Source organism: Dermacentor andersoni, chromosome 7, assembly GCF_023375885.2.
Source record: "Dermacentor andersoni chromosome 7, qqDerAnde1_hic_scaffold, whole genome shotgun sequence".
In the NCBI taxonomy this organism is placed as follows: domain Eukaryota; kingdom Metazoa; phylum Arthropoda; class Arachnida; order Ixodida; family Ixodidae; genus Dermacentor; species Dermacentor andersoni.
The window spans coordinates 24,585,175-24,657,263 of NC_092820.1; the positions used below are offsets into that span (position 1 = coordinate 24,585,175).

The following is a 72,089-nucleotide window of genomic DNA, read 5'->3' on the forward strand; positions in this document are numbered from 1 at the left end:
ACATATATAACAAACTTTAAGTACACTAGGAAGGCCAGGAAAGGAAGTTTCAAGTACTCGAAACGTTCAGTTTTTCAGCCCGTCAAGAAGTGGTCCTGTCTCTAGGGCTGGTGGGGCGAGTCTGCCCGTCCCGCGTTTTTCAAACCGCGGTTTCCATCGCAGCTGCCGTCCCCCAGGCACGGGAAACGTCACTCGACGCCTCGAAGTGTCGTCACTGGCTCACTGCCAGGAACCGAACGGAGGGAGCGGGCCCTTTCTCTCACCCACAGCTCGGAGTCCGCAGGGGGTCAGGGAAAGAGAAAGCAATAAAAACAAGGAAGGCTCCCTTCCCTCTTCAAAGGAAAGTCCGGCCGTGCGCTCGCTATGCGCACAGAACAGTTACGATTGTGCTACCTGAACAGACAATATTTAAAATTCTGGTTCAGGTACAATAATGCCATATATAATGACACCACACACGTAGTTGTAGGATTCCTGCTACAATTGCTCCAATCTGCTATATTCCGTGAAAGCTGCTCGAGGATGAGCCGCGCCGCGCTATCTCTGAGGCCACGGCAAAGAGGACTTCTGGTCAGGGCCAGGTGGCGGTCACTACCACCTCATGCGAAAAGAGGAACGTGTTCGTTGGAAAGGAAAATTTGATGGAACAGGGAGATACGAGAAGCGATCTCCGGAGATACGAGAAGCGATCTCCGAAAGACAAAAAACATCCCGAGAGCACAGGCAGGCAAAGAAGGCGCCGTTGTCGCAGGATGAAGTGTGCAGTAAATGGCAAATATACCGGGAGAAAAAGCCTTTGGTTCAAATACTGGTGCAAGCAGAGATGAAAGGTGAAAGTGAACGCTCGTTCTCACAAATACGTGAGAAAAAGAAGGCCGCACCTAGAATATTTTGAAACCACATAAAATTTTTAGGCAGGAAGTCAACAACAATACAACAACATATCCTAGACGAAGATGGAAATAAACTGGAAGGGGAAGCGGCGACAACTTACATCCGAAAAATAACAGCCTAATCTTTGCAAGGCAATCACGAGGTTGTACTTGATGAAAAAAAGAGCATGAAAGAGACCCAAGTGGAAAAGGAGCTGGTGCTGACAAATTTCAACTGGGGGAAAGCCGAAGAGAAAATTCCAAAGCACACAGCCACAGGGCTAGACGAGGTTCCCATTAGGCTGATTAATGAACTAGGACCAAGAAGCAAGACAGCTCTGGTGAAAGCAGTGGAAAAATCTTGAAAATATAGAATAACACACAGTTGACGATAAAGTAGCATGCCTTTATATTATAAAGTTAACGTGGAGAAAGAATTCACTAGTATAGACCGTTGACCATTACATTGGTAATATGCAGGTCAGCAATGCAGGCAGTTAAATAAAAGCATTAAGCATGGCAGAGAATAATGGCATTTTGGGAGAAGTTCATAATGGCTTCAGAATAGGTAGGCGTTTGGATAACTTATTTGTCATTAATCAGTGTATTGAAATATCAAGTGTACAAAGCAGACCGTTAGATTTGGCCTTTTTAGACATTACAGGAACCTATGACAACGTAGACCGCAACATTTTGTAGGATATTCTGGAAGCTGGAGGCTTAGGCGACATATTGTCTACAGCTTTTGAGAGAGCTACACTGTAAAACATTTCCGTAATTTTACGGTCAAACCTGCCGTAAAAATTACGTAGACCATTCAGTTTCATGAAAAACGGCGGAATTCTACGTAAAAAAACGGACGTGAGCTCTGTTTTTGAAATACGGAGAACCATCCGTAATTTCATGTGGAGGCCAACTGAGCATGTTAAGAGCGAAAAATCAACACGCAACGAATATAAAGAAGAGACACGGCCCACGTTTACCAGCAGTTACATAATATCACCATAGGTAACGCTGCTTGAACATTATTCATAGGCGAATCGTAAGTACGCACACACAAACGGGAGAGGTTTCAATGGTGGCGCTGCTTACCACCCTTCATCGCTTCTACACGACGGGTTGCATTTCTCCGCCTCAACAGTACAGAGTGGACAGCGGCTGGAAATAGCGGTGTGCGGTGGTGGTAGTATACCTGTTGCATTTGGGATTTCACTGAGAGAATAAGAAGGAATCGTCGATGGACTGCTACGCAAGTAAGTGATTTAAGTGTACTTTATTCGTTGTTAGTGCACGTCGCGCGTGCGAAATGCACCGTGATGGCCGGTGACGGGCTCAACTGTGTTGTGTGGGCATGCCCTGCCAATGCCCTGTAACGACATTCCCGCTTGGCCATGAGGATTGATAAAGCCGCGGCATTGCGAGTCTGTGATAAATGGTGTAGCGTTTGTTGTGCTGATTTCATATAGAGTACATTGAGACGCGTAGGCAACATCAGCGACGATGTCGTCTGTAGCAGTTCGTCATCGGCTGTATGTGGCAGCTGGTTTACTGACGTTGGCATTCCAGTTTGCACTGTGTTGTGCTGTGTTATTGGGATTCCAAAATAGTTACTGTTACTGTTCCCCTTAGCAATCTCTCACGGCGCGGTGTAACACTATGTTAGCCGTATTCGGCGACGTACGCATTGCATCACAGCGAAATTCTATTTTTCCGTAAGCTTAGGACGCAGTGTGCTTGGCGTGCATAATCGCTGTGTTCATATCCGTAATTGAAAGACTGCTTCTGGAATTGAAAGTCTGCTTGTGTATGAAGACCTCATAGAGCATGTTGCATGCGATGCCCCTACATCACAATGAATTGACGGTGTAGCGTGCTTGCTGCCGTAACCTCGTGCGATGTGCAGTGTTAGGTAACACTGGTGTAACACGGTGCCTTGGAACACTTTGGGATCGAGCCCGAGCAATCGTGCGCGATCGCACTTGAAGTGTCCGCGTGATACCCATTAATACCCGTGTCACACGGGCGTTTGGAAGGCCTTCCAACCGATAGTCAGTTGACTCGAAGGTCAAGTTCGAGCTGCTACACGGGCGGTTTCGAAGGCCACCGAGTCAATAGTCTATCGAGTCAACGGAGCACCCTGTAACTCTATCGAAATCTCGATGGCCTTTGAGCAACGGAAGCGGAAACAGCGCGAACATGCCCTCTCGTTCACAGTGTGCTCGTACTCACGGTTAGAAAGAACAAATCAAACCAAATGCTCTAAAAATACTATATATGATTGTCATTCATTATTCAATAAAGTGTTTTTGCCACTTGACATGTGCGAACACACACCAAAACGGCAGCCGCATCGAGCGGCGCAAACGTTGCCGCAGTTTCGCTACTCAACAACTTAAAAACTTAACATATATGTATGGCAATGTATAAACAAACATAAAAGAAATTATAGTATATTTAAATGGTTTCAATCTTGTTTACCTTTTCGTGACATGCAAACGAAAATAAAGATCCACAGCGCCACACAATTTTGCGAGAAACGCCTGGACCACTCAACGGCCTTTCAAAAGTGCCGTGTAGCAGCGCGACAACTCCTTTGAGTTGATAGAGTTGTGGCGTTTCAAAGTAACGACGCTGTACTTATCTCTTCCTTTTCTCCTTTAAAACCACTCACACACACACACACACACACAAAGGCCGTTGACTGGAAGGCCTTCCAAATGTGCCCGTGTGACACAGCTATAAGGGTCGCTGGAGAAGAAATTGATTATTTTGCTAGCTGGTAATCGGCATCAGATGTTTCGTGAATTTTTGCTTTTGTTTTGCTTTTACTTCAGACAGCTACCAGGCTGACTATCAACGTTCTGACGCAATACGTCAGCATTTAACGTAATCTGGGAGTGGATTGCCACGTAAATTTTGCCCAACTGCGGCCGTAATTGTAAAGCAAGTGCATGTGATGAGTAATTTTTAACGTAACTTTGACACAGAATAGCGGTGCCCAAAAGTGTGTAATGGACATCCAAAGTTACAAATGTTCCAAGCTGGTATAAAAAAATCAATATATGTGTCAACACTGATGTTAAAATCTGGTTCTAATGCTGACTGTCTCTAGTTGCGTAGACTAATTTTCAGCATATAGGCATCAATACAATAATTATTCTAAAATACATGTTGTGAGTTACGTAGAGCAAAATGTCTGCTGTTTTGCCGAAAAGAAGGTGCTTCATGAAGTCTTTTTTTCAATGAGTGGGACGATACAATTGAAGACACCAAACGATACCACAGCAATCGGTAATTCGGTGACAAGCTTATGTGCAAGAGTAATTGTAGAGGATAATGTTTTTGTTTTATTGTGGGCGACCATTCTGAAAATACCTGATATTAGTATTTCAATTGCAGCTATTGCACCAGTGAAGGATGTCTGCGTGCCGGTTTGTGCTCAGTTTCTCAGCCAGCGTGCCTGAGAAAGTGTGCCACAGCAGTCTGTCTAGTGGTGCTCTTTGCTCTGGTAAGCTGTGCCATTCTATTGTATATCTGTCTTGCATATGCAGTCTTAATAGACAGTGACTGCAAATGTTGGTGGAATGACGAGGCCTATGCAAGTAGAGTAATTTTTGCAGATGCATTCAAAGGATAATTGATTATTTCTTTTCCTGTGGCAACAAATTGGTTCAGTATGAGCACGTCGACTTGAAAGGGATATTGTTTCATACCTGACTTGGTTGCACATATGAGTGGTGTTTAAAAAACACTTATAGTGCCAGAGTTCAAGATATGAGGCAACAGATAAAACACGCACCAATAAAATAACTGTTTGTCTACTGTTGGCTTAATGAGTATGCAACAACACTGCACACTGGTCGTTAGCACTGTCATACATGGGCTCCATGGTAACTAAGATTAGCCACGAATAAGCTCACTGTGAGCTAGTGTTGAGCTAACTATAACAAATGAATATGCGATGTAGTTAAGTGCAACATTGGAAGGCAACGTAACAATGTAAAATTATAGCCTGAGCTCGCAGCTGCGTTGCGTGGTCAGGCGACCAAAAGATACGAATATTTAAAAGGGAACGAACAGTGCTACTGCCAGTATGAAGTGACAGCGTTGTACACAGCAACATATTCCCTTTGTCCTGTGTGTAGCCCTGTTCGGTTCCCTTCTAAACATACACCAAGCAGCCCAACTCAGAACACTCTGGCAGGTTGATCTGAATACTTCAATTTGCCAAGCAGGTTAAGTGATGACACGCTAGCATAGTGGGAGCTATTCTGAAAGTTATGTCTGCTATGAAAATGTGTCATGAAGATACTTCACTGCTAAAACTTTGGTGTACAACTCCACAAAGCAGCATCAATAGCTATGTTGCTCCCCCATGTTGTGTCAAGGGTCTGTGCATGTTTTGTAAGATAATCCTTGAGTCGTCGGCCGGTTTGTCCTACATAATTGCGGCTGCAGGACAGTGGGATATTGTAAACAGCGCCAGCCGTAGTACCTATGAACTCCAGCACATACTTTTTGATGTAAACTTCACGTGTTTCCCTGGTCCGGTTAACATTTTGTACGCGCTCAGATTGCTTGGCGCTGAAAATAAAAAGGTAGTTTTAACTCTCCGAACAATTTTCTTGAATTGACGGTTGCCTTTGTGTACAGATTGCATAGCAGTCGTAGGCCTTGGCTTCCTCGATGTTGTCTGACCTGAGACGTCAGCTACTTTCAACTCCATTAAATTCTTCTTGGCAATGCATGCTAAAAGGCAGTGCGAACGCACTGTTAAAAGCAAACATTGTACTTGGTTATGGAAGCTCCCCTCCACGTCGGGGTGGTACCAAGTGTTAAATGTGCTCTCCGGTGTTCCTGTAGCAACAACATGCTTCAGTGTGCAGGTGCACCAGTAGAAAAGGTAAAAACACCTTTGAGTGCAGGGAATATCTCCAGCTCGATGCTCACCACAGAAAATCTTCAGGCCCAGATAGTGGAGCTTGCCTTTCAGTAGTAGCTTTGCTTACTTGAACATGCATGACACTTTGTAGGAGACACTAAATAGTTGCTCAACCACATTAATTGCGACTTTTCACTGCCGAGAACACTGTCAGTTAGTCGTAAAACACTAGCTGCTGTAAGAACCAGCGTAGTGAAGGTATTCTGCTTCATTGGAAACTTTCTACCCTATATGACGTGAAGTAAGGCTACTAAATGGGTTGAGCGATTTGTTTTCTCTCTTCTCTACAGTGCTAGATGAGCTCATGGAAGGGGGAAAACTACATTTCAATAGATGAAGTGCCAACAGAGACAGCACAATCAGAAAGAACAGACAGGACAAGGTGCTACTTGCAACTGTTTATTGAGGTCAAAAGCACTGAATATATAGCCACGGGGAGAGGGGGAAGAAAAAAAAAGAAGCACTGATTATGTGAATGCGCATGTGCAAAAATATGGAAGATGTATATGAAGGGAATCGTAAGATTAACCAAAATCTAAAACTTATCTAAAAACATGCGTTCATTTCTGTAAATAGTCGGAGACGGGGTGTCGACACAGGCGTCCCCTCTTTTCTTAGTCTGGTTGGCCTTCAAAAGTTCACGTGCCGCAGTGTCTTTGCTTTTAAACATGATTGTTGTATCAGGAAGCCTTGCTTCACGTACTTGCTTATTCTCATTCTCACATGCCTTGCAATGAAGCAGCAACTTTGAGCCATAACCATTTTTGAGTGAAAGCTTGTGCTCCTGCAGGCGTTCATTAATACATCGGCCAGTTTGTCCGGTTTACTCCTTCCCACACTTCAGCGGTATGCAATATACGACCCCTTCTCCCTACTTCACAAAAGGGTTTGTGTGTTTACTAGAACACTTTACTTTCTTAGTCATCATATCCAATCAGACGGCACAAAGTAGCAAGTTTTTGGGGCTCGGAAGAAACCACAGGAATTTTGTATTTCACGATGACATGTTTAAAATTATGCGCTGCTTTGTGAGAATACGGTATCACCACTGGTTTAGCTTTCTTTTCCAATGTTTGACCTTCTTCACTGCTTCAGTTTTCTTCTTTTTGCACCTTTTTCAACAACGCCTCCGAAACTTTGCTCAAAACCAAACAAGGAAAGCCAGCTTTCTTCAACTTCAAAATCTGTTCGTCAAAGGTTTTGTGTGCCTTATGACAGCACAATTCTTTAAGGGTAAATTCAAGGCACACAGTGGCAATCGCACGTTTAACAGTCTTAGAGTGCATAGATTTATACTGCAACAATTAATTGCAGGGTCGGTATACCGACCTCGTGCCCGCAAGGAATGTCTGCCTTATCCAGTGGCGATACCGTATTCTCACGAAGTGGCGCGTAATCTTAAGCACGTCGCCGCAAAATATAATATTCCTGTGGTTTTTGCTGCGCCCCGAAAGCTTGCTACTTTGTGCCGCCTGATTGGATCTCATGACTCTAAAAGTAGAGTGTTCTATTAAACATACAAATCCTTTTGTGAAGTGTGAAGAAGCGGTCGTATACCGCTGAAGTGTGGGAAAGAGTATATCGGACAAACTGGCCGATGTATTAGTGAACACCTGTGGGAGCACAAGCTTTAGCTGAAAAATAGTTATGGCTCTAACTTGCCACTTTATTGCAAGGCCTGCAGGAATGAGAATAAGCAAGTGTGTGAAGCAAGGCTTCATGATACAAAGATCGTGCTTAAAAGCAAATACACTGTGACACGTGAACTGCTGGAGGCTAACCAGATTAAGAATAGAGGGGATGCCTGTGTCTGAATATTTACACAAATGAATGCATGTTTTTAGATAAGTTTTAGATTTTGGCTAATCTTATGATTCCCTTCATCTTCTGTGTTCTCGCGCGTGCGCCTTCACACAAGCAATGCTTCTGTTTTTTTTCTTCCCCTTCTCCCCATGGCTATATATTCAGCTGCTTTTGACCTCAATAAACAGTTGCAAGTAGCGCCTTATCCTGTCTTTGTTCTTTCTTACTGTGTTGTCTCTGTTGGCGCTTCATCTTCTGAAAGCTCTGCACCAAGTAGCCCCACAATGTGTTCTACTGGAAAACTACCACTAGACAGTGATCTTCCATTTCTTGACCTCATTGTTTTCTTTGGTGAGTGTCATGTGCACTGCATCTATGCCCCGTCTTTTGAGGAGGGAATTCTGCCTTTCCCATCAGCGCACTGTTCGGCCGTGAAGCTCTGTCACAGAAGCACGAAATAGCATCCTCAACAAGTCGAGGAGAACTTCTGTACCCAGGTCTAACATTGGCCTACAGTGGTGTGACCACTGTTAGATGACATTCAGAAGGTCAGCCATAGTCCCAAAAAGACTGTTGGGAGAGCTAGAACATTTATTTGTCACGTCAAGCAATCTGGGCTCAAAAAGGTGAATCAGACCAGGCCTTGACGCGAAGTGTAGCAAGAGGCACACGCAGCAGTTCAACTGTGTGGTTGTTTACAACATCCCGCTGTCCTGCAGCTGCAACTAGGCAGGACAAATAGGCCTAATATTTATTTATTTGTGTGTGTGTGTGTGTGTGTGTGTGTGTGTGTGTGTGTGTGTGTGTGTGTGTGTGTGTGTGTGTGTGTGTGTGTGTGTGTGTGTGTGTGTGTGTGTGTGTGTGTGTGTGTGTGTGTGTGTGTGTGTGTGTGTGTGTGTGTGTGTGTGTGTGTGTGTGTGTGTGTGTGTGTGTGTGTGTGTGTGTGTGTGTGTGTGTGTGTGTGTGTGTGTGTGTGTGTGTGTGTGTGTGTGTGTGTGTGTGTGTGTGTGTGTGTGTGTGTGTGTGTGTGTGTGTGTGTGTGTGTGTGTGTGTGTGTGTGTGTGTGTGTGTGTGTGTGTGTGTGTGTGTGTGTGTGTGTGTGTGTGTGTGTGTGTGTGTGTGTGTGTGTGTGTGTGTGTGTGTGTGTGTGTGTGTGCAATTAACCAAAAGTCTTAGCCTGCGCTCGTGTTGTTTGGCTTTCTCGCGTCTTTTCGTGTTGTCCCCAAGTAATCAGTCGGTGTCACATTCTTATAGAATTTGCAGTTATGAGATTCATGCTTTCGAACATGATCAGGAGCTACCAAATGGATGACATAATCCGTCTACATGTGTTGGTGTAGATAAATGTGTCTGTGTAGTAGGCGTAGGGCATCATATACGCTTGTTTAGCACTTATGCACTTTTGTTTCCAGAGCTTGTGACAGTGATTCAAACTATGTCTGTGAAAACAGTGCTGCACATTGCCAGGAAATGTTACAACACATGTAGGTGAAGCTCGGTGTTGTGAGAGGTTATAGAAACTTGCTTTCAACTTGCTTTCTGCAAGTTTCTAGAGCATTTTTTAAAGATGCTTCTTTAACTCCCGCGTGCATCGTGTTCATGACTCGCTATGAAACTGTCAACAAGTATGTCCTTTATGCCATCCGTTTCTAAAGATTACATGAATATAATTAACCCTTTGAGGGTTGATCTTTTTCGCCATATTCGACCGCCCAGGGTCGATTTCTTTTATTGCAGATTCCAATTCTTAGGGACTTATTTAGAAAAGAATTTACCGTAATTTTTCTAGGGTGTCCGTAAAGCGAGAAAAAAAATTATTTTGCGTTGGTGTATATGTACTCTTTATTCATGAATAACAATAATAAAAAAGGAAATAAACCTATAAGAGTAAAAAATTTGATACATTGTTATAGTTCAAGGCTTTGAAAATGTGCACACGAGAATACTTTGCAAGACTCAAATGTTCCTGCTCTTACACTAATATGTACTATTATGAGCAATATGAAAGGGAACACAGGAACGCGTAGGAAACACCCTCATACCCAGCTATATGGGTGATACGCAGCGGCCACCGTCGGAAACAAAGTGGAAGGGGGACGCTGTTCTAACAACTGTTCGCACTCCCGCCAGGCGTCTGCAAAGTGCGCAATTTCGCATCGCCAGCAGACAGTGATAACACTGTTCGATATTGCATCACTGGTAACCTTTTGCGTCGAAGCGTTTCAAAAGATACCACTGTTCCGGACTTCGATATTGATTTATGGCAATTCTTCTAAACCGGGAAAAAATGGTCTTTAAGGGTGAGTTCAAAATAAGTTTATTGGCGCTTGCCGAATATTAAAAAGATATTGAAGCAAATGAAATAAGGCAATAGCGTTATCGAAACTTATCCTCGTCCTTTGTTTTGCTTGTTGGTGGCCTAATAACGCGTCATGCCACCGTCGACTTGAACGACGGCCTCCATTCTTTGAGGCAAAGACGCGTAGAGAGCCTCGATGAATGCGGTATCACGCTGAAGGCGCGCTTCCACTCATGTTCTATTGCTTCCCATAGTTGGTCGGAGTTCGCCAATTCTAGTCAGCTCTTCGAAAGGTCACTTTCATACGGCCCCAAACGTGCTCTGTAATGTTCATGTCGGCACCCTTCGCGCACCACTGAAAAAGTTGCATTACCCCTCGCTCTTCCAAAAGGCGTGCCACGTCTTTCGATGTGTGAACATTAGACAAGTCCTGCTGGAAAAAATAACACCCATCCGGGTGCGGCCCGTTCAACACATAGGGGATCATCTGGTGCTTGAGCAGAGTGCAATACGCAGCACTGGTGAACCTCCCATCAATTCTCACCAGTGGGCCTAGGCCTGCGTGGGAAATCGCCCCCAGACGTTCACAGACACGCGTCCACTGGCGGCCACCTCCTGGATATTCTGCGGACTAATGGCGCGTTCACACTGAGGCATTCGGCGTCTGGAGCGGCGCCCAATTCGGCGGAACCCAGTTCGGCGGCGGCGAGATCCTCCGGAACAGCCCCTTCCGCGCCGATCGCTCCCGGACCGATTTTTGCGGCAGCTGCCGCCGCATTGCCTCGCCGCGAACCAATCGGAGCGCGTCTCAGCAATTCGAAAGATGGCGGCCAAGCCCAACGCTCTCGTCATATCGCAGTCTTCGAACGCGTCGCGACATAGGAAATGCTCATCGAATTGGAGCGTAACCGCCCCGTCCTTTTCGACAAGTACCACGCGAAGCACAAGGTATAAGCGACCTGGCAAGGTGGCGTGACCAAGCTACGCGCGCCCTTGCAAAGCAGGACGAACCCAGCAACGCCGGTGGCGTCGTCTCTTCGGCGAATGCTACTGCGCGTCACGCATCGCCAGCAAGGTGCTCGCCAACAGGCCTAGCAGTACTGCCTCTTCTTGCTCAGGGTTCATCTTTGCTTTTTCAAGCAATGGTGGAGACGCGCAAAATTAACACACGAACTCGACGCGAACGGAGACAACTGCGTAATTTCGAGCTGCGCGAACATCCGGGATATACCGCGCTTGGTTGGAGGTTAGCACTTGCACTTTATGGGGCAGATGGCGTTGTATCTCGTTCCGGCGGCGCGGTGCGCAAGCAATGTGAACGACGCGATTTTCGGCGGCAGAGGAAATCCATTCTCTGTAGACGCCGGATTCCTCAGTGTGAACGGGCCATTAAGCGTGTGTTTGCGGTCCACCACACTCTCTTTCGTTGGTCCCAGCGGCTCGACAACGTGGACTCATCAGAGAAAACTACATACTTCTACCCACTCTCGCTCCAGCTGCGGTGTTCAGTAGCGAACCTCAGGCGAGCCGCTTTCTTGGCTGCGGTGAGCAGAGGTTTCTGTGCGACGATGCGACTTCGCAGCCCTGCTTCTCTAAGCGTTCGTCGAACCGTGCTGTCGCTCAAGTTGTTCAAGCCAAGAGCACCTCGAACGTCCTTTGCACTTTGAAATGGTTTGTCGCTGACGGCAGCCACGATGCAAAGGTCTTGGTCGTTCGTTGTTGATCGAGGTCGTGTGCGGTGCGGCGCATCGTTTATGCGTCCTTCGTCTCGCTAAGCCTGGATAATCCGGTTGACCGCTTTCAATGGGCGGCTTGTCACGAGAGCAATATTGCACTGCGTATAACCTCTTTTAGACACTTCTATTATATCTTCCCGCTCTTTAAGAGGCACTCGAGGCATCTTGACGCTACAGATTCAGAGTTGACTGCTCTGCGTGGGCCGCTGCAGTGTGCGACGTGAATTTTTCTGAACGAACTTCGTGCAACAAAGTCGCACGAGAGACAGTTTGTCAATGTTCTTTTTTTATTTTTCTTTATTCTATTCCTCTGTCGTCATTGGTTCGAGCGTCGCCGCTGTTCGAAGTGCCACTGACAACCGAGCGCGTCGATTCAAATAAAGAATCGGTTTGAAATACAGGGCAAACTTTTTCACAGAGTACTATCAACCGGTTGCACGAAGAAAAAAAGAGAATGAAAGAAAAGAAAGTGAATCAGTGTAAGTCACTGGCGACGATCACCGTCTTATCGGCTGTCGGACGATCCATGACGTAAGCTGCTCCTTTGTAGAAATGCCAGCGTGGTGGGAGTGCCAACAGTTAGTGGAAGAGCGCTCTCCTTTCCCCCTTCGTTTTTCAAAGCGCCATCCGCGTATCCCTCCGAGTCTGTTTCAAGGCTGTTTGCCACGCGTTCCTGTGTTCCCTTTCATATTGCTTATGATAGTACATCCATAGCGTAATCGAACTGTGTACGTGCATGCACTCAAAGAAAACTGTGCGGTTGTGTGCCCACCAAAAAAGCAAAACGTGTGACAAACTTCCTCTAATCTTCATCTTATCGCCAACCAGATGCAATTAGCTTTCGCGAGTCTCAAAAAAAAAAAGGAGCAACAGAAGCGCATGCACGGCAGCATCCTCCCTATGCGCACCCCTGCGAGCACTAAATGAGCGAGAAACAAGCAGTAGCCTTTTGAGCGATTAGTAACGAGATAGCCATCAGTTGTGCAAGCGCAAGAAGCCGAAACCGTCCGCGAAAACAAAACCCAAACCGCCACCCGCCCGCACGCATGCCAATGCGCAAGCGGTAGTACATACACGCGCAGGAGCAAACTAGCGCTAAAACAAACCATGCAACGAAAACTGAGAGAGCGAGGCGTGCAAAAGAAATTCCCTGTATTTCCACATAGCGGCAGCACATGACAGAAAAGAAAAGGTTAGGAAATTGTCGCGCTTTTTAAACCTACAGACAGCGCCGTAAATATACGGCAACGACCATTTTTGTACTTCGCGGTGCGGTATATTTACGTCATTGACCTTCGAAGGGTTAAGGAGTCATGGTCCTTGAAATAATTTCCCGTAACAACATTGCAAAATACCACCTGAGGGTCTCGCATGTCATACATCTGCTGTTTTGCACATCATAATTTAATAAAACAGCATTTAGTAGCTGCACAGCACAGGCCCCATTTTGTTTTATCACACTTCTTTGTCTTTTCTCCCCCTGCCCCAGGTCTTATTTCAACAACTGCTATCTGCAAGCCGTCATAAAATTGCTTCAACATTGTTGACAGATTCCAATATCTTTTTCGAACCATTCTCTCATGTGATCTAAAGAAAATTAACTTCATTAGCCTGACATGAAGATGAATTCGAAATAATTTATTTATTGTACTTGCTTGGTAGCACTGAACTGTTTCTTTAATCAATATAATACTTACAATTCACCTTTGTATTGCTGGGTACCGGTAGAGATATGGTTAGTTATTCACCAGAAAGGATCCCGAATTTTCCACCTTCTTAGTGTAGGTTAGACACTCACTTGTTGCACTTCACAAAGAGCAACTTGTGGTTGCTAGGAAATAAAGGTTTACTGAGAATTTTCATGCATCCAATTTGATTCTGTGTACTAGCATGTTTGTATTAGCATGTATTTTATAGAGTTGAGACTCCATAAAAGTACATTCTGTCATTCAATGTCTGTGACATGGTTAAGCAGATTGACCGTATCTAATTAGAACTTCCTCTGTTCTGGGGCACTTGTCTGCAACTTAAGCTTGTGTGGTTTGGTGCTGTCAGTGTAAGCCTAATGTCGTTTTTTGTTCTCCCAGGAAGGACGCAAGCATTGCTGAGGAGCCATTTGACCTGCCGCCACACTAATATTGTATTTGGTAAGGTCTATTACAGATCTTATTTCGTGTAGTATGTGCTATAATTGTGTACAATGTGTTCAAAACTTCAGTAAGTGGGCTGTTCGACAACAGGTGTTTACAAATTATTAATTATAAAAGATGTTCAAGGTCATTAGTGATACAATTGCTGCTCACTGCTGAATTTTTTTCCAAATTAAATTATGAGCCATCCAGCAAGTGCGGCTCTCCTGGCTACTTATACAAACTTTCAAATACGGTTAATTTTTTATCACAAGTGTACAGCAGTCGGGGACAACTGTTCACAGCGACAATTTCATAATATTTACTTACATGCAAAAGTGAGTCAAAGGTCAGGTGTACTTATGAAGTTTTATGAAACAAGTTGATCATCATATTGCTTACTTCGTTAAAAATTTGTCGCGGAATTGTCACTTCTATGAACAGATCAACAAATGTCGAACGATGGTCGTCTCTATAGCCAATGTTTGGGGAAGAGGCTTGTCTTCAGAGCAAGCCTTGTCTTCAGAGTTGTCTGAAGGCTTGTCTTCAGGCTTGTCTTCAGAGTTTTGGCAGCAGTGCGTGTGGGTTCTACAACACTCACCAGACATTTTTCTGTACAGGTGCACTCTTGCTCGGCACGATCCATCGGCTTTTGCGTGGATGAAACTGCGCAAGGAAGGCAGTTACCTGACGAGGACAGGCGCCGTTTTCGTCGGCTATCTCTGCACTGCCATCCCCCAGGATCAGCTAGTGTACGTCGACGTCCCCGCGCCTGCGCTGTGACCCACCAAGCTACTGGACGCTGCCTATATATACTGACTGCCCTTTGTATTTCCTCCAGTTTGGCAGCAGTGCGTGTGGGTTCTACAACACTCACCAGACATTTTTCTGTACAGGCAGTTACCTGACGAGGACAGGCGCCGTTTTCGTCGGCTATCTCTGCACTGCCATCCCCCAGGATCAGCTAGTGTACGTCGACGTCCCCGCGCCTGCGCTGTGACCCACCAAGCTACTGGACGCTGCCTATATATACTGACTGCCCTTTGTATTTCCTCCAGTTTGGCAGCAGTGCGTGTGGGTTCTACAACACTCACCAGACATTTTTCTGTACAGGCAGTTACCTGACGAGGACAGGCGCCGTTTTCGTCGGCTATCTCTGCACTGCCATCCCCCAGGATCAGCTAGTGTACGTCGACGTCCCCGCGCCTGCGCTGTGACCCACCAAGCTACTGGACGCTGCCTATATATACTGACTGCCCTGTGTATTTCCTCCAGTTTGGCAGCAGTGCGTGTGGGTTCTACAACACTCACCAGACATTTTTCTGTACAGGCAGTTACCTGACGAGGACAGGCGCCGTTTTCGTCGGCTATCTCTGCACTGCCATCCCCCAGGATCAGCTAGTGTACGTCGACGTCCCCGCGCCTGCGCTGTGACCCACCAAGCTACTGGACGCTGCCTATATATACTGACTGCCCTGTGTATTTCCTCCAGTTTGGCAGCAGTGCGTGTGGGTTCTACAACACTCACCAGACATTTTTCTGTACAGGCAGTTACCTGACGAGGACAGGCGCCGTTTTCGTCGGCTATCTCTGCACTGCCATCCCCCAGGATCAGCTAGTGTACGTCGACGTCCCCGCGCCTGCGCTGTGACCCACCAAGCTACTGGACGCTGCCTATATATACTGACTGCCCTTTGTATTTCCTCCAGTTTGGCAGCAGTGCGTGTGGGTTCTACAACACTCACCAGACATTTTTCTGTACAGGCAGTTACCTGACGAGGACAGGCGCCGTTTTCGTCGGCTATCTCTGCACTGCCATCCCCCAGGATCAGCTAGTGTACGTCGACGTCCCCGCGCCTGCGCTGTGACCCACCAAGCTACTGGACGCTGCCTATATATACTGACTGCCCTGTGTATTTCCTCCAGTTTGGCAGCAGTGCGTGTGGGTTCTACAACACTCACCAGACATTTTTCTGTACAGGTAAGATCGTATTACCTTTTCAAGTCCTGCCATTGTTGCTGCATGCTCTGCTGCCAAGCAGGAGTAACATTGTTTCCCTTGAATATTTTGTCATGGCAAGCGGGAGGGATCTGGGTAAAGCATTCGAGGATTTCAAACGTGAAATCCGTGCTGAACTTCGCTCCTTCAAACAAAGTGTGGAACATTGCAGTGAAAGCTGTGACAGTGTCAATGCGCTCACCTTGGAAATGAAGACTTTACGTGAAGAACTTGTCGCAATGCGAAACAGCAACGAAAGACTCGCTGCTGAAAATAAACAACTACAGACGAAAATTGAAGAATTGGAGCAATACTCACGGGCGAACAACCTTGAAATTAAAGTTGTGCCTGATGAGGGAGAGCCTTTTGACACTGTCCAAAAGATTTGTGTAGCCGTGGGTGAGCCATTGGCACGTGATGAGGTTGACATTTGCTACAGAGTTGGAACAAATAAGACTGGCGTAAAGAACATTGTGGTACGTTTTGTGCGGCGGGACAAGCGAAATGCTGTGCTGGCCAAGGCGAAGAGGGCACGCCTGTCTACGACAGTACTTGGCTTTAGGACAACTGGCCCTATATATGTCAACGAGCACCTAACAAGGCAGGGCAAGCAGTTACTGGGAGCCGCAAATGCAAAAAAACAAGAAGTAGGATGGAAATTCGTTTGGACGCATGGCGGAAAAATCTTCGCAAGGAAATCAGAATCATCAGACATATTAAAGATTGCCTGCCGAGAAGATCTGGATAAAATGCAACGTTAAGGTTGCCGTTGATATGACATTTCTTTTTTTGGGTATAACCTAACAGTCATGGCTGCCATGGCAGAATGTCGATACTATGACATTGAAAACTTCAACACTGACGTGTCGTCTACTTACTTCAGTGCATTCCATTTAAACGCTCGTAGCATTAAAAATAAAATGAACAGCTTACGCATGTTTTTCGATAGCCTATCGATAAAATTTGATGCCATATTGTTCACAGAATCCTGGCTTTCTGCAAACGATAACCCACCAAATATACCAGGATATAATTATCACGGAATCACGCGGTCCACTAACCGTGGAGGAGGTATATCTCTGTACATCAAAAATTGTATTGCTTGTGATGTTGATGAACTAACTTGTATTACAGCCAATGTAGAGTGTCTAGTAGTAAGACTTACGAATGTTGTTATTGCAGCAATTTATAGGCCACCATTAGGACTTAAGTCCGAATTCTTTGAGTTCATGGAAACTTTGCTGCCTAGTCCACACTCAATGCGCACATCCTTTTTAGTAATGGGTGATGTGAGCATCAATATGCTCAGTGGTGACGCATCCAGTGAACATTTTCAAAACATCCTTCGTACTTTTGCCTGCGCAAATCTGATTACGTTACCTACGCGTATTACTGGAACTAGCGCCACACTTCTTGATATCAGTATCGCCAGCCTTCCTTGCGACCTGCACTTAACAGTTGTTTTTTCCCTTGATATCAGTGATCATCTCCCGATTTTCACGTTTATACCAGTAGCTCCCAAAAAGCACAAGAATAACAACCCAAGTTATCGCGACATTAACTCCGTTTCGCTCAACAATTTTTATTCTGATACTGAAATGATAGTATGGGACAATGTTTACGCCGAAAGTGATCCCAATCAGGCCTACCGTATCTTTCTCAAGAAAATCATAGCCTGCTATGAAAAACATTTCCCTTTGATACATAACACAAAACGAAGCAAAATAGTACGCAAGGCTTGGATTACAAACAGCTTGCATAAAAGAATAAAAGCCAAAAACAAGATGTACCATAGATTCGTTCAATCACGTGATGCTGCCTTGCTCGCAGAATTCAAATCATATCGTAATAAATTAGACGCTGATTTAAAAAAGGCTAAGATCTCCTTCTATCAGTCCATGTTTGCTAAAATATACAACAGTCTAAGAAAATTATGGCAGGAAATCCATAATTTGTCTAATAACTCTAAGGTTCAGTGCTCAATTAATATTGCAGCTTTTGCTCAAGGCAAGACGGATGAAGGCGCCCTAACAGAAATGAACGAATTTTTTTCCAACGTTGGCGACTACGTGTCTCCGAATAGCCATAGTGATTGTACTAAAACGCCACAGTTTGCACGTACAATACTGGCTAATTCAATTATTCTTTCACCGGTTACTACACAAGAAGTCACAAATTTCATTTCCAGAATTAAAAACAACGTTGCCGCCGGGTTGGATGGCCTGAGTGCTGTCCCTATTAAGCATGTGGCGTCTGTTATAGCCTTACCACTGACATTCATAATTAATCAAATGTTAGAGACTGGTATATTTCCCTCTGACCTTAAACTGGCACGTATAACCCCTGTTCACAAAGGTGGAGCCGTCAGTGATATAGCAAACTACCGACCAACATCTGTTCTGCCCATCTTGTCCAAAGTTTTTGAGAATGTCATTCATACACGGCTCGAAAACTTTCTCACTAAATACCGCGTTGTGAATGATTCACAATACGGCTTCCAGAAAGGGAAATCTACCGAAATGGCGCTATTACTAATCAAGAATGAAATTCTTAGCAACATAGAAAACAGACTTTTTACTGTGGGATTGTTCATGGATTTAAAAAAAGCATTTGATTGTGTAAATCATAATATTCTGCTGTCAAAACTGCATGACTACGGCATACGTGGCGTCGCCCATGATCTCGTACAGAACTATCTTCACAATAGAAAGCAGTGTGTGAAAGTCGATGGCTTGTCATCTCCGACTACTGTGGTAAAACATGGAGTGCCTCAGGGGTCGATTCTAGGGCCCTTATTGTTTATACTTTATATCAATGACTTATGTGATGTGCCTCATTCTCCCAAACTGGTAATGTATGCTGATGATACTAATATTTTCTTTTCCGCATCAACTTTAGCCCACCTAAACACAACAATAAACAATTACCTAATTAACCTTGAACAGTGGTTGAACTCTAACAGATTAACCTTAAATATTAAAAAAACTAAATATATTATTTTTAAACCTCTCAACAAACAAAGCGATTTCGAACTCACCCTAAACTTTCAAGGAATGGCTCTACAACGCGTTGCATCAGAAAAGTTTTTGGGGTTTGGTTCGAAGAAACAATGTCTTGGAACATGCACGTTACTAAGCTCACGATTGAATTAGGCAAAGCAGTTGGTTGCCTCTACAGACTGAGGGAACTACTTCCAATCAGACTAAAGAATGCAATATATTATGCTAATTTTTACTCACGTCTTTCATATTGCACTTTAGTTTGGGGCACTACAACAACCACCAACTATAACAAACTGGAGCGGCTCCAAAAGAAGGTATTAAGAATCTTTGAGAACTTTAATGAACACCCCAGCCTATTACCCACTGGTCCCCTATTCATTAAACATAATATGCTTAAAGCGTCTAAGTTATATGACTACAAACTATCTCTCTATATGTATAAAAATAAACTCCCACACTATACAGAACATTCCCCGTATGACTACAACATACGTAACAGGCTAATACCAGCGCCGCGTACACGTACAAATTACGGTAGATCTAGGCTGGATTACTGCATACCAACACTATACAACCTCTTAAAAAATCGCATTAATTTCAGTGCCCCATTCGGCACGTTTAAATCGGAGGTGCGTGATTACCTGATGAAGCAATGAACTTTTTCTCTTTACCCCAGGCTGCTACATTTCCTGCACTGTTTATGCATTCTGTGATAGTGTCCACCTTGTATGCTGCATCTGTATGAAACAAGTTCATTTCTTCTTCTTCATAATGTCTGTATCTGTATGCTGCATCTGTATGCTGCAATGTCATAATCTGTATACTGCATCTGTATGCAACAAGTTTATTTCTTCATAATGTCTGTATGTATTTACAATTGTTCGAATTTGTGAAATCCACTGCCTGCTGCTCTCTGTAGGCCCCCAGGTCCCGTCAAGCTGTCTACGACAGCTTTTTGCCTGGGGGCCCCCAACTAGTGTGTTGGAAATAAAGTGGATTCTAACAAGAGACTTCTTTGCCATGCAGCTTGAGCTGATCAGTATGAAGAGATTACATAGGATAGGAACACAAAGCATTAGTGGGCCTCTTCGATTATCAGTCCTTGACAGTCCTGGACTGCTCAGCGCTGCTGTCCCGCATTCGATTTTCTCAATCAGCTTCGGAAGCCCCATCCACCAGTCCGAGAGCAGCCAGTATCGCATTCGTTTTACCAGAAGTCACAGACTCTGCGGACTCTCAGAGCTGTCAGCAGATATTTGTTCAGACATATGCAAGTAGCTAGCAGACGGCGGCTGTCTTAAAAAGATGCACGCGGGCTTGACGCCATGTCTTAAAAGAGGCTGTGTGTTTATGTGTACTTTGCACGTTCCAGACAGCAAATATCATGCACTCAGCTATCGCTTCCGTTAAATCGATGCTTCGTGTGCCATAATGCGAGGTTTTCATGAGTGGTCTAATTGCTGCAACCTTAGTCCTTGTGTTTTTTAAGGCAAAGCACAGTGATCAGGCGCAAATGCTTGCTTTTCTTCATGTGTTTCGTGAAATCTGTCATGCTCATTGCTATATGCATAGTAAACAGGTAGATTTCGCTTTTCAGATGAGTGAAACTGGTGGACGAGGAAACGTATCATATTGCATGTAGATATTTAAAGCTGGTAGCTGGCATGGCATACAGGGTGTTTCACGTAACTTGAGCCAAACATTGAAAATATGCAAATGCCACGTAACTGGACAGAACCAAGGTAATGTTGTTTGCCCTCACTTCGAGATACTCATTTCTTTTGCATTTTGCCAGATTAAATAATTAGTATTCGGTAATTAATCAACTTCTCAAATATTATGATTCATACATGCTACATAAAAGTGTTTTTCCTAGCGTGAAAGAAGCCTGCAAATACACACTAAATTGTTGCGTGACTGTCCATTCGCAGCACTTTGCGTGTATTCGCGAGCTTCTTTCCCGAAAAAATACTTCTACGCAGCATGTCTCGAACAACAGAAAGCTGTATGGGGAGCTTTTCATGTTGCTCTACAATTTTCTCATGGACACTTCTAATCTAATTATAATATTTCAAAAGTTGATTAATTAACGAAGATGAAATATTTATTTTGGTGGAATGAAAAAATATCTGAGTATCTTCAAGTGACGGCAAACAACATTACCTTGGTTCTGTCGAGCTACGTCACATTTGCATATTTTTATTGTTTGGCTCAAGTTACATGGGACAACCTGTATAATCAGAGCTTCACCGATTGCTGTTGACATGTTTGCTGATCCCTTCTGTTACCCAAATTCGAAATTTTGCTTTTGGATGTGCAGGATTAGTAGACAGTGTAGACGCGCTCTGTCCTAGACACACGTCAGGCCTTTAGTAGACGGTTTCATGAGCTTTGAGGAGATCGGCCTGTGCTTTGTGGGTGAACAGTAATGTGGCACGACCGTGTTTTTGCTTATTTTCGTGTGGCAATGACGCTTAAATTCTGCAGGAAATGAATGAGCTGGCTTAAATACAGCGGTTAAGGGGCACGAAGGGCGAGAACATGATGTAAACTGAGCTTTGTGAACATGTTCAGTGTGCTCAGGCTGCGATTCCATTATGCAAGCTTTATAGTTGTGTCGGCGACATGGCCTCTGAGACTGCACAATTTTGGAGGCCACGCTACTCAATTTGCTGGGTAAGGCACTATCTACAAGTAGCTAAGAGCACGAGGTCGCGGGATTGAATCCCGGCCACGGGAGCCGCATTTCGATGGGTGCAAAATGCGAACACTCGTGTACTTAGATCTACGTGCCCGTTAAAGAACCCCAGGTGGTCGAAATTTCCGGAGTCCTCCACTACAGCTTGCCTCATAATCAGAAAGTGGATTTGGCACCTAAAACACCATAATTTAAGTAACTAATAGGAGACAACAGCAGCCAGGAGAGCGACTTCCAATCACGGTGCTTTCAAACAAAACTTCGGACAGTCCCAGGCAGCGGGATCACATGACTGTGATGCGCCCTTCTGTCAATGCAAGCCAGACCAGAAGCCGCAGGTGGTTTGCGGACAGTCTGGGACTGCATAATCGAAGGGGCGCAGGGCTCTAACATACATAATGTCCACTGCGGGACGAAGGCCTTTCCTAGTAATCTGTAAATATATATGGCTTGCGCCAACTGACTCCATCCTATGCTTGCATATTTACAAATTTCGTCATGGTGCCTAGTTCTTTACCCTCCTCAACAGCGCCTTTTTTTATTTATCATGCATATCATTTTTTGTCGTTCCGTTGCTTGTTGAGCAAGCCTTCATTCTCAAGCTCCATTTTTATGATGCCAGGTTTCAGTCTCTTAGGTTAGTTTTAGCACAATGCAATGATGGTACTTTTAAGACTAATGGTAAGCTATAGATGGTGACTCAGTAATGTGTGACTTAAGTCTTCTAAACAATTTATAGTCTTTGAATTTTCTTCTACTGATCCGGGACTCCTGTGACTAATTGCCTTAAGTAACATACTTCATTGCCTTCTTGCCCTAGAAAATAAAACTGGTGCCTTCTTGCAGGCAACAAGTGGCAACATGTGCACTGCAGACAGTAGGGCATGTTCAGATAAATTCAACTGAACATGCCTGGCGATCACTTTTAATTTTGATTTAAAAATTTATTTTGCTGCCCGAGCCTGGCGACAATGAAATTAACCTTAGTTTTCCAAGAAAAAGAAAGGTGTCTCTGCAAAAAACAATATAGAAGGACCTGTTTAGTTAGAAGCATTTTCCCTGGATTTTACCGAATCTGCATTTTGGATAGATCCGAAGGAAATAGTGTTGTCGCTGCGGCTTTAAAAATATTCTGTACCAGACTGCACGCCAATAGCATTAATTCCAACTAATTGCCACAGAGTATCCCCACTACGGTATAAAGAAGAAAAATTTTGGTACGAAACATTACACAAATAGACCAAAGTTTTTTTTTCTTTGCATTTACTAACAGCACGGAATTTGGTCATCCTGTTGCCATGAGTCGTAGAAATTTGAGCAAATAGCCCTGTCCTCATTGGCTCTCAAAATCTACGGGAAGTGCTCATGTTTAGGCATGTTAATAAATTACTCTACTTAAAATTTTTTAGGAGAGGCTTGATTCATTTCAGAAATTTCCCGAATTAAGCGCATTCACATGAAGCAATGCAATCTGGAAAAATATGTTGCATTATTTGTTTCGTTATGGGATTGCAAGTCAAGGAACGTACAGAATAAACAGTACTGGCTGCCAGAGCCATGTATGGGGTCCAGGCATAATTGCAGGCTTCTTTACAAAAAGGGCAAATTTTTCGGTGAACACAGTGGAATATTACAACTTTTTATGGAGATGGGAAGGGTATGTTGATGCATTCACGACCGTAACTTTCAATTTTCACTGCTTGAGTAAAAATAATATTACACATTGATACTTTTTCCGTGACCCAACAAACCATATCCGAAAGGGGCTGACAGCTGTTGTGACACAGTTGGGGTGCAAGCATGGTTTTTTTGTATTGTTGCTATTCTACCAGCCTGTCAGCTGGACAATATCTTTGGCTTGCTTGTTCTGCGTCGGAAGTAAACAACATGCATGGTTTGCGCTTGTTTCAAGAGTGCTTCATTGTTTTGGGAAACAGTAAAATCTGCAAGGTTGTTTAATGGAGCAGTGAAAGTTGAAAGCTATGGTCTGCAGTATGTGGCCATGGCAGCTCTACCCAAATATGGGAAATGTAATCTCCTACTGTCATAATATGCACGTGACATCTTTGGCTGTTCCAAGCAAACCATCAATTGACTTGGGTCCTTTCTCTCTGAAGCTTTTTATGCTATAAGGCTACGAATGAATATATACCAACATGGCTGAGTCTGAACCATGTCTTTTGACAAGAGCACTTGTAGTGACAGTTGTGAATACAAAATCATTGTTTATCTGAGTAACAATAGTGATGATGATGGTAAATAATTGAACAGCCTTAATTGATTGGTGTTTCTTTTCAGGCAAAGCCGAAGGCCTCTGCAAGCAGCCAGTCATTCCAAGTCTCAACCAATCCTTCCTCTAGTCAGCCAATTTCTAGTGCATGCGGAAAGGACTTGCGCAAGAGTGGACACGGGACACTAAAAAGGCGACAAGGACAGGCGTAAACTTCCAACCGGTGCTCATTACAAAAAGGTATGTATATGTACTCTTGCACACTTGATCATAATCTGTTACAATCGTGCAATCATCACAAATAAACGAGCGCACCAAGGCCTAAGGCGGCTTCCCGCATACAAACCCCAGATATTCAAATTCTTTAACAGTCAGGGCTATAGGGATGGCTTGCTAACGCAGTTGCATTCTGCAATAGCCGCTGCCTCAATGATGAGTCTAGTGTTTTCTTTCACACTGCTTGCTATTATTTCTGTTTTTTCAAACAGTCGATGACATTTGGATTGAGAGCAATGGATTCCAAGGAAACCTTCTTTCCCTTTTTTGTATTTTCCGATTATGTTCCTGTAGTCTCAAGTTTAGGGAACTTCCCATTTGTCCCACGTAACGCTGCCCGCAGAAAAGAGGTATGCTATACACTATTCCTCTTGAGCATTTGATGAAACCCTTTCTGTGCACAATGTTGCATGATTTTGATTGTTTGCTGACAGGGCTGGTTTTGGCACATAACTTAGATAGTTTGCGGGGCGCGGAAGAAATGACCAAGACTGCAGTCCTTTGGCATATTTTCTTTAGTTACACCTATGTGATACTGTTCGCAGGAATCTAGCAGTCATCCCATACATTCACGCTATCTTGCATAAACTAAAGAAAATAGGCCAAAGGGCGGGAGTTTCGGTCGTTTTTCCCGCACCCAACAAGTTATCTCAGTTATATGCCAAAACCAGCCCTGTCAGCAGACAATCAATTTCATGCAACATTGCTCAGAGAAAAGGTTTCGTCGAAATGTTCAGGGGGATTAGTGAATAGCACACCTCTTTTCTGTGGGCAGCGTTACGTGGGACAAACGGGAAGGTGCCTAAATATCAGACTACAGGAACATAATACAAATTTACAAAAGGGAGAGAGGGTTTCCTTGGAATTCACAACTCCCAATGCAAATGTCATGCAGTCTGAAAAAACAGAAATAATAGCAAGCAATGCACAAGAAAGCACTAGGCCCATCATTGAGGGGGCAGATATCGCATAAGGCAACTGCGTTAGCAAACTATCCCTAGCAACCCGCCGTGGTTGATCAGTGGCTATGGTGTTAGGCTGCTGAGCACGAGGTCGCGGGATTGAATCCCGGCCGCGGCGGCCGCATTTCGATGGGGGCGAAATGCGAAAACACCCCTGTACTTAGATTTAGGTGCACGTTAAAGAACCCCACGTGGTCAAAATTTCCGGAGTCCTCCACTACGGCGTGCCTCATAATCAGAAAGTGGTTTTGGCACGTAAAACCCCATAATTTAATTTTTTTAAGCTATCCCTATCGTTGACATTAAAGAATTTGCATACCTGGGGTCTGTATGTGGGAGGCCGCCTTAGGCCTTGAGGTGGCCTTACTGGGCTCTTGTAACTGATTATGATCAAGTGCACAAGAGTATATATACATGCCTTTTCGTAATAAACACCAATTGGAAGTTCGCACCTGTTCTTGTCACCTTTTTAGTGCCCCGCGTTCACTCTTGCGCTGGTCACTTCAGCATGGAATACCAACTATCCCGGTCTCACGCCCTGCTTTTTTCAGTAAAGCAGAATAAACACCGGTTTTTTTTTTTCAGATTCAAGTGGCTTGTTGTTTCTCGAACACAAATCTGTATGTATGCTGTGTACATGTTGGGTGTAGAACCCAAGTACAATATGACAACACTGACACGAAGAATAAGCGGTGTAGAAAACAATGACACTAGGAGGAAACATGCAAACACAGCACGTTCTGCGTGGTGTATGACCTGTGTGCTATGATTTCTGCCCCATTTCCAGCTATATCTTAAGTGATGTTGCAAGTTATACACGTTGTAATGTACGACTTGGGTGGTTCATTGCCCAAAATAACTTATTCCAATGAACGAAACAATTTGGCTCGAGAACACGAGCATTCAAGTCCCCGTTTCTTCGTTACCAAAGTACGGTCATGTACTTAATCACAAGTACGGGGCTCAATTTACAGCATTTACGTGTTACGCAACTCACCGTTTTTCTTATTTGCAAAATACGGTCAATTCTGTGATCACAACTACGGAGCTCACCGCTTTCCATTTAGCGGAAATAATTTCTACGGCCTGTCCGTTCTACGGAAACACCGTTTTCCATTTAACGGAAATCATTTTTACGGCCTGTCCGTTCTACGGAAACACCGTTTTTCGTTTAACGGAAAAGTGTCCGGCAACGTTTTACCTGCAACTTTGACCGTAAACTGAAGAATTTTTTTTTTTACAGTGTATACCTAGAAAATACTGTTTGCGTTGAATGGGAAGGGATGAGGAGCGAGGAGAAAGTTCATATCAACAAGGGTCTGGGGCAGCGGTGCCCTTTATACCCACTGCTATTTATGAGCAACGTGGTGAGGATTGAGAGTGAGCTAGAAGGAAGTAAAATACGGTTTAATCGCATACAAGCAGGCGGGTACAATAGTAGAGCAGCGGCTTCCAGGTTTAGTTTATGCGGACGACATTATGTGGCTAGCTAAGAAGCAAAGTGATTTTCAACGTCTGGCTAATATCTGTGGACAGAAAGGCGATACTTTAGGTTTGAAATTTAGCGTTAGAAAATCAGGTCTTATGGTATTCAATGAAAACAGTGGACAATGGCAATACAGGGACAGGAAATACCTCGGGTAAAAGAATGTAAGTATTTTGGTATATGGATAAACGAAGGCAATAGATATATGGAAACACAGCAAAGAACAATGAAAATAAATTCAGCGATAATGAAACACAGACCGCTATGGGTATACATTGGATACCAGGTGCTCCGGGGTATGTGGAAAGGTGTAATGGTTCCAGGATTTACTTTTGGAAATACGGTTGTTTCCTTGAAATCAGGGGCTCAATCAGGACTCGATGGCAATCAAAGGTCAGTGGGGCGCCTCGTATTGGGCGCTCACGGGAAGACTACAAATGAAGCTGTGCAGGGTGATATGGGCTGGAATAGTTTTGAAGTGAGGGAAGCTCACAGTTAAATTGATTATGAAGAACGGCTGAGCAATATGGAAGAAAGTAAATGGGCTTGTAGAGCGTCGAGGTGTTTGCGCAGGAAGAACATTGACTCACAGTGGAGGAAAAGAACTAATAAACTTACCAGCAAGTATGCGGCCTGTAGGGTAGAGAAGACAGCAACAAAGAAGGTCAAGTAGAAAGTCGGAGAGGCTGAAATAATCCCATGGGTGGCGGCAATAGAAAAGAACCTTGCCATGAGTAACTACTTAAAAGGAAAAAATAAAATCTGGAAAGAAAGACCTTATGATAACTCAAAAGGAAGGTGATTACTTTTCGAAGCGAGATCAGGATGCCTTAGAACACGCACCTATACAGCGAGATATGAGAACATAGTAGAAGCATGTGCTTGCTGCGGTAAAGGTAGGGAAACGATGGTGCATGTTTTATTAGAATATGAAGATATCTGCCGAGGAGTCGATTTAGGCACCAACAGACTCCTTGAAGCCCTTGGGTTCAGCGGGAGCAGGGGGAAAGTAAACATGTCCACAAGTGAGATTAGTAAGAAGCGATTAAAAGGTTTGTGGAAGTAGAAAAACTACAAAAAACGGAGACGTACAATAACAATGTTCCACAACAGGGGGTCAGAAACTATGGTTATGGGAATGAATTCGTGGTCCGTTTTTTTTTTTTTCCTAGGTAGGACATTAGGCAGTATAATAGGAAGTGCTTGGTGGCGCAACCCACCGCCCCGTTCCAAAGGGGACGCTCATAACATCCATCCATCCATGCGAAGAGTGCCGTGACATCTGCCATTCATAAGGCTAAATGAGCTGAAGAGTCACTGGGCTAATCTAATCCAGTAAACCGTGTCAGTGCGTCCTCGCGCATCATAGAGGAAGGAACCTCCACGTCGCGCATGTAACCACTCCGCCATTTAACCGATGTGTGCCATAATAACGACTCGTGCGTAGTTTAGGATGAAATTCTCTCGGGTCTAGTAGTGCGTGCTCGGTCCATTATGCGTTGGTGGTGCGTCACGCATCTGCACTGGCGACGTAGCCTTGGTGGGAGGTGTTCGCTCGCCCACGACGCGTACTTCGCGCGTTCGGCACGGCATCTGTGTCATGGTTTACTCTGCAAACCGAAACTTACTCCCTGGCTTGTTATCAGCTGCTGTGCTGTGTTGCATTTATCTGTACATGCTCCTAACACAGCAGACTTGTAGCTCTGTCATTTTACTAGCCGCAGAACTTTAGTACCAAAGTTAAATTGCTCTATTGGCTATTAGCATTCTACGTGACTCTATTGCCGTGACTTTCTTTGTGTCTTTATGTGGCTCGGTTTACCGCTCCGGACGAGCAGTATTTTCTCTTTTCGGGTGCGCTGGTTGACTCAGTGCGGCCGCGCATCGTGCAATTTTATCGTGCGTGGTCGCGTGCGTCGGTTATCTTCATCGAGAACAATATCGATGCTGCTCGTCGGTATTTTGGAACCATTTTTGATGTGCAGGAATGGGCTAGTCAAGACGCGTTCTTCGGTTCCCGCATTTTCCCAAGTTTTCTAGTATTTAATCATCGCGTGTCAATGTTATTCGTACACATCTGTTCTGTGAAGTTGTAAAGACCACGTGGATGCCCTTTTTTCCACAGTGAGTGAATTTTCACCATTTTACGCGCATTCCTGTGCATCCGTTGGCAGCGTCTAACGAGCACTTCGGAGAGCACGCCTTGGCCTCCGGGGCGGCTCAGTACCACTCGTCCGCTACCATCATGGAATATCAAGTAGAGGGTGAAAATATTCTCCCGGAGGAAGTTACTCAAGAGCAGGCATGGCAAACTGCGGGCGCTAGAAGAGCTGGCGCCAAATCACGGGAAGCTAACCCGAACGCCTTCGACTCCCCGGAGCAACAAGCCTAGCGGCACAGCGCTGAAGTCCAACATTATTAGGGCAAGCCAAATGCCGGTTCTTCCCAAAGAATACACGAAGATCGTTATTAGACCAAGAGGTGCGCTGAATATTTCCGAAATTGGAGCGGCTACGGTGGCTCACGCAATACTTGCAGCCTCCGGCATCAGCCAGCACGAGCTCACACAAAGCACTCTGTGTCCGAACTAACAGAAACACACCATGGTGGCCAGCACTCCCAGACGGGAGAATGCCGACCGATATGCCCGCATCAAGTAAATCCGTATCTCAGGCAAGATCCACGAACTCTGCGCGTACGAGGCGGCCCCTCACTCCACGTGCAAGGGGGTCATACGTGGCATACCGTTACAAGACGACCCAGCGACGGTGGATGGCAAGATTGTGAACCAGAACAACCCTCTTGCACTAGCAGCCAAGATAATCGCTCAGACCGGGACCCTCATCATTCCCTTTGACGGGCACCGGGTACCGAATTCTGTCAGGTACGGAACGCTCCTGATGAAATGTTCCCTATAGACGTCCGCACGCCAAGTTTCATCCTAAAACCCCTTAATTTCCCAAAGTAGCGCCATTCATTTCCCTCCTCCTCCGCTCGGCGCGGCCTCGACGGTGGCGCCGCCAGTGCTGGGCCTGCCGTAGGAGACGACGGCTAACACGCTACGGGACGAAATCCGCGGAAAGCTTGTTCGAGCCCTGCGGAGCAGTTTTTTCAATAGAGATCTTTCTTCGTCAGTTTATAACTGCACACTAAGAAAAAAAGAGTATCTCTTACTCTTTTCGGAGAGTCTGGACTCGACACGTATACGAAATACTTTGTGGGAGACACCCGAACTCTCTTTCGGCAGAGAGTCACGAGACTATCTGTGCTCGATACAATGTGGTTACGTGACTCCACACACAATAGTCATGGACACTCTCTTGTAGTAGTCTCCTAACCCTCTCAAAAGGGTTACACGACTAGTGCTGAGGGAGTCCGTTAACTATTCTACATGAGTCAGACGACTCAAGATAAAGGGTCACATAACCACTGCTGAAGGGTTCGGGTAACTATTCTTGATGAGTCTGATGACTCCAGCAGTGTGTGTCAAGTTACCCTTAGTGCGTGGTGCCGGACTCTTGCAAACAGAGTAAATTAACTAATCCATGCAAGTCGTTTGACTCTCGGATGGCAATGTCGAGCCGCTTTTCAACATGTGTCACCAACTTCTGCTGTAAGTACACACGACTACGGCTAGTTCTCAAGATGACTACTGTGAAAAGACAACATATACGAAAGAATCCATAGCAATCTTGCCTAAAAGGAGATGGCAGGTTAGAAACAAAAAGTTAATATTTCATCACCCTTTGTTTTTCTCTTATCAAAAATTCAAATGTATCAGTCAGCACAGAATCACTATGAAAGCAAGACAGTTCTGATTACTATTAAACTGGAATCAATAACCAACCAAGCAAAACAGTCTTAAATAAATATCCAATATGTAGCCTGCAGGTGCATATGCATGACACTGCAATGCCACTCAGAACCATAATGAGACCCCAAAATATTACGTAACTCATGTCGAACTTCAATTCACCACTGCAGAAGTCTCTTGTAATATGTCAAAAGATTTATAAGTTAAACCTATTTCACTGTTCTCCGAGACGTGTTTTTATTTAGAACTTACGATTTAATATCCTAAGCAACTAAGCTACACATAACAAATAAAAAAGGCTGCACTTATGTACAAAGGAGACCGAGATAATGAAGTGCAATAAAAACAATATTCCAACTTAAATTAAATAATCTATGCGTTATATTATGCTTGCTGAAAACAACTGGTTGGCAATTGATAATCCAATCTAACAGTAAAAACAGCTGTCTTACCTCATGGTACTCTTGTTGGTACTTTTCCCACACAACTTGTGCGTGTTAGCGTCAGTTGAAAATTGATCTGAAAAATACCACATTAAAAAGTTGTGCATCAATTTTATTCTGTCATACAATATGCAACAGTGTATAAAAACTTCATAACTGACACTATTACAAAAATAAATACAGCAACATTTATACTAATCGTTTATTTATGTTGACAAACATACTTTTCCAAGACGAAGTATAATAGCTGACACAGACAATTTCACAGATTGCAATAACCACTAATACAAAACTTGCCATAATGCAAACACGCTCACAAAATATGTACCATAGGAAGCTGTATTTTGTTACGGCAAAGATAGCACATGAATGATGAGGACAAGGGAGGAAGCAGAACACATAAACTATACCCAGCTGCATGCATGCAGCTGTAACAATATACATGGTGCACCAAGATCCAAAAGAAACAAAGAGGAAGATGTGAGAAAAGTTTCTTTTACTCATCACAAGTTATCCTGTAAGAGCAGATTATGCACTGGCTGTAATCTATTCTCTGCACATACATAACTAAGTTGCATTAGGTGCCACATTTACAAATCACTCATACAATGTTCTTGTGATTGTCCTTATTCCGATTTTTAACTTGGAAAGCATGACTGAGTTACGTAAAGCCTCCCTAGGGCTTGGCACATATCCAGAAAGAAGTGTTTCTATAAACACTGGAGGTCACGGATGGATGACTGACACATACCTCTTTTAATTCTTTTCTCTTTGTCTTTATGATTATCTACCACAATAGCCTTTTGTAGAGTGAAACACATACAGATAATACACTGTGGGCAACAAAGTGTGAATACCTGTTCTTGATTTCTACCTTTCTCTGGTGTTCCCGCTAAGATAAGATTGATCCAAAAAATTGTTTTCCCAATGTATGTGTTCCCACAAAACAAAACAGGAGCAGATGATAAGCCACATTAATGGTGCGTGAAATAAAACATCTGTTCTTAACTTAACACTGCCATTCCAATCTGGTGTGATTTTCTGCTTTGTTGTGTAGTCTAGCACAGGTGCTACGCAGTTCACTTGGTGCCCAAAGCAACTCTCACACCATAACAGGATGTCAATTTTTGTTCAAATTCTAAGCGAAGCTCTGGTTATGGGGGACAATTGAAAACTTATAGTTTTGCTTTGTATCTTCGTTATGTTGTAGAGGAAGGTAGAAAGCAAGAACAGATATTTATAATTTGGGTTCCCACTGTGCATTGCATGGATATGTTTCAATGAATGATAAAACGTTTGGTAGATAAACATATGAAAGATAAGAGAATTAAGCTCGAAGCCTACCATATCAGGAACTGGGAATTTTATGTGTAAATGAAATTTTGTGATTCCCAGTGATGAAGAAGCAGTTTTGACAATATGTGCCAAGGCAACCAAGTCACTCATGATCACAAAACAAACAAAATAAAAACAAGCAAGATTACAAGAAGTTCGAACTTGCAAACTAAAATGAGACACCTCACATGACTGATTTATGTATTTACTGAGCATAAATTACATCTGGCACATAATCTGCTTGTACAAGATGACGAACAATGAGTGACTGTTGCTTTCTCTCTGGCGCATTTGGCTCTTCTGAACACATGCACATTGTGTGGCACAGCTGCATGGATGTAGCTGGGCACAGCTGTCATTCAGCGTCAATCTGTTTTTATGGTCCTGTACTATTATCGTTGTAATTTATAATTAGCAAATAGCCTAACTATTGGGTTGATCAGCTGCATTTTAAACAAAACATACTGACAGATTTTTCTGTTTATCGCTAACAAAGAGATGGGTACATCATTTCAGATTTTAAGAAACAGCTGTGGAATAGAACAAATGCTGAAGACAGAAAATCTGCAATGAGCAGTACCTTTTTTATTAAAGGCCATGTACTAGCTCTTTCTGCAATGAATACCATTATTACCAAAAATTGTAGCCTGAAAAAATAATTGGAAAATATTTACAAAAGTGACAGAGGTTAGAACTGCATGATAATTGCAAATGTCTTCTTAAACAAGATCACAATAATTGAAGTTTCATTAATTTCACCGAAATGCTGACATCCCATTATTGAAGCTAGTCAGTGCTGAAGGTATTGTTAGTTTGTAGGAGTCCTCAGACTGGCAGCTCTGAAATATTTGTCACCATACTTGGTGGAACCATGCTTTGCTCTTTCAGATATTACTTTGCCAAAAAGCCTTCTGTAACCATTGTGGGACAATTCTGTGTGGCAGAGAAATCTCTTTGATCATTACTTTTTTGGGCATGTGCATCTCAGAACTGGTGGTAGTCTGAGTTCTTACAAAGTAGATGTTACTGAGTACTGTAATTCTAATGCCTGCAACTGCTATAAATTTGTTAGTGAAAATTGTCGCACTGTCATGAAGCAGTTATGTTCAATAATTAGTGGCAGTGACCGCTGAAACACTTAGTACAAAACAGAATATAAATATATGGAGCCAAAATGTAAATGTCAAACAAAGTTATAATCAAGTCTACATTTCACAGAACTGTCTTTTATTCTGTTAGTGTGCCAATACCAATTCCACATTCACAAACATTTTAGTATTGCACTTCTGGCAAATGCAGGAAAATACACCGTCTCTAACAGAAGCCCTTGGGAAAACAGCCCAGATTCGCTTCGGCAAGAGGACTTGCCTTAAACTTTGCGTCGCTATGTTGTAGGTCACTGTAGCAAGGGGAACATTTTGCTGATTCAATATTACTCTAAATATTTTTATTTGTAGTAGAGGTTTGAAAAGAGAGCCAATTGTAGAGTTCTTCATGCAGATTTCATATATTCCATTAGTTTTTGTTTAGCTGCTTCTTGAGTTATGTCCTACACAACGGCAAAATACATAGTGATATTTGCGGGCACTTTCTTGTGTATTAAATTTTGACAAAAAGCAGTGTGCTGTAGCTAACTAGCTCCCTGTAGACTGCAAGGTGCCGATATCTATTCAAACAGCGTGTAAAGTTACTAGAAGTATGCAAGATTAGTAGGCAGGCAGGCAGGCCTGCCTCCTAATCTTGTATACTTCTCATGTACTGTGAAAAAAAAACTATTGAGAATACTTCAATAATTTTTTCTCATAATAGCATGAGAATGACCTTGTACCCTTCTAATTGTCCTATACAAATGAAATTTGGCATACACACTCTTCAAGATATGCGGAATACTGATATCTAATTGAAATTGCAATCTGTAAAAATTATTTCAAGTGGCCTAATATTTTTTGCATAGTTCCAGTAATTGTACAAGCTGTTTGGATAGGTATCGCCACTTTGCGGTATACAACTAGCTAAATAAGATACAGCATGAAACTATTTGCGAAACTTTTATAGACAAGAAAGTGCCCATCAAAATATTTTGTCACTATACGGGATATAACTAAAAAGACACCAGCTACACAAAAACCTATGACAATTCAAATCTACATAAACTCCCTATGAATGGTAGTATATTCAAATCTCGAGTACAAATAATTAAAAAAGGTTGTTTCGAGGAGCATTTCCCCTTAATAAATGGGTGTCAGTGTTTCTACAAAAGAGTTAGAAAATGCCTTCAGGCATACCATAGGGAGTTTTATAAATAGCACACGCACGCATCTGCCTAAAAAGCCCCACGCCCTGCTTGTATTCCTTAGTCATTTTTCTGCATTCTGTTGTATGTCACCGTTTGGATCCCTTAACGCTGAGTGCGCAAAACAAAAAAAAACAGCCTATTAATACACTGAATTTTTAGCCTGTAAAGGGGTTGTATACCAATGGGGGCAGCCAACTCTAGTGGGCGAATAAACAAATATTTGTTCTCGCTTTAGTGAAACAAGTCAAACTATAATCTCGCAAATTTGGAAATGAATGCACAAAGAACCTCGCTGATTGTCGCATTAGTGTCCCGAACAAGATCTTTTGATGTTTATAATTCCTAGTTTAATTCACTTTCCTCTAGTAAATGGGCTCTGACCTAGAATACTCAGTGTAGGAGACTAACTCAGGCCTGGAAGCCAATATTTAAATCTGAAATAAAGACATTCATCCCCCGACCACATGGCACATCAGAAGCATGCATCCATGGACATATAGTCTGTAAAATTATTTTTACATGATCTGTAGCGTTAATCTTGCATTAACAAATTCTGAAAATTAGGAAATACATCTGCTATTTAAAGTACTGCTGTAAACCTGTGTGTTTGAGAAATGCAATACTCAAAAGGTGTAATACAACCAATGTGTGCATGAAACCTATTCTGCCTTTGACATTCGTCAGTGCGTCAAATAAGCACTGAGAGATGCCAAGGTTATCATAGCTTTCTTGTTTCAAACCTTGTATGTGGGTACCACTGGTATCTGCAGTGAAAGGAAGTCACATTACCAGACTTATGAGGGGAACCCATGTTTCTCTAGTTTAATATCTTCTTTCTTGTGCTCCTATATCCTTGAGTTCTTCAAAAATAACGGGTGCTTGAAATAAATACTCTACATTACTCTTAAATTTATTCTGCACCAGAGCCTGTGTGATGTTACATTTCTTGAACACATTGCAGTGCTGTAGGTTATCAAAGGAAGAAAAAATACCGTAAGTTTGCATTTTAGCCTTCTGTAAAACAAGAATTAAGAACCTATCAATTACATCCACAAGTACAAAAGAACTATGAGAAACAGGGCATAAAGACAGGTATACATTATAATAGCAGGAGTTGATGGTGAGAACTCCAAGAGAAAGGAACTATTAAAAACTAGGTAGTAAAGAAACATATGAATTGTAATAACAGAAGTATTTGCAAAGAATTTGAAGAGACAAATAGAATGTCTGTTCAAATCACTCCACCCCAACATTCATCCATGGTTCGATAAGTGACCACAGCTGGTAATGCTGCTTGGATAGATGGAAGCTGAGGTGTAGCTGTGAAATAGATGGAACATGTAGAGGGGTCACCAAGTGTTGCACGCTGGTTGCACAGCAGGTTTCCTTGATCTCCGGACTCACTCGGCACTGATGCGTTGAGCCTGGTTATACGCTGTTCGCAAGAGGCCTGGCATGAGTGTGTGGCATGGCTTGGGTAAAATTTCGAGGCAACCTGAAAAACACAGATCCAAATAAATAAGCACCAAAATATTCTGCACCATAAGGCAACTCTGAAGTTTGCCATCTGCACATAGCAGATGATGAAAACAGACACGAGTCACCAGACTCAAGCTATATAAATGTGCAAAAGTGTAAATGAATGTGAAGAGCTGCTTATAGGATGGAATCCTTCATTTTGTCTTTTGTGGATCAATAATACTATCTTAACATAAAGTCAAGTGTAAATGACCCTCCCTATTTCAAAAAGTAGGCTATTCCATGCCAGCTGTTCCAACCTGGCACATGACCACTTGGAATTTCTTTTTTAAAACTGGGGGCCCTTCAATATAGAACAAATCTCAATTTCACGCAATACTTAAAGCAAAAGAAAAATTTTACTGGCGTAAACACTATATCAAATTTTGTGTAATGCACCAAACTATGCATCATAAAATGGCATGGCCAAAAAATTGGTCCTTCATTAAAAGGGCCAAATTTTTGATGACAATGAAGAGAGGCCTTCCACCAAAATCTTAACTGCTTATTAGCCACTGCTCAGTTTATTACGGCTGATTAAAAGTGGACAAAATGGCTTATTAACTTTATTTTCACACACCTACAGCGAAAGCTGCAAATTTATGTAATCAACGTGTTTAGGACTTGTGCTGTGAGCAAGAACTGGTTTCAGAAAGACACATGATGCAGCAGTGCAGAGAGAGGAGGATGAACTTGGAAAAGAAGTCAGTTTTGGTGTATGTTTATCGGCCTACTTACCACTGAGACAGCCCTAGAAAATTTATGCCGAATATCATGTATGAGAGTACATTGTATTGTTTTTAAATTGGTAAAGCTTTACCAAAGTAGTTTTTGTGTTAAGCAAGAAAAAAAAATTGTACAAGTGGTCTCTTGTAGTTTCAAAATTTGCATCACGTTGTGTCTAATACACATAGCCTCTTGACAGCTAAGATAAAATGCATGGACTTGAGCATCCGTGCACAGATAGCAGGGAGTCTAAACTGCTTCGAAGTTACTTCTTTCATTGCTGAGTGGCTACAAGCCACTTCACTCAAAAAGACGCCGCTTAATTACAGGTATTTACCTGAATCTTTGTGTCGGCTGTCAGCCTGCTTGGCGTCATCACTAAGGCTGCCAACTCCCTAGCGGACGTAGTCGGGACATTGAGGTGGCAGGATGCAGTGGCAGAAGCCGCCAAAGGCTCCCAACTCCGTAGTGGACGAAGTCAGGACAGGATGGTGGCAGGACGCAGGGGTAGGAGCCACCAGAGTGTAACTGCAACAAATTTTCACAAATGTTCTTAGTCCTACCATGTCGCGATTTACAATAAAAATTGAGCTGTCTGTGTAGCATGGCTACCAATACAAATAAAGGCAAACAGTTAGGTCCTACGACACAACTAGAACCCCAACAAAAAAGAAACGGTACTTATGTTTATGAAAATCCAAGCAATGAAAAAAAGAATGTGCAACCAATTTGTGCATGGAAACACGGTTGAAACCTGAGCACATACCATCAAGTGATGTGCTAGTCAAGTGCAAGCCTGCCACCTTAAAATGTCATTCTAAATTTCATTACATGCATTATTTAAGCTGCATTAATACAAGTTAAAGATCTCTTAACATAAGTAAATCACCAAGCTAATTCAATTAACGAATTCCAGTGGTTGTTAATGCAACAAAGTGCAAGCGCGGAATGAAGCTGGCCAAACTGGGCAGTGAAATATAACAATGTGGTTCTCTACATCTTGTTTTTCTGGCTTTCGCTCTAGCATTGGAATATACAAGAATTTTGACATTCCTGATATTTCACCCTGCTAATTTTTATTCCATAATGCATAACACTTGAGCAAGAGCAATACTGCTTTCTTTTAACCGTAAATAGTGATAGAACAAGAAAATTCACTGGAGCCACCACTTTGAGAAAAATCTTTTTGTCGAAACATTGGCTCCAGCGATGCTCCTTGTTCTACGGCTCTTCATCATGTCAAGTCTCTGTCTTCCTGTGTACCTCTGTACTTTCAATGTTGTATCAATGAAATTGTAATAACGGAGAATTAGTAAATGTAGCTGATGAAGAACTTGGGCTTGTTGGTAGATAACGACAGAGTAACTGTGCAACATAGAGATCCGGACAAAGGAGGCTTATGTGTGTCGTCTCCTCCAGCCATGTCTCTCCTTTGGACAATTACTCTATCTCGATGTAAAAGTATTACGTTGCACAATAATACTAAAATGCATAAATACAGGAAAGTGGACACAACAATTACAACAGATAGCATCATATGCTAATGAGATATGCAAAAGTGCCTGCTACAATTTGTCTCCCCCATAACGTGCTGGATAAGATGGCGACTTCTGGCTGTTTCCATTTCTTGAATACCTAAAATAAAATACATTTCAAAATTATAAAAATACACACACTCGCGCTGTTATCACACACGGATGTTGAAAAAACCACAGCCGCACTGTCAGTACGCGCACCGCAGGCCGCCATTCTGCCTTCTGCTCGCTGCCGCTACAGTGCGCAGTGCATTCTGGTCTAGCGGCAGCCGCGTTAAATAGAACACGCTCTATGTCCGCGCCGGGCACGCCGGCAACGCCGTGACGCCGGACTGTAGACTGCGCGCTTTTCACCGACGTCGCTTAACCGCGCCGCGCGTGGCCGCGCGCGCGCGTTACGTCGGAGCAGGCACGTACCCAAGGGGGGGCCCCGGGGGGGCCCGGGCCCCCCCCCCGAAATTAAGACGCATACCCCCCCCCCCCCCCACGCCACCATTGCTCATACACATTCTTAAAGCGCCGCCAAATCAGTGTTGAGGCTTGACAGCCATTCAGCGGTCCACATTTTGCTGCCTTTCACACTCCTTTTGGATGGCGGCAGTTATCGGCGTCTCCTGGGATGTTATGGCCAGTTTCCTCATCAATTCGGTGCCCGCGCGAATAACTCGAGATGTATTTAGTTGTCACCCTCTATTCAAAGGTCAAGCCTATTGTTGCTGCTTCGTATATTTAACCTTCCTCGTTTAGACTGATCCAGAGGCCAGGAAAGGGATTCAGTTCGTGGTCAGCTGGTCTGTGTGCACGTGGAGCGAGTTGCGGCCAAAGAAAATACCAATTACCTTTAACTTTTCTTTTTGTTCCATTATTTCCTCGAGTGACGGCTCGCCGCGACGCTGACAGATCCTCGGAACGATACCCGTGATATGGGTTAGATAAGGTGGAAAATAAAATGATGCGAGACAGCATCCATCATCAATCCCTGCAATAACCCTTAAACTCTTAGGCAATATGACAGTCACCCGTTAAAACAATAGTCGCAAGGATTTGAGAAATTAGGCGATCTCCTAAGAGAGAAAGATAGCCAAGGCAACAGCCAAACAGGAAGGAAAAGCGAAAATTAACAATTGGAACCGTTGTTTATGAAAACATTTATGGATCAACATCTTTTTATTTAAGAAGGAAGTAGAGAAAACAGCGCCGGAAATGGAGGACAATTCCGTGTGTTCTGAATGACGCTTCTACAGTTATCATTAGAGCCGCTTAACGTTGCCATTTCTCTCCTGTGCTTATGTAGATGTTTTTCTAACCTTCCGCGGTGGGCGCAGTACGTGTAGAATCGCAGCTTCCTGCGCCATGCACGGTTGTACGCGGCTCGCTGGCACGCATCGTTACGTAGCTTCCCAAATAACAATACGAGTCGGTTGTGGCACTTGTTACAGCAGTGAACAAGGGATCCAAAACAACTGTGATTGTTCCGCAAATGTATATTTTTGTATATTTCTTCCAGAGCTAATTCAAAAAGCGCTACTATAGTCGGATACAACTTAAGAGGAAGCTTTAGCTCGAGCCCAACTCCGACGTGGCTTATTCAAATACACGTCTTTCTGAGATATTCAAACGTCTTTCTGAGATAGCCCCTGGACCGATTTTAATAAAGTTTGTTGGATTTGAGAGAGAGAGCTAAACTATAGTGACTGTCAGAAGCGGAATTTCCATTTAGGGCCTGAATTTTGTTAAACAGATTTTCAAATATTCGACAGTTTGAAAAAAATAGAAGCAAGAAGTCCACAAATCCATAGCTCTGCATCAAGAACAGATATCGCAGTTCTGCAAACGGCATCCATTTTGTCCATGTTTGTTGCACACCTCATTGCTTCCGCCGATGAAAAGACTCTTGAAGAATAGCAGACGCTCCGGAGGTATCAAGTATGACGCCATTTTGAAAAGGCCGCATGACGACGATGTTGTTTGCTTCTGTGATTGGCTGGCGGAGTAACACAACTCCGCGTAGTCCGTGTGCCTTTGTTGTCAACTACTGTTTCTTAAAGTTTTATTCTACTAAAGGAGTATTTATGTTACACGTTCGCTTCTGTACTTGTTCTTCGCGGTGTTATTCCTGCGCTTCTTTCCTGCGTGAGTCCATTTGACGTGGTTCTTTGTTTGCCAAGTAAGGGAGAGGCGTATAGCACAGGCGTACCTGTAAAGTACACCTTATTTCATTTCTCTTTTGTGGGTTTACGCGTTTTTATGGCAAATGCTGGACGCTATTCATATTGTACTAGTAAAGCTACACCCCCCCCCCTCATTTGCACAGAAAAGTTACCTTGGGTTGGGCCCCCTCCGAAAAAAAATCCTGGGTACGTGCCTGCGTCGGAGTATATCTTGCGATTAAGTAACGTCTGTGAACTGCCAAGAGAAACGTAGCGCAAAATGTAGCCATACCGGAAGGGCCGAGTACGCGCCGTTTGTAAACGCGGAACAAAAGCTTATATGCTTACCTGAGACGTTAAGAGAAATATGGCACAGGTCATTCCCCGCTGGCAGTCGCTCGTATGCATCTGGTCGTCTCTGTCCGTTGCGATCTCCCATATCACAACGAAAGATGCAGTGCAAACCGCAACACTTCGGGCGCTTGTGACAGGCCGGCGAGCTGCACTTGCTCGATGTCGGCAAAGACGAAATCGGCGACACGCTGCTGCTGGCGGCGGTCCCCTTCGTCGCAATCACACAGCACGGACAGAAGTTCCCACCGTAATTTGCCGCAACGCCTGGTTGCAGTCGCCCCTAACGCAGCGATTTCAGAACCACTCAACGACGACGTACTCACGCGTGATGCAGCGCAACTGCCAAATGGCGTCATGCTATAGACGGCTTCGGCTTTGGATCATTTTGTATCTGCACAACTGAGCAAAACAGTTGCGCTAGTTTCGGTTTTGTTTCCTCGCGTTGAAATAAAAACTGTTTTGCTCACTGATAATTTTACGTCACTTAAGTAAAGTTCACGAATGAAACAGCCATGAATTTAACACGCGTCTTGAAATACCCACTACGTTCATTTGGCAGAAGCAAAATTTGCTCGTTCGAGTGTGGTTGCGTCTGAAATATCTATCGTTGGGCTGTCGGAGCGTGCTCGAAGTGTGAAGAAGCGGCCCAATTGTCCTTAATTTGCTTAGCTACAACGGTGCGGCGGCCTTTGATTTCTGGCGAGTGCAGTTTGCTCTGATGTAAGGTAGAACTACAAAGCCACCCATGTTACTGAATGATCTAGTGCACCTGAAGCTGCCTGAACTCCGGTATTTCCTCCACAAGTTCTTGCGACTGTGTGCCGCTGTCACCAAATGCGGGCGTAGTGATTTGGCGGAGGTTTAGCAACACATTTTCTAGAACTATCGTTCACCGCTCTATCACGACATGGAGAAGCAGCGTGGTTGGTCCTTAGCAAAATTTTATATTTATTGCGAATTTTGCGATAGCAATTATATGGACACAATCACCGAAATATATCTCTCGGTGTTGCCGTGAGCTTACGTATAAAGTCAAGTGCGATAAGATCCTATCCTGCGCCGTTGGCTGTGCGCGTTAAAGGAAGTGTACGAGGGTGAGCCGAGATGTATAGTGCCTGGATGGGTGCCCCAAGTATCTATAGGTGGTCACGTGATAAAACGCGCGCAGGCCGGGGAAAGGAGGCGCTGGTTTAGCACGCTTCTCCTCTGGCCGTTGCTCTAGCCCGGTCTGGCGCCACTCTCGCTCTGTCTTGGAGATAATTTCCGATGGGTGCAAAGCCGGGAGGGGGGGGGGGGAGGGGGGGCGCTCTTGTAGCGCCATTTCAAGTTTCGGAGACGCTTTGAAGGACGAGGCAGTAGAAGCGTTCTGTCCGCTCTGTTCGCGCCCTTCATCACGCCGACGCTGTGACAGCAAGTGTTCGCGGTCATTGAGTGAGATCTGTTAACGTTTGCACGTGCGCGCGTGACCCCGTGCTTGCTAATTTACGGAGTAAACGAATATTTACTGCAGTTTATTCAGCCGATGAAACTACGAACCTTGGTTCGTGCAGTTCGTGCAGTGGTTCATGCAGCATTAGAGGGAAACTGCTACATTTTTGTTTTTACATTTCTAGGGGGGTTCAAAAGCAGTGCTTCGTACGCTAATGTTTGTTTCTGGTCGCGGAACGCAACACACTGTGGTAGCCCAGTGGCTTTGGTGTTGCGCTGCTGAGCTCGAGGTCATGGGTCCAATCACAACCGCGGCAGTCGCATTCCAATGGGGGCAAAATGCGAAAACGCGCGTATACTGTGCATTCCGTGCACGTTAAATAAACCGAGCTGCTGAAAATAAATCAGAAGTTTTCCATTACCATGCGCCTCATAACAAGATCTTAATTTTGGAACCTAAATCCTCAAAATTTAATTTACGTAGCGCAATTACATTTACAATCGACACTGTTGAGTGCGCCTACTGAACTTGTTATCTCGTTGCTGCGCTCTCTTTAGTAGCCAATGCCTTTTTTTTAGATTTACTTATGGTCAGAATCCAGTGTGACAAATCCTGGTCTTCCTTAGCATAGGAAGCCAGCTATCGCTTAAGCGTGTGAGATATTAACAAACATGTTCAAAGAAAATCCATATTTACAGTTCGGTGTAATTGCAGAACATAACAAGGATGAAAGAACGATACACTGCATTACAACCAGGACAGGAACCCGAGGGCCTGCCTAAAACAGAAGACGTTATCTGGTATTTCTTCTCCTGCATTTTAATCTTTCTCTCGCCAGACTCATCTCGAATATCAGAGGAGTCGCGATCTTCCACGACGACTCTTCGCGTGCTATTGAGAGTCAAAGGACCCATACACAAATGTTGACTCTTGTTTTGTGACTCTACCCGCGCGAAAGTGGGTCTTCGTAAGAAAAAAGAGAGTCAAGTTGCCGTGACTCACTTTTTACTCTCTTTTTTCTTAGAGTGTGGGCTTAAAAATGTCATGTTGGAATTGTGGAAGAAATAGAGAAAAGGACTATTATTCAAGGCGTATTTAAGGCGTAAAGTGCGCGTACGTTGAGAGTTCGTGTTGCTGAAACACGACGCAAGCACGCGGTGTGCTCAAACACGCGCGTAATTATCAAAGTTTCAGGTTTTGACGGCGTGAAAGTATGTGCACGTGGTTTCGTAAGTTCATTTACGTACCTGCAGGATACTTTTCTTCGGCCGGCGCGTGAGAAGATTCCTACTGTCTGCGGTCAGCAACGCCTGGCAACAGGGCCGCTTTTTTCATTGCGGGGTGGTTTGGTAATCGTGACGATAGTTTTTTTTTATATAAGTGCTGCTGCAGGAGGGCAGACCTAACGGCTAACGGAGGCCTCTGAAGAGCACGTGACATTACAATAAAGCAGGAGGCGCAGGGAGTCTTCGTATACAAAATTGGCTGTCCGCTATAGCGGACAGCCTATCTTTCTTCCCTTGGCATGCACCGGCTTCGGCAAGCCCTATCCAGCCCTGGTTCTAGCTTTCGTGCTCCCGTTGTAGCTTTGGTGCCCTGGAGGCGCCGTAAATAGTACAAAATAATGACACGTTGTTACAACAAGTAAATAAAATGTATTGAAGAAATACAATCGCGCCGAGGCGCCACCTTTAAAGCAGCGCTAGCGCGCCCGCGCGAGAATTATGAAACGCCGACGAGGAGTTTACCGGCCCACGTACTACTCTACGATCAAAGTGCACGTTAAACATCCCCTGGCGAACTAGATAATGCTATCCGGAGCCATCCACTACGACTTCCACCATAGCTTTAGTCGCTTCAGGATGTTAAAAACGTTAATCACCACAAACCAAATCATTACACGCGGGCGTACATTCGAAGCTAAAACACTGCATCCATAAGTCATAGTCAGCCTTGCAAAATCGTCGAGAATGTGCTAACTTCCGGTGGAGCTCAAAGCACACCCAGGATAATGTCGCTTCTATGTCGCAGGCCAGCTGCAGATGCGTACACTTTCACCGCAAGACGAAACTACATGAAACAAAGAGAGCACATTAAAAAAAAAGTCAAATCGATGTGCTAAAAACCACGCAGAGCATGAACACATAGACTTTTTCGAAGCGGAAGGTGTCAACTAGGCTCAAAAGAAGAGGTTGTGAGGAGCCGTGGCACTTCACGAAGCTGTGCGTTCTTTGCCACTTCCTCGAAGTCAACCCGCCCGATCCTGTGAAACCACAGTTTTCTTTTTGCGTTGCGCCCGCCGGATGGCAAAGCAAAAAGCTTTTTGCCCTCGCTGTGTCTGTTGCGGCAACCGAAGGCACAGCAGCACGGCATCGCAATTAAGTTCTCGGTCCTAACACATTCTATTACGCTAACGCATTCCGTCAGTCCGCCTGCCGTACTTTCGTCGCGCAGATCCAACAATGGAGGTCGTAGCGCGCAGAAAGAAAAAATATACAAAAGCGCGGCGCCTCCTCCACTCTGGAAAGAAAAAATATACAAAAGCGCGGCGCCTGCTTGCACGTGACACAGATTGGCCAATGGGGGAGCGGAGGAGGTTGGGGAGACAGGAAACGTGGAGGAGGAAGCGCCAGGGTGAGAGGGGTGGCGGAAAGGTATAAGAATGGCGCTACATTGAAAAATTGAGGGGCTTTATTTCATCCTAGAATTACTGTATATGCTACCACAGGTAGCAGAGTTGCGCGTCTGTTTTATCACGCCGCTAGCGCCTCTATTGGCAGAGCATCATCACGTGGTAGTCAAGCAACCGTGCATTGCGGAGAAGCAGATGCTCGGGCCAATTTTTGTATTTCCCGACGCCGCCGCTGCAGCGAACTGCATTGACACAAGTTATCGCCAGTCAAATTCAAAGCGAATCCGGCCGACCTTGGCGTTCGCTGTTCGCGTGCGGGTTAGCTGCGGAGAGCTAGCTATATAGCTATGTCAATGTAGCTATGTCAATCCTGTGAGAGAAAAACTTTCACTACACTCCCACAGAAGGTTACTTTTGGTATCCCTGCTGTGAAAAGGCACATAATAAAGTGGTACTTGCAGGTGTGGCTGATATCCAGTGTGGCTGATATCCAGTGCCTGCTAGTAGGTGGGTACGCTTCTACAGCAAGTCTAATGGGGTACCAGTATCGAAATACTAACGGTTGGTCATTGATTCACCAGTAATGTTTTAGACTGCCTACACGTTGAGAGCTTTGGCACAAAAGCAGGTATCCCTAATGCAAAACCGAGTACCCATTATCCAGTGTTCAGTGCAGCGCCGGATTATGGGCCCAGTGCCGCGCGCTGGATGCTGGGCAGGCGCGGCGTACTCGGAGGCACTGGGTACTGGTGCGAAAAATAACTATAGCGCGTTAAATACGCGGTGCCTGGACACCGTATATATTTTGTTGGAATACAAAAAGCAACAGAGAGCGATTTGGTGCAATAAAAAAAGAAAAAAAAAAGCTCCGACCAGGATTCGCTCGTCGGACCTACAGATCCCAAGCCGGGTACTTTACCACTGCGCCACGCCATGAGAAGAACATGAGTGGATAATATGTCATGTCAAGGATCGAGAAGCAGTTTTAATTTGACAGATGTCTCCCTCAGTCATGGTAGATGCGCTATCGCCCTGCATATAAAACTCACGCCTGTACCACAAAGAAAATTTTGTTGTCCGTATTCAGTAGCATGCTCGGAAGTGCCACAACATCGATTTACACTTGCGACTGGCATTTTAACTTTGAAAAAAAGTCCTAAATGAACCGCCGACCCGGGATGCTGTATGGGCTGTTACTACTGATTTGGATAGCTGTTTCTTGTTCTTCACGCGAAGAATATGCAACGTTTTCTCAGTTCAGTGATGCCTTTCAGTCGACACGTCTGTCTAGTCATATATCATCGTCGGAGAAGAGCAGGCTAGTGCCGGGAGCCTTCCGCGACAGCACATATATACCTGTGTTTAGGACGCGTCACATCGGCGCCCATCGCTACTTGTGCTGGCACTGTAAACATGAAAAAATGGTTTATTTAAGAACACCGATGCGAAAGCTGAAATATACAGTGATTTATCCGTGTTAGACTTCTTGATCCCTGAGCCTAGGCGCGCCGAGAGCGTGCAGACGGACTCGGCGGATACGCTAGGCCTAAGCTTCAGTGGGGACCGATCTCGGCGCCTTTTTCTTGACGATCTTATGCAGTCAGCTGTTTCTATGCCCTTTGTTTGCGATTAGGCGGACAAGCAGTCCAAAAGCGATGCAAAACCACCAACTGTCGATCGACGATACGGTAGGCATGCCGCCTGCAAAAACGGATTGCGGCTTCGCCGCATAGATTTGGTTGCTTCCCAGGCAAGATGGCGGACCTACGCGCAACTCTGCTACCTGTGGTAGCATATACAGTAACTCTATTTCATCCTAGACGCCAGCACTCGTTTCTACCCTGGCGGAACGATTTCCCCTCCAACGGGTGTAGGTTTCCGCCGCCGCTTCCCTTCACGCTCACGCCCGCGTTCAGTTCTGCGCTGCGCGCGAAACGCCTCTTGTTTGCGACAGCGCCTCTTCGGATGACCGGAAATTATTGTTGTGTTGTTAACTGTCACGACAGCAATGTAAACACGAAATGGTTGATGCCACCAGTGAAATTCTGCCGATTCACAAGAAAATGGTACGAAAAAAGCAGACGACACACATGGATTACTGCGGTGCGCCGAGCGAAGTAAACAACTGGCAAACGAAGCGAGCTCGTTCATTAATCACTCCTGAGTGTATGACGGTTTTTATAGGTAACCCACATGAATTTAATAATTACTCGGTACATAATCCTTTTATTCATATAAAAACTTTTGTTCGACGAGCGCTTGTCCTGTCTTCTTTCTCGTGTTTCGTTTATGTGTGCACTGGCGAAGAATGGAAACCACTTCTGTTGTATGCCCGAGCAGTGGCCGAAGTTCACGCGTGCCGAGAAATTGAATATGTGCACGATGCATTGAACATGACCGGAGTTCATTCCCGCTTCACCACTGCACCGATCGATCGAGTTACTGGACGATACGCGGCCCGCGTCTTGGTCGCGCCGGCATTGCTGAAGCAGGAATGATTACTAATAGTTTCAACTTCCGTCTCTTGAGCACTGTTAAAAAATGGCCAAGCTGTCTACATTGCTGCTTCTATTCCATATTGTAGGGGACGAACTAGTTAAAGTTGTGTGCGCATGTCGTACTTGTGCTATGCAGCGATATATTTTGTTTATTTCCGCACAGTGTCGATGGAAGACCATTGTCGCCATCAGAGACAACACGGATTTGTAGCAAACATATTGTGAGAAACTGCAAAAATGACTTTAGCTCGTATGTGCCGTATGTATGTGCCGCATCGTATGTGCTGACGATTTTTCCGGCGGTACATACGATGTCGTTTCCAATCACCTGCTCAGCGTCACTTACATGGCTAAGCAGACGCTGCCCTTTCGCCGCATTGAAGCCATAAAAATAATCGTCAAGCGTACCGACCTTCTTAAAGGCAAATAGAAGCGTGTACAGTCTGTTTCACACTTAGGGGAAAACTCGGAACGTATTGCATCGCGATGTGGCAAGCAATGCAGTCGTGCGGCGGCAGCAGCTCGAGCAGGCGCAGACGCTCGAGGGGCGGAGTCGTGATCTGCGTCGTCTGCTACGGCGGCGCGCGCTGGCCGCATTTTCAGGAAGCGTGCTACTGTCAGGGGCAGTGCACCGATTTCATCGGTACTGCGGGAACTGAGCTGATATTCTTTACTAAACGTTGTGCGACGCCAAACTCTGAGCCTTCATTGGCGATAATGGAGTTCCAGAAACTTCTTTTGACAGCGTGCTTCGTTTGTTCTTTCGAAAGGCCGGGGTACTGAGCGCGTGCACGTATATTTCTTCACTGTGTGTGCTTCCGTAATAAGCAGCGACAAGACGCGACAAGATGTGCGCGCAACGTGCTCAGTCTTTGACTCGAAAGGAAAACAAATCACTCAACAATAATAACTATGGGGGTCGAACACGAGGAAACAAACGGATACGATTAAAGCAACGTTTTAGGTCAAGACAATGAGCTGGAAGTGATTTTTCTCTACAATCATTCACTACACCAGACATATACCCTGCCCGCCGGCGGGGAATCGGACACGTCACGTTCCGAACTTCAGTTAGTATCTCGTCATGCCCCCAGCGGCAGCGATGACAGTGCTCATCCTGGAAGGCAGTGAAGTGCAGAATGACTTGATCAGGGATGTGTTCATTCGCAGCACGTCTCAGTCGCTGACGATGGTGGATCGAAGCCTATCCTCGGGCGATTAATAGAGGGGATGGTGCGCCAGCGATACTTTCAACGAGCTTAAGACATTTTAAATAATGTTGGCGCCCAGGGATTGAGGCGGCCACTCCAAGAGAGAGTGAGAGTAAAACATCTTTATTAATATTATTTGAATGGCGAGAGCAATGTGGGAAGAACCCTCAGTCCAGGGTCGCTAAGATGATTCCGGCGATTTTTCGAGCCCATTGTATCACAGCTCGGAAGACCTCGGGAGGTCCGTCGCGGAGGGCATCGTCCCACAGCTCTTTGTTGCGTAGGGGGTAAAGGAGAGTTGGCAAGGCAGGAAAGAGGTTTGCAGTGCACTCAATCGTGACGTGGAAGATGGTGGGCGAGCTGCCACAGCCAGGGCAACGATCTGCATAACAGTGTGGGTAGAATTTATTGAGAAAGACAAGATTTCGAAAAGTTGCGGTTTGTAACTGGCGTAATGCCACTGCTTCCTCCCGCGAGAAGGACGGTGGTGGTACGGCGTGGGTGCGACGAATGCGTCTATAATGACGGAGTATGTCTTTGTAACTCTGAACTAGTCGCCTCACCACGCCGAGTCGCCAGGAGGGAAATTTCTCGGGCAACCGCATGTGCGCGTTCGTTACCCGGCAGCGAGGTATGACCAGAGGTCCAGAGTAAGTGGATGCGGGGAGGTGTGGTTGGTGTATTTTGCGGGATGTGTTTGAGAATTTTGTGCGCCGCTCTCGGGATGCCATGTCCTGATAAGAATGCCCGGCATGCCTGTTGCGAGTCCGTCAATATATACACTTCCTCAGGAACACGGATAGCGTATCGAATTGAAAGAGCAACACCTAGAATTTCTCCGTAAGCGGCATTTGTTCCGCGCATCGCAGCAGAGTCTCTCAGGGATTCGGTGCCATCCAAAACTACCGAGGTATAGCCCTCTTGAGTGCGTGATGTGTCCGTGTATAAAGTATGTGTTTCCGGGATGTTTGCAAGCATGCGCCCAATGTATCGTACACTGGCTTTGCGCCGCCCTTTGTCATGCTCGGGGTGCATATTACGTGGCAATGAATGAATACTTAGTGCTTGGCGTATCGCTGACGACAAGATCGTTGGACGGGTTTCAGACTCAAGGGGTGGGACAGAGTATCCTAACCGTGTGAGAAGATGGCGGCCAGTAGGAGTGAGTAGGAGGCGCTGGCAATGGCTGACCCAATGTGCCTCTAGCAGCTCGCCTAGTGTGTTATGTGTCCCTAAGCTAAGGAGACGGCGTGTGGAAGTATAATTCGGGAGGCCATGGGCCAGCTTCGTCGCTTTGAGAATCATTGCGTCTATGCGAAGCTGTTGCGCTTGGGTCAACCGCTGAAATGGGAGATGGTATGTAAGGCGGCTGATCACGCCTGCCTCCACCAAGCGCAGCAGGTCCTCTTCTCGAAGGCCCAAGCGCCTGTTGGATACCCTCCGGATCATGGCCAGAATTTGCTCAATCTGTCTGGATAGAAGGGAAACAGCGTAGGTTGACCTGCCATCCGCTTGGACGAGTAGGCCGAGGATACGAGCACGATTACCCTGTGGTGTGCCATCCACGTGCACAGTGATAGGGGGAGTAGAGGAACGGCTCCGGGGGCGAATGATTATGAGCTCCGACTTTTCCGGAGCACATCTTATGCCGCATTTTCTCGCGTACTCGGAAACTGTATCGACTGCTCGCTTCAGTCGGTCTTGGATGGCTCCGTCGGAACCCCGAGTCGACCAGATAGTATTGTCGTCCGCATAAATAGCGTGGGCGACATCAGGGATCTGGTCGAGTAGCCGGGGGAGCCCTGCGAGCGCGATATTGAATATAGTAGGTGAATGAACTGAGCCCTGGGGTGTCCCACGTCCTACAAGGCGAATCGTACCGGATCGATGCGGTCCCATTCCTACGGTGGCTGTGCGATCTCGAAGAAATGCGCGGATATAGTTGTACATACGAATTGCACAGTGTGAATGTGCAACATTGCGAAGGATGAGGTCATGGTCAACATTATCGAATGCCCCTTTTAGGTCTAAGGCGATGAGTGCTCTCGTTTGGGCGGACGACGGAGGTCCTATGACTTCCTCCCGCAATTGCAAAAGCACATGTTTGGCAGACAGATGAGCCCGATATCCGAATTGAGAGATAGAAAAGAATGATTTTTCTTCGAGGAAGGGCTGCAGACGCCGCAAGAGTACATGCTCCATGAGCTTACCAATGCAGGATGTTAGGGAGATGGGTCGTAAGTTTTCAACCTTAACAGGCTTGCCCGGTTTGGGGATCAGTGTGATGTGGGCGTGTCGCCATGCTTGGGGAAGCATGCCCTTGCGCCAGCGATCATTGAAGATATGGGTGAGGTGGTTAATATCCGCATCACTGAGGTTACGAAGGGTGGCGAATCGGATGTGGTCGGCTGCCCGTGCCGTGTTGCGGCGTAGGTCTTGTAGGACCACCCGCACCTCGTCAGATGTGATGTCTGCATCGAGCAATTCGTTCGTCTCGCCTACATAAGGATAGTCAGGGTACTGCGGCGGCGGGCCTGTGGGTATGAAATGCTTCTCTAGCTCTCTGAGGAGTGTCGAGACATCGTCCCTGTACTCGTGCATTAGGATGTGCAGCTGTTGAAATGTTTTTTTTCCCTTTGTTGTGGTGGGATCTGTGAGTGAGCGAAGAATCGACCACGTTTTTGCTGCGCTCAATGTGCCTGAGAGGCGATCGCAAAATCCTCGCCAGTTATTCCTCGTAAGGATCTCTGCATACTCCTGAGATTCCCGTGTAATTTGATCTATACGTTTCCTAAGTTTGCGGTTGAGGCGTTGTCGTTTCCATCGTCGTGTCAACCCTCTGCGGGCGTTCTAAAGATGAAGTAAATGCGGGTCTGTGTCTGGTGTCTCGGTTGTGGTGCGCAGTGGGCCTGTGGTGGCCTCTAGACCTTGTGCGAGAGAGCCAAGCCAGCGTTCGTATCCTTGGCGCTCAGGTGGGTCCTGGCGACGTTCCCTCAATTTCGCGCAATCCTTTATACGCACATTTCGCTCGGGCCTGCGCGCACCCCGTAATGACAAGGTGGTCGCCACAATGTAGTGGTCACTACCAAGGTGCTCCTCCAAAGGCCCATGCGCAACGACTGGGCCAGTATCGCTCACGAAGGTAAGGTCAGGGCAGGTGTCACGAGATACGCTGTTGCCTATCCGTGTGGGGTGCTCTGGGTCGGTGAGCAGTGTGTAACTCATGTTACAGATAGCATTCCATAAGCGGGTCCCTTTAGCCTGCGATTTAACGTAACCCCATGCAGTATGCGGAGCGTTAAAGTCGCCGGCCACCACACAAACCCGTCCAAACCAACCAAATATGTTAGTAGGTGCTGAAAACAGTGCGTTCACGAACGGGGGCAACTGTATGCATTGAGTGTAAACACACTCTCCCTGCGTTTACCTTGCGTAATTATTTCCAATATTTGGTGAGGAATGTCAATGCTGGTGGTATACATGTGACGTGTAACATGTTTCGAAACTAAGGCTCCCGCAAGAGGAGAGACACCCGAAAGCGTGCTGTAGGCGGATAAAGAAGGGGTGCAATTGACTTCCTGTAAGAGGATAACATCAGGAGGGTTCGTGGATGTGGCGATATACTGCTGTAGGAAACCTCGTTTTCGGCGGAATCCCCTACAATTTCACTGCCACACCACTAGTTGGTCCGCGTTATGCGGTGCCATCATCATCGCGAGAGGAAGCAGGCGGTCGTGCATAGAGATGCGGGCGCCGGGTGCCCACATTTGAAGGTTGCGGCCGAGAGCCTTGGTCGGAAAGCGCGCTTTCGTTGTTACCGCTAAGCTCAGGAACTTGCATGCGTGCGAAAGTAGACTCTATACATGATTTCACTTGCTCCCTAATCCCTATTTGAAGGGCCTCCATTTGGCGTTCTATCCTGTCCAGAGCCACCTGCATACTAGTGCTCATGTCTGCCACCAGCGCGTCCATTTGTTTTTGCAGGCGCTCACAGCGCACCTCCATGTCACGACGGAGGCGGGCTATTTCTATTAGAGGATCGGGATTTGATAACGAATTGGTAATAGGGGAAGAGGTAGGGAGAGATTTACGGAACGGAGCGAGCTGTGGGGGACCCTGCGCCCGACCTACCTCCCGAGGCGCCTCCATTGCTGTTTTCTTCTCTGGGGTCCGCATGCACCCCTCAAGGGATCAGGGTCACCTTGGCTGGGGCGTTGGTCTGCAGGGCCTTCTTGTAGGATTGTTGGGAGGATGGGGAAGGAGGGCGCCTCTCTGGGAGGCGCACCGATGCCTCGCGGGATCGGGACCGAGACTTGGAGCAGGTCCGGAACTTGCGACGGGATCTCGAATGGGTCTCCGACCGGACTTGTCTGGTCTTCTTCGTTGGGGCGCGCGACGTTCGGGTCTCCGCCGTATCCGTGTTAGTGGTCGGGTCGCTGGAGCGTTGGAGTTCACGCTGCTCTTTCTCGAGAGCTTTCCGCACCGAAGCTTTGTTCAGTGATTGCCTAGCCCGCCGCAGGCAGTTTGGATCCGCTGTAGGGTGGGTCCCGTCACAGTATTTGCAGTGTGGGGTGCACGGATGTGACGGGGGGGGGGGGGGGTTGTCAGTCCCGCCCGTCGCGCAAATGACCACGTGCCGCGTAGGACAGTAATCCGCCCAGTGGCCGAGCTTGTGACATATCTTGCAGACCAGTTGGCGGGGTCGATGGGGGTAGCAGCGGAGTTCTGCACCATAGAAACGCACGTAGCGGGGCACTTCAAGTCCTTCAAATGTTACCAACGCAACGTTGGTTTGACCCATCATTCGTGCTTGAAGTACTTGAATTCCAGGAACCAAAAGCTCATCCACTAGCTTGGAAGACGGTGTGCCGGGCAAAAGATCAGGAACAATTCTCTTGCATCAGTTGTCTGGGGTCGCAAAATAAGTTGTGATGGGATAGACCAGCTGACCAAGGTTCAGCTCCCTCACCTTGTACAATGCGTCGGCTACGTGTGACTGGGGCGTGCTGATGATTGCCAAGTTCTGCTGAGGTCGCAGTCGGAATATGATGTCCTGACGATCGTCGGTGGTCAAGCCGGCTGCACTCCATACAGTACTGGCGAGTTCTGGGCGCGTCCACTTATCGAGTGAGAGTCCTCCGTGAGGACGCAGAATTATCTTTTCATCATGCAAAGGAAGTTGAGGCAGGTTCTGATTCCGACTGCGCTTGCGTACGGTAGGCTGGGAGGCGTCCGAAATGCCCAAGATGTTCTCGGAGGGTTGCGTCTTAGCGTACGTTTGACGTATTCGTCGCTTATGTATGACTGTCTTCCAACAGCCACCTGTGTCGTCGTCAGTTTTCTCGTCGTAAATGTTCGGCGTAGCATCTTCCTCCATCCTTTGCCCGGTCGGAGTGTCTACATCTCGTTCTTGGGAGGGAAAATTGGCGACGATGGGATCGGCGGCCACTCCCGCGGTATCCACCTCGGGCGTCTTCGTGGTTGTCGTGGAACGCGCGGCGGCGTTCTCCGTCGCCGATTGCGTCTTCTGCTCGTTGTAAAATGACGTTGTGGTAGATAAATGTTCCATTGAAACAGAGCGGTGAATTGGCCGAAGGCCCTTTGCACGCCCCTTTAGAATATGGGCCTCGGAAGAGCTGGTCGCTTGGCGCTCTTGGCTCATGGTGTAGAAAACACGCCAAGTCAGCTATGGCCCCGGCAGGGGCCTCCAAGAGAGTAACGGCGCGCATTTCCAAGAGTTCTTGGACAACACGAGCAGTATGGATCGGCGGCCTATCGTCGGGCCGTCAAAGGAACAGGCCGTCAAAGATGTATGGAATCAGTACGTCGTCTATGACTGTCCTGCACCTTTCAGCGATGAACTTACCTTCGAGGCGTATCAGTGGGCGTCGCACACAAGGGCGTAGCCAGGGGGGGGGCGAAATTTTTTCGTGCTGTCCATGCACCGCCGGCCAAAACAACCCCCCGGCGCCGGAAATCATGCACTATTTTGTCTAGAATGTCATTTTCACGCTCGAAAAAAAGAACATTTTAGCGCGAACATTGCGAAATCGGGCTGGATTTCGCGGCAACGCCCATGCACCGGGAGTCGCATATCGTAACGCAAGGAGCTCCACACCAGCACAAAGTTCCAAAGGCGTGGCGGGCGGGCTCGTCGCGGCATCTCGCTGAGGCCGCGGAATCGGGAGCGCTTGGATTTTAATTCTGACACTTTATGGGTATAAAGTTCTAATAAACTTCTGATGCGAAAGGTGCATTGATATTTCCAAAGTCGGGCTTTAGGTTTTCGATTCCGGAACTTTGTCGGCTTAATGTTATTATAAACATTTGACGCCAAAGGTGCATTGACTTTTCTAAAGTCTTAGATCGGAACATACAACGAGACAAGCGAAATCAACACACTATCAGACAAGTTGACAAAACACGCAGCGAGATACGATGAGACGAAGCGTTGTGGTGGTTCATGTGTGCGTCATGTGGCATAAAAAAATATAAACATTTTTTTTTACCTACACCAAAGCATCCATGTCAAGACACTAAAGCCAGCCAGGGTAATTACGTTCTTAGTTATTTTTTCTACTTTGACTTTTGTTCGTGAGGACACATTGAGTCTCTTAATTTTTCTGTTTATTCTCGCTACCCTACCCGCGGGCTGCCAGAGCCAGCCAGAGCGCATGCGTTTTTCTTGTGTTGCCCCGACTACCGCGCGGCGTACTTCGGTGCGCGTGTGGTTTTCTCTGGCCGAGTGAATTTTCGCCTGACAGAGTTTTGGACGCCTTCTGGCTAGCAGACGAGAAAAAGAAACAATGGTCGCTCACCACCAACACTGAAGACTTGACGGATTACACCGTGTTCGCTTGAGCGCAACCTCTCCAGAAAATCTTGTCTCGCCGGTTTAAAATACTGAGCACTGTGCGTATGGTTCTAGGTGGACCAAGCGTCTCATGTTTTCTTCGATATTCATTCGGTAGCCACATTAAGTGCCCAAAGTAGGCATTCGATTGTGGCCAACATACTCTACCTTGCGTTTTTTTTTTTCATTTCGGTGCCTCCCCCACAAAAGGAAAAAAATTCATTGTTGCGGCGCAGCGAATTGTCGAATGGCGACAGTTTGTTACTTCTTTTGCGGAAAGTAATCAGCCACGGCACGCTTCGGTTGCCAGATACTATTATTATATTGTTGTGATAGCAATTATATGAAGCCTCCAGGCGCATTCCTGCTGTCGCCATCGCTCTCATGTTTCGCATGACTCCTCAGGGCAATAACATCATGACCGCGCGCCGCATGCTGTATCTGCGAAGGAAAGAGTAGAGGGGGGGGGGGGGCGGTATGGAATGGGTGAGCCAACGATGGTAGCTCAGTCTCGCGTGCGCAAAGGTGAAAGCGGGGAGCAAGCGCGCCGCCTTCCGTCGCGCGCGATACATCGGATGGAGTGGATGGAATAGGGGCGGGATCTAGGATTCTGTGAATCTGTGATTGCGCTGCATGGTTTATTTGCCTTGTTGGACGCATTAGATACAGTGACTTTTTCTTAGATACGTAGATTTATTGGAGACCTATACGTATATTTAAATGTCTTGTTACGAGGTTTTGTGTATACGCGCAGTGACCTTTCTTTCCAGTGACACTTTTTTGTGCTTTATCAAGCATTTGTATATTCCATTCTATCTTCGCATTTCTAATGAACGAGGGCGAGTTAAATGAAAGTGAGGCTACCCACCCCGCGTAATAATGGCTCGGTTCATTATCTGCGAGGCATGCGCGAAGCACACTGGCATCTTTCATTTACAAAAGTGACACGCAGATGTGAGGGTAAATGTTCTTTAATGCTCTCATACACTGGATTGAACATGGTTGCGTGACGTATTGGACACTTCAGAAGTTCAGCAGCGGGGTGCCGTGAATGTTTTGACAGCTGAATGTGTTTCCCAAAAGGAAATTATTCGCCGTATGGCTGCCGTGTACTTTGAACATTGCATTTCATCGGCCACTGAAGCATTGGAGCAAACGGTTGAAAAAGGACGTGAAAGTTGCAAAGACGATCCAAGACCGGGCCAAAACCATCCTGCGATCACCCCCAACACAACGGCAACAGTTGATGAGACAAGAACGGAGGATAAAGATCGATGAACTGGCAAAGCATGTGAATATCAGACGCTGTTCGGTTCACACCATAATTCATGAACGTCTCGGTCATCGGCTCTTGTGTGCGCAATGGATGCCCAAGATTTTGAACCACCACAAGAAGAAGGTTGACTTGACTAATCTTATCCCGTATCACAATGAGGGTGACGACTTCTTGTCTGCAATTGTGATGGGGGACGAACCATGGTGCCACTACTACGAGCCTGAACACGACGGCAAAGCTTACAGTGGAAACATTCGAATTCACCGCCCCCAAAGAAAGCAAAGGCCGTCATTTCCGCCGGAAAGGTGTTGTTTACTATATTTTTTTTCGATCGTCAGGGGCCATTACTGATAGAACTTTCTAAAGCCGGAGAGACTATCAATCGTTTTCGGTATTTTGCAACGCCGGATCGTCTGCGTGTCGTAATCAAGAACAAAGGACGTGGAAAATTGACGAATGGGGTCATCTTGTTCCACGACCAGGCTAGGGTGTTGGGCTGCTGAGCACGAGGTCGCGGAATCGAATCCCGGCCACGGCGGCCGCATTTCGATGGGGGCGAAATGCGAAAACACCCGTGTACTTAGATTTAGGTGTACGTTAAAGAACCCCAGGTGGTCGAAATTTCCAGAGTCTTCCACTACGGCGTGCCTCATAATCAGAAAGTGGTTTTGATACGTCATCCTCATCATCAGCCTGGTTACGCCCACTGCAGGGCAAAGACCTCTCCCATACTTCTCCAACAACCCCGGTCATGTACTAATTGTGGCCGTGTCGTCCCTGCAAACTTAATCTCATCCGCCCACCTAATTCTTTGCCGCCCCCTGCCACGCTTACCTTCCCTTGGAATCCAATCCGTAACCCTTAACGACCATGGTTATCTTCCCTCCTCCTTACAGGCACTGCCCATTTCTTTTTCTTGATTTCATCTAAGATGTCATTAACTCGCGTTTGTTCCCTCACCCAATCTGCTCTTTTCCTATCCCTTAACGTTACACCCATCATTCTTCTTTCCATAGCTCGTTGCGTCGTCCTCAATTTAAGTAGAACCTCTTTCGTAAGCCTCCAGGTTTTCTGCCCCATAGGTGAGTACTGGTAAGACACAGCTATTATGCACTTTTCTCTTGAGGGATAATGGCAACCTGCTGTTCATGATCTGAGAATGCCTGCCAAACGCACCCCAGCCCATTCTTATTCTTCTGATTATTTCCGTTTCATGATCCGGATCCGCCGTCACTACCTGCCCTAAGTAGATGTATTCCCTTACCACTTCCAGTGCCTCGCTACCTATTACAAATCGCTGTTCTCTTCCGAGACTGTTATACTTTAGTTTTCTGCAGATTAATTTTTAGACCCACTCTTCTGCTTTGCCTCTGCAGGTCAGTGAGCATGCACTGCAATTGGTCCCCTGAGTTACTAAGCAAGGCAATATCATCAGCGAATCGCAAGTTACTAAGATATTCTCCATTAACCTTTATCCCCAATTTTTCCCCATTCAGGTCTCTGAATACCTCCTGCAAACACGCTGTGAACAGCATTGGAGAGATCGTATCTCCCTGCCTGACGCCTTTCTTTATTGGGATTTTGTTGCTTTCTTTATGGAGGACTACAGTGGCTGTGGAGCCGCTATGGATATCGTTCAGTATATTTACATACGGCTCGTCTACACCCTGATTCCGTAATGCCTCCATGACTGCTGAGGTTTCGACAGAATCAAACGCTTTCTCGTAATCAATGAAAGCTATATATAAGGGCTGGTTATATTCCGCACATCCCACTATCACACCTCAATCACACTATCAATCACCTGATTGACAGAGTGAATATGGTCTATTGTTGAGTAGCCTTTACGGAATCCTACCTGGTCCTTTGCTAGAGAGAAGTCTAAGTTCTATTTGTGATTACCTTAGTAAATAGTTTGTAGGCAACTGACAGTAAGCTGATCGGTCTATCATTTTTCAAGTCCTTGGCGTCCCCTTTCTTATGGATTAGCAGTATGTTAGCGTTCTTCCAAGATTCCGGTACGCTCGAGATCATGAGGCATTGCGTATACAGGGTGGCCACTTTCTCTAGAACAATCGGCCTACCATCCTTCAACAAATCTGCTGTTACCTGATCCGCCCCAGCTGCCTTCCCCCTTTGCATAGCTCCCAAGGCTTTCTTTACTTCTTCCGGCGTTACCTGTGGCATTTCGAATTCCTCTAGACTATTCTGTCTTCCATTATTGTCGTGGGTGCCACTGGTGTATAAATCTCTATAGAACTCCTCAGCCACTTGAACTATCTCATCCATATTAGTAATGATATTGCCGGCTTTGTCTCTTAACGCATACATCTGATTCTTGCCAATTCCTAGTTTCTTCTTCACTGCTTTTAGGATTCCTCCGTTCCTGAGAGTATGTTCAATTCTATCCATATTATACTTCCTTATGTCAGCTGCCCTACGCTTGTTGATTAACTTCGAAAGTTCTGCCAGTTCTATTCTAGCTGTAGGGTTACAGGCTTTCATACATTGGCGATTCTTGATCAGATCTTTCGTCTCCTGCGATAGCTTACTGGTATCCTGTCTAACGGAGTTACCACCGACTTCTATTGCACACTCCTTAATGATGCCCACAATATTGTCGTTCATTGCTTGAACACTAACGTCCTCTTCCTGAGTTAAAGCCGAATACCTATTCTGTAGCTTGATCTGGAATTCCTCTATTTTCCCTCTTACCGCTAACTCATTGATCGGCTTCTTGTGTACCAGTTTCTTCCGTTCCTTGCTCAGGTCTAGGCTAATTCGAGTCCTTACGATCCTATGGTCACTGCAGCGCACCTTGCTGAGCACGTCCACATCTGTGGCACGTAAAACCCCATTTTTAAATTTTTAATTTTTCCACAATGCCCGTCCCCACGTCGTTGATGTGGTTGATACAAAACCGGCAAAGTTCAAATGGGAAACTCTGAAACATCCGCCATACAGCTAAGACTTGTCGCCGTGCGACTTCCACATTTTGGGGCAAATGAAAAAAAAAACAGCTAAGGGAAACACATTCGTGTCGGACGATGACGTGAAAGAGTCAGTTGCAGATTTGTTGAAGCAGCAAACTAAGGAGTTTTATGAGACGGGAATCACCCGACTAGTTAGTCAAAGGGATAAATGTCTAATTGCTCATGGAGACATTTAAATTAAGTACCCCGTTTCTCATATATTTGCATTGGCTCACTTTCATTTGACACACCCTCGTATATTTTGCAGAACGTTTTTATATAGGTGCTCTCTGTTGGGACAATAAGTTCGGCGCAGTTACTCACGATACACGACCGGTGACAGCTGCGCCTGCCTAATACAATGGAATAAATGACAGCGTCATTGAGATTTTTCACTGGCCGTTGCATACGCACAAAAATGTAAATAAGGTATAAATGTAAATAAGTGGAAGTGCGCCATGCTTGCGGAAGACTCGGGCATCGCGCCGATGTCTGTCCGACACTGAGCGACGTCGTCTGTCGGGGATGCGGCCTGCCAAAACCCAATGAGCAGCACCAATGCCCCCCAAAATGCAAAATCTGCAGTGGTCCGCAGCTTACCGCCGGTAAAGAATGCGCGCATAGATTCAACACGCCGTACATCGTTCGCCGACGATGCTTCGAGCGTGCCAGGCCGCAAGAGGAGCTCCCCACGCCATCGATCGTTCGATTCTCCGATCCGCAAGCCTCATCCAGCACCAACCTTAGGGGCAGAAGACGCTTGTGCTCGAGAGGCCGTTCTACAAGCCGACGGGGTTCCAGAAGTCGCTCTACCTCAAGATCGCGACTCACATCGCCTTCTCCAGCGCGCTCCAGCTCCAGAGGCCGCTTCAAGTCCCGTGCCGGGATCAACTCGTCCAACACGTCACGATACAAGACCCCCCACCGGCGGTAAAGGCAAGTCCTCTCTAACGTGGGCCGATGGGGCCCGTGGCTACCAAACGCAGGCGTCCACCTCTCAAGACTCGCACGACCCGTGTCTCACGAACGAGCTCGAAGAGCTTAGGCGTGTCAACGACACTCTTTGGAAAGAAAACGCTCAGTTCAAGCAGGAAATTATTCGGCTAGCCGCTGAGATGGCCGAAATACGAAGATTGGCACTCACACCGCCAGCTTCTCAGCCTACCGCACGCTCTTCGGTCATGGACACGCTGGAGGCCCCTCCCAAGACGTTTGCAGTGAAGCGTCACGCCCTGGATGACTCACGGGGAGACGAGACGGTAGAACTCCTGTCTGAGCTCAAGAACGCCATCTCCAACATACAGACATGTCTCTCTCACGTACAAGAAATGATCGCGCACCCTCAGCTGGGCCCGGTCGCCCTCAGCGCGAGAATACTTAGGCTGGAGGGGATAGCCACGGATCTTCGCCAAGTGTAACAATCTTCTTTGTATACTTGATTGCTTGCGGCATACATTTTGTTCTTTTTTTTTGTTTCTACATTGTTCCATTGTATTTTCATGATGTTCCACTCCCTGAGCAATGTACGGGTAGGGGGCCTTTGTCAGGCAGTTGCATCTGCCTTTAGCCCCTACATCCCAGACAATGTATTGTCTAAATAAAGCATTCATTCATTCATTCATTCATTCATTCATTCATTCATTCATTCATTCATTCATTCATTCATTCATTCATTTAAGTACATCTACAGCACAAGTCCCAAACTTGCACAGCGTCATTGCCTCACTGACGGAGGGTGCCATTCTGAATGCGGCACTTTCGCAATCCATCCCCACGCGCAAACATGGATAACGGAACTAACGTCATAACTATGTGGCAGCGGAATTGCGCAGGGCTCGTCAGCAAACGGCCGATCCGGCGACACCTAAAAAGCGTAAAGGACAAACCCCAAGTAATCGCCTTGCAAGGGGCGATCACATCATCACCCACCAAGCTCCCCGGTTTCCTAACGGTGGCTTCCGCTGAAGGGGGAAGGGGGGTCGCTACTCCGGTCAGTAAAAAGTTCACGTGCCTTCAGCGAGACCTTGGTCCCGCGGACATGCGGTCGAGTACGTCATGGCCGAACTCCTTGTCGACCCCCCTATGCAGCGCCTAAGATGAAACAGTATCTTCATACCCAACGTTTACTGCAGACCCAGCATACACACAGCCAGGGCTGGTGGTATTCTCAAGAAGGCCGCGCATTTCGCCGGCTGTCAACTTCTAGTCGTCATAGGGGATTTCAATGCCCAGCATCAGGCGTGGGGCTATCGGACCAATACGAAGAAGGGTAGAGACATATGGCACACGGCAACGGAGGAAGATCTTACGCTGATAACCGATAAAGACTTTCCGACCAGGAGAGGGAACTCGGTGTGCCGAGATACGACTCCGGATCTTACCTTTGTCAAGAACCTGGAAAACGTCAAGTGGACCAACACAGCCATGGACCTCAGTAGCGATCATTGCATCATCGAAGCGGTGTTCAAGGCTGCCCGTAACAAAACGAGGACCTTTAAGTTCACTGACTGGGACTTGTTCCGAGCCAACCGCTCCGAGCGCGTCCTCAACCAGAATATGGACCTAGACTTTTGGTGCGACGAGAGAAAAGAGGATGCGGCTAGAACCACAAAGGAGGTTACAACAAATCTGGAGGTGGACAGGATGGACAGTAGGCTCGCGCACCTGTTGGAAGCGAAGCAGGCCCTGCTCGCGAATTTAGAAGACTCAGCGCCATAACACAAAGCTATGCAAGAAAATTTTCGAAATCAACAAGACGATAGAGGCTCATTGCAAGGTGCTATGCAAGCAGCAATGGGTCGAGCTGTGCGACTCGGTGGAGGGCCAGCTCAAGAACGGTAAAAGCTGGAGTCTCCTCAGGCACTTACTGCACGATGGCAACACCAAGTCCAATCAAAAGAGAGCTTCGGCGAAAGCTGTCCATTTAGCCACCGACTCGACTTCAGATGAGGCGGTCATGGAGCAGCTCATAGGCAAGTACCTGGCGGCCACGGACGATCCGGTGCCCCCCCCCCCCAGTTTCCCGAGTACGAAGGGCGCGACGTGCCATTTATAGACGAGGATTTCACCGTGGCTGAGGTCAAGCGGGTTCTCGCATCTCGACCACGACTCAATCGAGTTCCTTGCACACAAGATGAATGAAATCTGGTGCAGCAGCCTCATTCCCAAGAGCTGGAGAGCGGCCTATACAGTACTCATACCCAAGCCAGGTAAGGTGCCGAGCATCGGCAATCTAAGGCCCATCTCCCTGACGTCGTGTGTTGCGAATATGGCCGAGCACGCCATGCTTAACCGCCTCACTGACCATCTCGAGTCGAATGAATACTATACAGACAACATGATTGGCTTTCGGCCGGGGCTCTCGACTCAGGACGCCATGAGACTGAGCAAGCACCAGGTCATTGACTCCACCTCCGCCGACACTAAGGCAATTCTCGGCTTGGATCTGGAAAAAGCTTTTGGGAACATATCGCACGCCTTTATTCTCAAGAGCCTAACAGAGTTTAACGTGGGCAAGCGGGCGTACAATTTCGTGCGCTCCTTCCTTTCCTCGAGGTCCACTAGACTCAAGATTGACGAGTTTTTGACCCACGAAATTTAGCTTGGGCCAAAGGGAACACCTCAGGCGGTGGTGATCTCCCCGACGCTTTTCAACATCTCCCTGAACCTGTTGAGGGCCTTGAACAAGATCCCGAACATTAACCACACGATCTACGCCGATGACATTACCATCTGGTACCCAAACAGATGTGAAGGTGAGGTCGAGGGGGCTTTGCAAGAGGTCACTGATGTGACGGAGCGGTATCTTATCCCCACCGGGCTAATGTGCTCGCCCGCTAAATACGAGCTCTTGCTCTACAAGAAGAGGCCCAGAGGCGGTTCTCACCTGTCCTGGAAGCCAGCAACGGAGAGCCACATTACATTATTCACTGGTAAGGGCTAGCCAGCACCGCAGGTAGACACTATCAGCGTCCTAGGAATGTTTATCGAGTCGAATGGGGCCAATGGAGCCGCCCTCAACCGCATTCGTTCCAAGACCGAAAGCGCCCTCGGCCTGATCCGAACAATCGCCAACAGGTGCCGTGGAATCAGGGAGGACAATCTGATCCGGATTATCCACGCCTTCGTACTTTGCCACCTTACTTATTCAGGGGCTATGCACAACTGGCTCGTGTCGGAGCGGAACAAGATCAATGCCTAATCAGAACAGTCTTCAAGCTTGCCCTCGGCCTTCCTTTCCGAACGCACACAAAAGACCTCCTCAATCTGGGAATTCATAACACGTCCGACAAAATTGAAGCCCAAGAGTGTTCTCAGTTTGCCAGACTCTCCGGTACCCCAGCGGGCCGATCCATACTTGGCAAGCTGGGACTTAACCCCACGGTCGTCGTTCCCGACACTGTGAAGCTGCCCAACGACGTAAGATCCAAGATTTCCGTACACCGGATGCCACGCAATATGCATCCCACCAACAACGAGGGACGAAGACGAGCCAGGGGTATAGCACTGCTCGCCAGTGCACACTTGAACAAGGCTAGAACATGCTTCGTAGACGCTGCTTCATACGCTCAAGAAGAAGCCTTCTCCTCAGTGGTTATCAACTGTGATTCCAAGGTCCTCAGCTGTTCTACCATCCGCACTTCTAGTTCCAGCGTTTCAGAGCAGGTTGCTATTGTTCCTGCATTGACGGACAGTGTACATGACACGATTATTCAGATTCCAAGGCCGCTATCAGGGCCTTTCAGATGGGAAAGACGGCTGCCCCTGGCACTACGTATCATCCGAAATGCTACATACATCAGACATCACTCATTGGCCTGGTTCCCTGAGCACCTTGGAATCATTGAGGGTGCCTCGCTCAACCCCAACGAGGAGGCGCACTCGGCTGCACGAGGTTTGACTGACCGCGCGCCGGGTAACGCGCTCTCCCCTGGGCGACCCGAGCCTCTCCGCTCGTACAACGAGACCTGCAAACATAATTATCTATCAAGAAGACTCCAGCTTTTGCCGCATTCCTCGCTGTGCAGGGCCCAGGCAGCCATTCTCAGACTTCTGCAAACAAGCACTTACCCGAACCCCCACGGCGCTGCACACAATGCAACCTGAACGGTTCCCAAGCCCGGACTGCCCTCTCTGTGGTGGTTATGCGGACTTCGAGCATGTCCTGTGGGGCTTCGCCTCTGCAGGTCCCCTTTCACCCAAGAGGAAATGATGAAGCTCATTAGAGCCCAGGACCAGACCTCTAAAATCCTGGCAGTCCAAGGGCTCGCAAGAGGGCCGTCAGGTTTCACCTGATGGTCCCCGAGTGGGCCTAGCTAGGTGGCGTTGAGTTTAATCGCGTCTACAGTGGACCAAATAAAGTTTTTTTCACTCACATGCGCAGGTATAGTGTCTGGCCGATAACCATTCAAAATTATTGTTGACTGGTGCAACATCCGCTACAAAGCTCTTGACCATTCCCACCAGTGCACATATAAAGCAGCTAATTATTGTAATCGTTTGAAGCAGTGATATGATTGGGCGATTGCGCGCGTCCATGTTTAGTCTTAGTTTAATTGAGTGTGCTATTACCGCCAAGCTAAATCTACCGCTAAGTAGGTTGAGCTCACCATTGAGGCGAGGAACAGGAGAACGTAAAGACGTCATTGCGGCCTTGATAATTCAGTACGAAAAGATAATGAAGACACAAAAATACATGTGTGGCACATACAGAACACACTTGTCAATTTATTTATTTAAAAGCGCAAACAACGTTAGTACACACAATAGGACGACAATAAAGTCCAACTTCATTATCTAGTTCAAATCAAGTTCGGCAAACCTATTGGCAGGATAATTTTACTTCGTTGAAACAAGGTTTTAAAACGTGGATATCTACGAAGACTGGAAGCGGGATTTCACTTTGTTACATCCAATAATCGTTATGTCCCGTTACGTTATAACGAAGTTTCACTGTAACATGTATTTGTTAATATCTTGTCTTACCTTCTAATTACAGGAGACAAATATGAGCTCATGCAACATTAGGAACAAGCTACATGGTCTGCGGGAGCATCAGCCTGTGTAACTGTCTAAGCCAGCTCCTTGAACATCAAGAGACCAATGTGTGATAACAGGCAGTCACAAAGCAAATTTCTAGAAGGTGCATTGGAAACATTTTGCTTATGTAGCGGTGTTATTCATTTGATTTAGTAAAAATCCTTTGAAACCTTTGGCCACTTTAGCGCTTGATTTGTGTGATTAATCATTATTTATGTTAAACGTGGCTTTAACGTGTGTTATCTCCTTTGTGGCCTTGCCAATACTTCGGTGGTGCTATGGTGGGTTGTAGGAAATGGGCCAAAGTCATTAGCGTGGTGGGTACAGCCAAACTGTTTTCAGCATTGGGAGGATTAGGGACATTCCCACTGATTTGTCCATTTAGCAAGTATCGGGAGAAACTCAATTCCTTTTTGATTAGTGCTATAGTGGAAGGCTGTATTGTGTTCCTAAATTCACGCGTGTGCCAAACATCCATATAAGAAACACTTCCGTGATAGTGTTGATAAAATCATTGATACTATTTCATTCGCAAATCTCGAACAATGTTGACAACGTAAGGAAAATAATCTTGGGCCTTCCCCGACCATCGCATATGGGCAGTGTATACCGTTGCTGGCCAGATAACTGAAGCTCAGCAACATTTCTTTGGACAGTTCATCTGGAAGGAGACACACTCTGGATTTCAATGTTATGACTGAATTTTAACGTCTATAGGCTACTTAAACTGTAATGTTGGTGCTAGTGCTTCCCCTGACAGATGTTCGCCCTGTAAATTGACAGGTTTGGCAGGTCTTGCTGTCATTTTTGCAACTACTGCCTGGCCCAATGAACAAGTACATTTCGATAGTTTTAAGCTGCTGATGCTTGCATGAATGTTAAACATTCCTCACTATAAATTCCCCCACTTTTCAAAAGAGATTTGAATTGTTTGTACGCGCCTTACATTGGCGCCTTCAATAACCTGTCCGTGAAGAAATTTACAAATCCCACTCAACGAATTGCTTTACTAAACTATATGGCTACGTTAGACAAATATTGACAAGGAGGTGTAGGTATCGTACCTTGTTCTTCAATAGTCTGTTGGGAAAGCAACTCTAAGGCGGCTACAAAGCGTCTCACAAAAATTTTGTAGCCGTTTTTAAGATAGCTACAAGATGTCTTGCAAAACGTCTTCTATTCCTTAGAAGTGAAGCCTCGCGAACTAGACTTGCTCGCACCGCAGCACTTATTGCGGACGTGGTCGGACTTGGACTCATGTATTTGCGTAGGGTGCATTTTGCTGGTAAATTTAGGAACCTTGGCTTGCGAGCATGATCATAACCCTTGGGTGAGAGAACGCGCCATATGATGCATTCTCGAATAACCTCAAAAGGATACGTGTGATGTCGCTTTCCGTATCGCTCTATTCGGTGGAGCAGGAATACGGCCTTTTTGTCTCCATTCTGTGAGTCCGCCACGATTCTCCCGACCGAAGCATGCTGCTTGCTTTCGCGATAGGCTACAGTGCGTTGTTCTTCCGTCCCGAATTTTTCCAGTAACGTCTAGCTTTTGCTGCGGTGATAGGAAACTTGGGAGCGAAGCTTTGAGATCACAGAGAGGTGCCGGCTTACTCGCTCACCATCGTTGTTTTTGGTTTGCGTGCTGACGCTTTTAGTGCGTTCATAGAGGCAGTACGACAAATTCCATTCCACAGGCAGCGATTCAAGCTGCTCAGGTTTGCGCTTGGTTTGCTTTGGAGCAATAACAGCCCGAGCAACAGGTTCTTGAGATTCTTTCGCGGGAGGCGCCAGGTAGATCAAACAGTCTTAGAAAACGGTGGGGACAGTGCCAGGCAAAAGTTTCTTGATGCGGCACTCTGAAGTGTAGTCGGTCGAAAGAAACTGCTGGCTACACACTGCCATAAAGGGCGAGTTATCGTTGATAGTTAAATCGCTTCTTGCAATGTTTTTTTTTTTTTCGGCATTTGGCACACAACTCTCCACCACTTGGAAACTGCTGAAATTACATGCCTAGGCATTTTCCAGCGCGCGAGTGGCAAAAGCGCCCGCGGCAGAACAACATTTGGATGCCGATCAGTCCGTGTGCACCAATTTAACACGAATCACCCTGAAAAATGTTCACAGCGCAATCAGCAATCCATTGAGAAAATCATACAAATTAAGTTCCAAAACTACTTTACTTACTTGGTAAAACGCGGCCGCAGCGAACGTGCGCATTAATGTTCGCTTAATGTTCGCGGTACCTCCAAAACACCTGCGGTGAACCCTGTCCGTCCGTCCTTACCGGCCGGAGGTGAGGCGGCTACTCAGAAGAGATGGATGGATGAATAGATGGATGTTATGAGCGTCCCTCTTGGAATGGGGCAGTGGTTTGCGCCATCAAGCTCTTGCTATTATACTGCTTAATCTCCTGCCTAGGTTTAAAAAAGAAAAGAAAAAAAAAACACGATGAATTACCATAAGCAAAGCTTCTCAACCCCCGTTGTGAACTTTGTTTTTGTACTTCTCTGTTTTTTGTCGTTTCCCTAATTCCACCAATCTTCCAATCGCCTCTTACTAATCTCTACTTTGGACCTGTTTACTTTCCCCCTGCTCTCGCTGAACCCAAGGGCTTCAAGTAGTGCCTAAATCGACTGCTGGGCCGATATCTTCACATTCTAATAAAACATGCTCCATAGTTTCCTTAGCTTTACCGCACCAAGCACATGCTTCTCCTTCCTTCTTATATTTCGCCTTATAGGTGCGTGTTCCTAGGCATTCGGATCTCGCTTCGAAAAGTAATGAGCTTCCCTTCGAGGTATCATAAATTGTTTATTTCCTTATTTTACTTTTTGCTCTTAAGTAGTTACTGATTGCAGGTTTCTTTTCCATTGCCACCACCCATGAGAATATTTCAGTCTATCTGACCTTCTGCTTGACGTTCTTTGTTGCTGTGTTGCCCACCCTACAGGCCGCATACTTGCTGGTATGCTTCCTAGTTCTTTTCCTCCACTGTGAATCAATATTTTTCCTGTACAAATACCTAGACACTCTCCCAGCCCATTTACTTTCTTTCATATTCCTCAGTCGTTCATCATAATCAATTTTACTGTGAACTTTCTTTAGTCCAAAACTAGTGTAGCCCATATCCTCCTGCACAGCTTCATTTGTAGTCTTCCCGTGAGCGCCCTATGCGAGGTATCCCATTGACCGTTGGTCTTCATCGAGTCGTGATTGTACCCCTGATTTGAAGCTAATAAGCACATAGGTTGGGTCGAAGCGCCACCACTCGGCGAGCGGGGCAACCAGGGGCGTAGCCAGGGGGGGGGGGGGGGGGGGCTTATGGGGCTTCAGCCCCCCCCGAAATTTTTTCGTGCTGTCCATGCACCGCCTACCAAAGCAACCCCCGGCGGCGGAAATCATTCTGGATTTTGTCTAGAGCGTCTTTTTCACGCTCGAAAAGCCATTTCACCGCGAAAATTGCGAACTCGGGCTGAATTTCATGGCAACGCCGATGCACCGGGAGTCAAATAACGCAAGTAGCCCCATCCGAGCACAATGTTTCAAGGACGTTTTGATGGTGAACGGGCTCGCCGCGGCATCTCGCGGAGGCCGCGGAATCTACACTCTATCATGGAATTTACGGAGCGCGTGGATATCAATCCCGAAACTTTATGGGTATAAAGTTCTCATAAACGTCTTATCTGAAAGGTGCATTGACATTTCGAAACGTGCGCTTTAGATTTTCAATTGCGGAACATTGTAAGTTTAATGCTCCCATAAATATTTGACGCCAAAGGTGCATTGACTTTTCCAAAGTCGTACATCGGGCCATACAACGATACAAGCCAAATTAACACACTATCAGACAAGTTGACAAAGCCCGCAGCGTGGCCTGATGAGACGAAGCGTTGTGGTGGTTCATTCGTGCCGTCATGTCACATAAAAAAATATCAACATTTTTTTTTCACCTGCGCCAAAGCATCCAGTGAAGACACTAAAGCCAGCAAAGGTAACTACGTTCTTATTTATTGTTTCTACTTTTGCTTTTAATCGAGAGGACACGTTGAGCCTCTTCAATTTTTTTGTTCTCGCTCCCCTACCTGCGCGCTGCCAGAGCCAGCCAGAGCGCATGCGTTTTTCTCGTGTTGCCCCGCCCATCAAGCAGCGCACTTCGGTGCGCGTTCGGTTTTCTCTGGCCGAGTGCATTTTGTCCTGGCAGAGTTTTGGATGCTTTCTGGCTAGCAGACGAGAAAAAGAAACAATGGTCGCTAGCCGCCATCACTGTGGGGGCTCGACGGATTGCACCGCGTTCGCTTGAGCGCAACCTCTCCAGAAAGTCTTGTCTCGCCGGTGCAGGATACCGAGCAGTATGCGCATGGTTCTTGGTGGACCCAGCGTCTCGTGTTTTCTTTGACATTCCTTTAATAGCCATATTAGTTGCCCAAAGTAAGCATTCGATTGTGACCAACATACTTTGCGTTTTTTTTATTACAGTGCCCCCGCCTCACAAAAGGCAAAAAGCGTTGTTGCGGTGCAGCGAATTGTCGCATCGTGAAAGTTCTAATTTGTTACTTCTTTTGCGGAAAGAAATGGGCCATGGAGTTTCTGGATACTCTTACTATATTATTGCGATAGCATATATATGGACACTCTAGGCGCATTCCTGCCGTCGCCGTCGTCCTCATGTTCCGCATAAAGTCCAAGTGCGATAACATCGTGACCCCGCGCCGCATGCTGTATGTGCAAGTGAAAGCGTGCGGGGGGTGGGGGGGGGAATGGATGAGCCGACGATGGTGGCTGTCTCGTGTGCGCAAGGGAGAAAAGTGAGGAGCAAGCGCGCCGCCTTCCGTCGCGCGCGATACATCGGATGGAGTGGATGGAATGGGGCCAGGATCTAGGATTCTGTGAATCTATGATTGCGCAACATGTTTATTTGCCTAGTTTGACGCATTATATACCGTGACTTTTTCTTAGATACGTAGATTTATTAGAGACTTATTTATACGTATGTTTAAATATTTTGTTGCGAGGCGTTGTGTATACGTGCAGTGAACTTTGTTTCCAGTGGCACTTTTTTGCCCTTTATCAAGCTGTTTCTTCCCATTTGTATATTCCATTGTATCTTCGCATTTCTAATGTACGAGGGCGAGTCAAATGAAAGTGAGCCTACCCACCGCGCGCAATTATGATTCTGTTGATTATCTGCAGGGCCTGCGCGTAGCACACAGGGATCTCTCATTTAAAAAGTGACACGCAGATGTGAGGATAAATGCTCTTTAATGCTCTCTTACACTGGGTTGTACATGGTTGCGTGCCGTAATGGACGTTCCAGAAGTTGAGCAGCGTGGTGCCGTGAGGTTTTTCACAGCTGAAGGTGTTTCTGAAAAAGAAATTAGTCGCCGTATGGCTGCCGTGTACATGGGACATTGCATTCCATTGGCCACTGTGAAGCGTTGGAACAAACGGTTCAAAAAAGGACCTGAAAGTTGCAAAGACGATCCCCGACCGGGCCAAAGCCATCGTGCAATCACCCCTAACAAAATTGCAAAGGTTGATGAGCTGATGAGACAAGAACGGAGGATAAGCATCGATGAACTGGCTAAGCGTGTGAATATCAGTCACGGTTTGGTTCGCGCCATAATTCATGAACATCTCGGTTATCAGCTCTTGTGCGCGCAGTGGATGCGCAAGATTTTGAACTACCGCCAGAATACGGAGAAGATCGGCATTGCCTTTACTCATCTGATCCGCTATCACAATAAGGGTGATGATTTCTTGTCTGCAATTGTGATCGGAGACGAACCATCATGCCACTACTAAGAGTCTGAAACACGACGGCAAAGCTGACAATAGAAACATTCGAACTCACCACCCCCAAAGAAAGCAAAGGCCGTCATTTCTGCCAGAAAGGTGTTGTTGACTTTTACTTTTCAATCGTCAGGAGCCATTACTCATAGAATTTGCTAAATCTTGAGAGACTATCAATTGTTTCCGATATTGTGAAACGCGGGATCGGCTGTGTGCCCCAATCAAGAACAAGCTACGTGGAAAATTGACAAATGAGGTCATCTTGTTCCATGACAATGCCCGTCCCCACGTCGCTGATGGGGTTAATACAAATCTGGCAAAGTTCAAGCGGGAAACGCTGCAACATCTGCCACACAGCTAAGACCTGCTGCCTTGCAACTTCCAAATTTTGGGGCAAACGAAAAAACAGCTCAAGGGAACCAGATTCGTCTCGGACGATGAAGTGAAAGTCAGTTGCAGAGGTTTTGAAGGAGCAACCCAAGGAGCTTTATGAGACGGGAATTGCGCGACTCGTTAGTCGATGGGACAAATGTCTAAATGCCCATGGGGGCTACTTTTAATTATAGTACCCCGTTTGTCATATATTCGCATTGGCTCACTTTCATTTGACTCGCCCTCGTATATTCTGCAGAACTCCTGCTTTTTATACGTGCTCTGTTGCGACTATAATTTCGGTGCAATTACGATACACGTCCGGTAACAGCTGCTGCTGCGTAATACGCTGGAACAAATGACAGCGTCATTGAGATTTTTCACTGGCCGTTGCATATGTACAAGAATGT

At 46.0% G+C, this 72,089-nt stretch overlaps 1 long non-coding RNA gene across 1 annotated transcript; it reads left to right on the forward strand.

The window, feature by feature from the left end:
• Nucleotides 1-4,320: 4,320 nt before the first annotated feature.
• Nucleotides 4,321-23,858, forward strand: LOC126535521 (uncharacterized). Its single transcript, XR_007600501.3, has 3 exons — nucleotides 4,321-4,380; nucleotides 13,740-13,799; nucleotides 23,779-23,858. It is a non-coding gene; the product is annotated as an uncharacterized lncRNA (long non-coding RNA).
• The last annotated feature ends 48,231 nt before the right edge of the window (nucleotides 23,859-72,089 follow it).